This window comes from Anser cygnoides, chromosome 3 (assembly GCF_040182565.1).
Source record: "Anser cygnoides isolate HZ-2024a breed goose chromosome 3, Taihu_goose_T2T_genome, whole genome shotgun sequence".
NCBI lineage: Eukaryota > Metazoa > Chordata > Aves > Anseriformes > Anatidae > Anser > Anser cygnoides.
In genome coordinates, this window is record NC_089875.1 from 117,932,735 (window position 1) to 118,003,944 (window position 71,210).

Genomic DNA, 71,210 nt, shown 5'->3' on the forward strand with positions numbered 1-71,210 from the left:
TTGTTGCTTCTTGCCTTCAGAAAGGAGTTGATGAGAAGAACTTGAAATTCTACCGGAAGTAGATTTTTCTTCTCTGTCTACTCCTAGAAGTATTGCCAATTGAAGGAATAGCATGTGGAGCCACCTGTTATGTGAAGAGACAATGTCTTTCCTTCCACAAAAGAAAAAGTAACATACTGAGCCTGCAGGCACAGCACTGGGGCAGGCTGTGGCCAAGGTCTAGACATTTTGATGTCCTTACCAGAAATTCTCACAGAGACATACCTGATCTTCTGCTTTTCCGTAAGCCCTTCTTTTTTTGGTCAGCCTTTGTATGTTAATCCCCAAGTGATGTGTATTCTTTATAACTGCGGTGATCACTTTTAATTGCCAAAAATATTTTTGAGAGAAATCAGAAATTATATGGTGGTATAATAAAAGAGTATCTATAGTAAAGAGAACGAACTGCGTAGTATTTGAAGTTTTCCTTTTATTGCGCTTTCAGGTGGTGTTCAGTTTAATACATATTGTTCTGCCCCTGGCTTAAGTTTAGGGAGCACCACCACAAAGGTTCATTGTCTGCACAGTGGGACAGTAGGAAGAAAAAAAAGATTGCACAAGCCATATCTCGGAGGGTCCCTTCTGATCTGTGGTGAGCAGGTTTCCAATAGTGTATAAAGACTTAGGTTTGGGGAAAATTTTTTCTGCAGTGTCTATTCCAAAACCTTTTTATTTTTCATTGTCAATAGAAGAGAGAGGAGAATCAATAAGCACACAGATAGTTGCGTTTCCCTCACGTTTGGTGAGGGAAAGATCCTCTACACACCCTATGATGATCATTCAACAAACGATGTTCTTTGCACCAGCACTTTGCCAAAGTGCCCTGGCATTGCTGGGTGGCAGCTTAAGGCCATTGGGCCCGAACCAGAAGTGCTTCTCAACTCCCAGACTGCCTCCTGGGAGAGAGCAGAGAGACTTGAGGAGGTATTGACCTGGGGTTGTGTTGGCTCTCCGTCAGTTTTTACTTCCTTTCACTGTCACCAGGAGATGGGAGCCCTCTGCCAGCTGGAATTTGCAAACCGTGTTTATGCAATATTTAGTAGAAAGTCAGAAGGTGTATTACAAATGCAACAGATATTTGCTACGGTTGCATGCTTTATTTACTGAGGGTATCCAGTTACGGAATATTCAGGAATAACTTTTATAGCCGTCTGGATTTGGGTCAACTTGGATTAAGGTTTTTCCTTAGAAGTCATCTGCCATAAGAAATAAACAACTTGGATTTCTTTGCGTATGGTAGTCTGTGGCAGACCTATAGGATACATCTATATTTGTGAAATAAATTTGCAGGACTGTTTAATTTACTCTTAGCATTTTAAGCCTTCCATCATTGTAGGAAGGTCAAGAGAAAACAGCAGGAAAGAGAGAGGGAGTAAATTAAAGAAGAAATTTCCACTTTACAGATGCAAGCGTCACATGCTGGAGGGAGAGTTTCTGTTTCTTCTCAGGGTGAGACACAGCCAGAGAGCCCATGTGTCTGAAAGCAGTGAACCCAAACTGTCCAAGGTGATTGGGCAGACCAACAGAGTAAGTACTGTCATGATTATAACTGTGGGTCTTTTTGGTGAACATTGCACAGGAATGAATACCCTGATTTGAGTACAACTGAATTCGCCCTTACTCTAAAGTGTGTTGGTCTTGCCTGGAAGAACGACAGCCTTTGCAACACTTTTCATCCTGATGATCTTGCAAACACCAACCTACTGTACCATAATTCATGAACAGTCTGGCATTGCCATCTTTCAGATGCCATCCACCTTCTGAACTAGAAAAGACCTAGAAAAGACCTAGAAATGGAGATTTAGCTTCTCCATGTTTGGTGCCAACTCCTGGCAAAAAGCCTTCAGCATCCTCAAATAAACAGTCAAATGATGGCCATCGTACATCTCAGAGATGATGTAGTCCATTAAGTCAGTTTAATAAACATTAAACTGGTCGGCTTTGATGATATATTGGGATGCAACGGGCTAAATGTTGCTTTAAGGAAAACAGGTGTGTGTTGGTGAACTGGAAGAAGGCTGATCTGGGGCTACAGCTGCCAGCAGATGGCGTGACACAGCTGTGAGATGACAGTTGTGAGCTGAAGACAGTTGGGATGAACCGAGCACTTCATGCTGCAGTTTGGGTGTTTAGCACTTCTTCTAACAAGCTCCAGCTCACTCGTTTGCTGGTACTAATATGTCACAGCAAGACCATTATGGGCACTAAGGGGCCCTACTGAGGTTTCAAGTGAGATGTATGTGTTGGATAAGCAAATCAGAATGTACCTTTTAGGGGTTAATAGTAAGGCTTTCGGCATGCATGTGATCGTCATGGGTTGGCCCTGCAGTGAAACAAGAAGGCAGTTTGGTGCCCTGGGAGTGTATAAAAAACCTGAATTATGGAGTCTAGGTTGGGCACTCTCAGTCAGTGCTTAGTAGTGAATGAACAGGGGCCTGTTTTACTCGTGTAAAAAAAAAAAAAAAAAATCATAATTTCACCTCCAATCTCCAAAATGAAAAGAAATAGTGTTTAAACTGAGGTGTGAGTTTATTTTACTTATTTATTTATTTATTTTCAGAAATGTTAGAGATAGAAAAAGAAATTAGTCTTGGAAGTCCATCTTTGAAGATAAATACATGGAAAAGCCTCAGCTAACAGGTTTATGGAGGTCACGTCTATCTGTATCTACGAAGGTGGTTAGATAAAATTGGTTGTTACATACATAAAAAAGTGCACTCTCAGGAAAACACAATGCAATTGTATCACCTTCCACTTCTTCGTGCACTGTGATCATGCCTTCAATTATCACTTTCTTTCTATGCTTTCAGAGTCTTTATAAGATAAATGCAAGATTTCTTGTTACATTGGATTTCTTATATTACAGAAGTAAATGTGTTTTATTTAAAGGCTAATATGAGAAAAAAATGCAAACATCTGGTTTCTTTGGAGTACTTTGATGAAATGAGAAAATGAAATGTGCTCACTGACTATTAATACTTGTTCTATAGAGATTTCCTTTTTCAAACCTTGCCTTCAGTGCAACCTGCCCCATATTTTCATATGTTAGTTAACATTTACAATTCAGGGGCAGAGAAAGAAAGAGTCTCTATTATTTAGTCCAGTTTAGGTCATCTATTAGGTTGATCCCTGAGTCGTCAATTAAGTGTGGGCTTCTGGTCCACGGGAAATACCCTCCCTCAGTAAATAAAAAATAAAACACCACCACTTTGATTTGGAGGTACTGAAGAGCTTTATTAGGATGTAATGTTGTGAATGATTTTGGCCAAAGGATTAAGAAGGCAGAAATCATGAAAATGTCATATGTTTTTTAAATCAAATTTATACTGATTTGAGCTCTATGAACGTGCTACAGCACAGATTTTATAGGGCTTGGGGATAACATTAAATGAAATAGCAGGGTTGAGGTCCAGGTCTGAGGCGGAAACTCCTGGGGGAGGGTGGAAGGTGAACCTCTGTAGGAGGCTGGTGAAGAAGAGGAAGAGCTCCATTTTGGCAAGAGTCTCACCAGCGCAGATCCTCCGCCCTGGAATGAAATGCAGAATGGACCATAAGAGAGTCAGTGTGACATGCTTCTTCCATGGCTGGAAGAAATAAAAACCTCTGAGCAGCTTTTATTCTGAGAAAGAACAGTGACTTGAAATGTCATGTCCCTGGTATAAATAAAGAAAGAAGCAGCACTCAAAAGTGCACAGGAGCCTGAGAGAGTGGATACTTAGTCTTCACAGGTATGATTATAAAGCCAACTAATTTCTTTTCCTAAAAGTGGGCTGGTTATATGTTTGTATTGTATATGTTTGTATTTTGGGATAAATATATGCAAATGCAATCTGAATTTCTTAATTCCAGTTTTCAACAAAATATATATATTTTTTTTCTCTACTTGGGATTGGTTCAGTTTTTGGTTCCCAGGCCAACTTTGGCTGTTTTTGTCTTGACTTTGGCTAGTGTAGCCTAGTCACAGGCATTTTTTTTTTTTAATTTTTAATTTTTTATTCTTATTACACTTTATCAAAAAGGCCTTGGAAACTCACATATATTGGCTAGGGTGGGACTGAGCAGGGAGGCGGTGGAGATGTTCTATGGAGCCCCTAATATAAACCTTTCTCCAAAACTGCCGTGAATATATTTTTTTTCTCAGTCCTGGACAAATTCATAAGTTTATAAACTTCCTTAATCAAAGCGTGATAATTCAAGGCCAGAACTAACAAAGGCCTGAAATGAAATTTGATTTTAACTCCCTTCCTTGACTGAAAGTGGAAAACAACATGCTAAGGCATAGCTGTGCTATGAACTGAGCTTTCCAGGGAATGCCCAGAGCTGATGCTCCCTGGATGTGATTTCAGCTGGGAGATTTAGACTTAAATCTGAAAAATAAGGCTTGTGAATTGGCAATATCATAAATTATTTTATGAACAAATGGATTTTACTATATGTTGTATGTTGAGTATGATGAGAAAAAAACATATTCAAATGTCACACACAACTAAAAATACACAAATAAGGTCCATAAAAAGTGCAGAGTATTGTGTGTATATTGGCCAGGGACTGATGTATAGGAAATTAACTGAACAATGAAAGAACCTGAAGAACAGGAGAGATGCCTTGGAAGGTGCAGTCATTGTGAGGATAGGAATCTCTCATGCTTTGGAAAATGATACAGGTGTGTAAGCTTAGGTGAACATCACTCTCTGTGGGAAACTCAAAGGCAACCCCTTTACATTCATTGATATTAAAGAGAACTTGGGTATTTATATAATGCAACCCCTCTCTTTTGGTACAGGATATGAAGATTTGTTTGGCTGACACTGCTGAGGACTTTTTGAATGGGACTTTTAAAAAGGGCCAGAAAAAAGATGCCCAGGTCATAGAGCAGAAATGTCGTACCTAAACTATCATGGAATTTTCTGAAAGCCTCCCTCACATTTAAAAAGAAGACACTACAAATTCTATTTTATAATCATTGAATACAGAGAAACTGATGACAACCAGAGGCTGAAGGAATTAGTAGACATTTGTGATTACTCTCTATTATGAGAAATGCATCCTGAGAAATGAGTTGTGAAATGGTCCCATGAGAAAGGCAGTGTGGGGAGGCCAGGCTTCAATAACGAAGAACCACTAGTATGAATTGCCTAAGACTGGTACTTGCAACAGTAGTAAATGGAAAACAGAAGGTACCTGCTGAAAATGGCATGAAAGTGTCTTTCTTCACAAACTTTCCCTTGGAGTCAAGAAAGTGTTCAGGATAGAACATCTCTGGTTTCTCCCATTGGGATTTATCTTGCAGGACAGAGATCAGCAAGGGGATGATGTAGGTTCCCTGCAAAACAGGACAGTGGAGTTATTCTGTGCAAAAATAGTTTGTTGGCAGTAATGACAGTAAGATTTTAATGTGAAGAAATCAGCCTGGACAAAGAGATTATTCTGGCTTCCATTGCGTAACTTCACAAAAGTGTTCATATATATCACATTAACCATGTCTGAGATTGGAGAAATGCTAAAAGAAACAGTCCTGTAAGCATCTCACCTTGGGAATGAAATAGTCTTTGAGAATGACATCTGTAGTAGTCTCATGAGGCAAATCCAATGGCAGGATACTAGCAAATCGCTGAACTTCATGGATAACAGCATCTGTATATGGCATTTGAGTACGATGCTCGATTCGTGGAGGGTTTGACCCTATCACTTGCTCTATCTCTTCTTGAACCTTTCCTGACGAGGGAATACAATATAAGAAACAGACAAGGACTCTTTCATCCCTGAGACATACTGGGCTTCACTGATGGAAAACTATAAAATACCTCAACTGAGAACCATAAATTCTGTCAGTCTTTTTTTTTTTTTTTTTTTCTTTCAGAAATAACAGGAGGTGGACAGATTTACAGTGTCTGATTATTTCTTTGCCACTAAGAAACCTGGATTTGGTTAATTTAAATGGATAATTTAAGATTTAAGAGTGCTCCCAATCCAGAGAAGGTTAAAAAAAAAAAAAAAAGAGCAAGAGAGAGAAGAAGAAAACCATATTTCCTTGACTTGCTACATTTTAACCATATTTTAGTGAATGTTTTCCAGGATTCTCTTTGATTTCCCTGTGAGTAGGAAAATATTTTTTTTTTTTTGGCCTCTCTTCTGCCTGAAATTTCTTGTTCTGTGTCAAAAGCCCTGCTAGACTCCTAACAACCCTGAAACGTAAGCTGGACTGCAGATGTTAAACGAAAAACAATTCCCTGAATGTCCTCAAGCATTTAAAGACCAGGTACCATCCATTTAATGTCTGCATAGGCATTTGGTTTGCCAACAGCGTGTTTCTGAAAGAAATCTGGAACAATTTCATTGCCCAACACAGGACATGGCTGTTTTTCCAACTAATGAGAAACTGGCCAATATAAAATCTGACTATAATCTACTGCTAGGCTGACCGATGTGCCCCTCACTGGATCTCAACCACAGGGCATAGTGATACTTGGATAATAATTAACTGAAAGTATTGGCTTTTTTAAACTCGATGCGTTGACAGATATGTTGACCCTCAAGGGTCCTGTTCAGTTCCCGAGCGTAAGAGCGTCTGTCATAAAACCACTTACTCTGAATTTCAGGGTACTTGAGCATCAGCAGAAGGCTCCAGTTTAGTGTGGAGGAAATTGTCTCAAGGCCAGCAGTGAACAAATTGCTCACCAAGCTTAGCAAGTTGTCATTATGGAAATACCCATTGGAAGTGGATTTCTCCTGGAAAGGAGTGGTTGAGGTAAAAAGATGAAAACTTATAGCTTTCCATAGGAAAATGCAATATAGATAGCTAAATATTTACTAAAAGTGAATTTTAAGAAAAAGTGTGAAAGAAAAAGAGCTTTGGGCTTGTACCCAGAGAAGAGTGTTGAAAGAAGTTTTATGTTTTGTATGATCTCTGCCCTTACTGGGGCCAGCTGCAAAGAGAGCTGTTTTCTGTATGAAAAAGGTAACTAAGATCTATAACAGCCGCAAATAAGGGTCCCACTAGAGCCCAGGTTGTTGTGTAATGCATTATGTTTTTAAAAGAGTCAGAAGAGCTAGGACAATAGACAGAGCAGATGGAAAAATGCAGCTTTGGTAAACTGTAAAAGTAAATAAAAAGAAAGAAATTAAATAAATTTAAAAGGATTTATGTTAGGAAATATAGCTATAATTATTAGGACTCAAAGGTAATAGTAAGTGTCTTCATATAACCATAAAAGTTTGAAGAAATGAAAAGAAGATTCAGTTACCTCCTGCTGTTTAACAAGGAAAGCATCAATAAAACTTCTTAGATCATTTTTGTCCAGAGTTTTCAGATGTTCTATAAAAGTAACTTTCACATAAGCATGGAATTCATCTTTATTTTTGAGAAGAGTCTTGTTAGCCCTTAGGAGGAATCCAAGGTATGGGAAGATGTTGTACATCTACAGGAGGGAAAGGCATTAGATAAAATTTACCAGCCAAAGGCCTGTAAACATTTTACAGGAACAAATAAATGATATCATGCCCATTTTGCAGATACAAAACCGAAGACTTTATATTTTCTTCTTTAGAACATGGCTGAATGAATTCATGGTTGAAAATCCACCAAGGAAACCTCTCAGCCCCAAGTTACTGGAAGCTGAGAGACTATTTTGCAGGAGAAGCATAGGTGTGACTTAAACATCTGCAGCTGGCCAGCAGGAGACAGTGGTGGGACAGACCTTTGGACTGATTGTGTAGCTCCTTGTATGTTCTTGACAACCTTTCCCTCCTTGCAGACCACCTCTACCATCACTTGAAAGCAGCAAGTAACCGCAAAAATTCAAAGACTACCAGTTATTTCACATGCGTTTTCTTAGTCTGTGTCACCACACAGGCATATATGGATCATATTTCAAAATATGAGGAAGAAATTGGAATAAAAAGCTGTGCTTTGCCACTGTTACAACAGTATAAATGGCGGTATGTTAAATCCTTGTCATCTGATGAATGGAAGCAGAACTGCACAGATGTATACAGTGGGATCTGTGCAGCTGGTGAAATGTCTAAAAATCGTGAAACTTCAGGTTTGTACAAAAAAGAACCTATACCACATGCTAACTGAAATATTGTCCAGCAAGTTTTTATTATTATTTATTTATTTATTTATTTATTTATATTATTTTGGCCAGCTCTTCTGTTAACATTTTTTCCTGTTTCAAAGCCCAAAGGGAGAGAAGTGAACCTGGTGTGTGGCAGCATTGCATGCAGTTAGCTGAGCATATTTATTACCCATTGAGACATTTCTGTGTAGCAGAAGCATGCAAAAATATATTCTGTATTCTTCTTGTACAGGTAGACCATGAACTCTGTAGCTTCTCCCCGTCCTATGCTCTGAGAGGGTGTCCTGTGTTGCCCTGTCACTATACGTGTGAAACATTTTGGGAGAATGCTGGGCTTGCTGGTCATGCACTACAAGATGTGTGTGTAGAGATAGATCTCTGCTTTCTCAGATAAGAGTATTTGGGAGAAGATCGTGTCCGCAAAAGTTATTCATGGTCCATGGCCCTGACTGTCCTTTTCTGCCATGATCTTTGGAATTGGACCAAGGGAGGAGTAACAGCTCTAAAGAGATTTTTTTTCTTCTTCCTTTTTTTTTTTTTCCTGTTGAATAATTAACTTTGAGCTCGCAGAAATGAGTTGTTGTTGTTGTTGTTGTTTTAGTTGTTGAAGGAGTTAAAAGGGTTACAGAATCATACACAATCACACAATGGTTAAGGGCCCCTCTGGTCCCCCCTGACCTTATCAGGCCCCCCCAGCAGGGTGCCCAGCCCCACGTCCCTGGGCTCGGGGAGCTCTCCAAGGAGCAGCCCCCGGCCCCTCTCGGGGCAGCCTGTGCCAGGGCTCCGGCACCCGCCCGGCCCAGCGGTGCTGCCTGAGGGGCAGGGGGAGCCGCCGGGGCTCCGGGCTGGGCCCGGGGCCTCTGGGCCCGGCCCTGGGCACCGCCGAGCAGAGCCCGGCTCCGGCCTCTCCGCACCTCCCTGCGGGTATCCACAGACATTGATAAGGTCCTCTCCCCAAGCCTTCTCTTCTCTAGGCTAAAAAGTCGCAACTGTCTTCTGTCTAGAAAAATCGTCACGGTCTATATACTGGAAGTTTAGACACCTTCCCTGATGGTGTATCATGACTGCTGCATTTACCAAGCTGGGAGACAACCCAGTGCTCCCCTTTCCCTGACAGGCAGCAGCTTACAGGATTTCATTGCTTTTCTTAAAGACCAATTCAGCAGGCATTTCGGTCAGCATTGCTGCCAGAAAAACAAACAAATTAACAAAAAAAAACGACAAGCCTTGTTGCCTTCCCTTCTCAGGTGTTCCTTTCCTCATACCAAACTTGACTGTACCAACACAAGCATCCGAATTTCTGAACAATACATTGTGCTGGGAAAGTTATCTCACAGAAAATTAAACTCACTAATATCTCTTGTCCTCTATCTTTTTATTTTATATTATTTTATTTTACTTTATTTATTTATTTTTTTTCTCACACCCATTTTATGTTAGTACTCTGCAAACAATTCAGTCACAAGGGAGAAAATGTCTCAGAGCAAGGGAGATGGGAGAATAGTCTGATTTTTTCAGTCCAGATTTAACACTCATCAAACTATAGTTTAAGTAGGTCTTTGAGAGATTGGGGTTTGGTTGTGGGTTTTAAGATTGCCACATTTTATCTTAAGCTTTGTTTTGCCCCAGGAAGTGCTTGTAAACCTATTATCTCTCGGTATCTCAGATTTTTCTGTTTAATACAAACAATAGACTACCCATGTTACTATGTTCCCATGGCATCCAGTAGAACAGCAACATAAAATTGTTTAACATTACCGTAACCAAAGGTTTCCCAGCAAGCCTCACGCTTTCATTGGTCAACTGTAGAAGTCTTATAAATCTGGAATCTTTGTAGTCGAATCGTTTTCCCAGTAATATTGACACAATTATGTTAGCAACTGCTGAATTAATTATTTTACTAGCATCAAAGGGCTTTCCTACACAATGAACAAAGAAAGACATTACATTGTGGCAAGAGACTATGTAAATTTAATACTAATTATTGCTATTTATTTATTTTTGTTATTAGTGATTATTATTCATTATTAGAGAACCATGCCAAACCAACAGAAAATTGGCTCAGCCTGAGCTGTACAACAGATGAAGAACTAGAGGTTAACGCCAAGCCTCTGGGTACTTGAACAAAACTTTAGAGATCTGAAGAATGCCTGATCTACCCACCTTCTTGTGACCCAATGGTGTCTAACAGGTACCCATACTCCTCCACAATGCGGTCCTCAATGGCCCTTTTTCCCATTCCAAAGTCTCGTAAGGTTGTGAGAGTAAATCTTCGCATCACTTTCCAGTTTTCACCATGAGCAAAAACAAGCCCTGACACAAAGAGATTTCAATGCAGTAGCAGATTTGAAATACCTAATTTACAGATGCATAATGTAGATAGTTGTAGCAGTAACTTTTAAAACAGGTTAGATTACATCTGGCTGAGGAGAAAAAACTTTTCCTTCAGGACGTCCAAACTTCAACAATAGGTTTTGTTGAAATAAAATCAAACAAAAACTGTTTAAAAGATATTAAAGATATTTGATCAGGAAGAATATATATCTCTGAGAGACACTTGTCACTAAAAGAAAGACAGGATTGGAAATTCAAGTTCAAATTTATAGTCATCATCCTTTGAAAGTGGGACTGAACTAACTGAACTGAGATCCTGTGTCTCTGATGATTGCAGTAAATACCTGAATAGACACAAATGTGTTTTAAATTTAGCCAAGGTCTTAAACATTCCTAATCAGTTTTTCACTAGAGTTGTTACACACCAGGTAACTGACTACTTCAGTTATATTTTTCTTTAAAAAAAATAAATTATATATATAAAGAAAGCTTACAGGCAATAATGTGATTAAAAGATGCAATTATGGAAATGCTTGGAGAATAATTCCTGAATTTGTCTGAGGGTCTTTGGAGAGATAATTATTAATGTCTGATGCAAAATTAGAATTTTTTGAATGTGAAATTCTTATTTGGAAACCCAGCTTGGCATACAGTATTTCACTTATTAAAATAAATCCCCAGTTCTATATGTGTTCCATTCTAATGCCACATTTAGATTTTAAGAACACTATTCACCACTTGAAATGAGAAGCAGCAGTATAACACTCACGTGATTTCAGGAAAAGGAGGTTCTATGGTAAGCTACAAACAAAGCTTAGAATCATACCAGGAAAACTAGAAATGCCTTCCCTGTCATGCATCCCATTGCTCTAGATCCTGAAAGTGGGGCATTATCTGTTTTCTGTTATTACTGTGTGAATAACTATTTGGTTATAGTTTTACACATGTATTTCCAATGCCTTTTGTTGATTCTGATTCTAAGTGGTATGCCAGTCTCTGCTTTTTCTGTAGGAAATATGGTTTTTGAATAAGTCAAGTTGGATAGGAAAAAGAAAACCAACTCACCATATCCTTTGGTCAAATCTTCAAAGATTGGGATTTTAGGCCTCTCTGCAAATGCATCTGCCTGGTTTACAAGAGCTTCCTTCACTGTCTCGTACCCAGAAAGCACTACTATTTTCCTTTGTCCCATCTGAACACTGTAGACCGGACCATATTCTTTTGACAGCTGACAGAGGAAGATAACAGTGATTTACAACTTGTACAGCCTACAAATTCACCACCTTTTCAGTGCTGCTTATCTTCCCATCCTGCCCCTAAGTTTTAGGACAGAGAAAGAGAATTAATGTAAATAGAGACATTATGATGATTAATGACTGAATAGCACAGTTAGGAGTGGAGCCTAGTGTTAACACCTGAAACCCGCAAACAATCAAAGAACCACTGAGAGTTTCTTCTGTGCCAACAGCTCTGACTTCCCCCAGAAGGCCACATAAATTCAATTTTTGACTCAATTTTTCACACTGATCTTTATGTTATTGTGTCTCTTTCATTTAGGCAGCTCCATGCTCACAGACTAAACCTATTCAAACCTTTGTTACCATTACCTTGTAAAAAATAACAGTGTTTCTGGGCCACAATCTAGCATCAGATAAATTCTCACTTTTAGCATATGACTACAATCAACATGAATCTGTCTACAAAGAGAGTCTCAGACACCCTGTTTTGTCTAAGCTGGTACATTTTTAGCTTGAATTATTCTTACTTAATCAATGTTCTTGGTTCTCCAGACAAAATGAGATGGTTTTCCTGACTACGCTTATTTTTCTGTTTGCACAGAGAATCAGAAGGCAGCTATTGGCATTGCTATGCAAGGTAGTCAACAGCTGGTAAGCAAGTGCAGCCAACTATATGAAATGACACGGCAGCATTGACATGGGTCTGAATTAAGGGTAGCTTCTTTGATGATATTGTTGTCCCAGACTAATGTAGCTGTAGCAGAAACTGATCTTTTCAAAGGGTGTTCTCCTCTAACAGCTTTCCACCATTTGCAGTGTTGATGCTCAGGATGAATGTTTCATTTCAATGAATTCAGATTCATTTTCACACTAAGTATATGAAAATTTTAAATCTTGACCTAAGCTCAAGTTAGAGGACAAACTTCTTCCATTATAATAGATGCACTGGAATTAAACCAGAGACTTTTGCCAACTCAGTTAAGCTGCATTGAATAGCTACAGATGATTTGCCAGATACTGCATCTGAGTGGTCTTTTGATCTGTGGTTGTGACATACATACAGACTTGTAGGTTAGATATCCCTTTTAAAATCATCAGCAAGGAGATATATGAAATCTAAATGTCTAATAGTAATTAAAAAAAAAAAAAAAAGAACCAGGTTCATAGAGGTCTTCTGACTCAAAATCAGGAAGGGCTACAGTAAAGAAAAAGCACTAAAAAAGTACTAGAAGAAAAGCAAGAGATTCTTTTTTTTTTCCTTTGGTTTGCTTGGATCTTTTCTGTATATTCTGGCAACTGTAGTCCCTTACAGTTATCTTCAGATTTTGGGGAAGAAGGGAAGGAAGGAACATGACAGGGGCTGTTAAATCAATGAGGATACAAGGCTACAATCACAACCCTAGGCATATCAATCAACGGAAAGTAGAGGGAGTTATCCAAATCACTTCTTGTCATTTTTTCACAAAATTACCACAAAAATAAAGTGAGGACTTGCTGTTAATTTGAGAGAAGTTTAAGGCTGAAACCCAAATGCATGAAGTTGCAATGAAAGGAGAAGATGTTATAATAAAGAACAAATCTTACTTCATTCAGAATTTCCTGCTCAAACAACTGTCTCCTTTCCCTTGCTATGGATCATCTCTGAAGCAACATGTCAGGGAAAACTCTGACATCTTGGACTGTGGGGCTACGTGTAGTTATGTGACCAGTAGAAAAGATAATGGCTACCTGTAGGTAAGTCCTGTAGGGTCGCTTCAAGTCAAACAAATGAAGATTTCCAATGATAGGTAATGCTCTTGGTCCCGGGGGAAGATTCTTTCTCCGGTTGCTATTCAAGAAACTTCCGATTTTCAAAATGATCAGAAAAGTCAGGACGAACACTAAGCCCACGGTAGTGCTGCTGCTCCAGTCCATCTCTATTCAGCCGAGTATTTGCTACAGAAAAGAAAAGAGAAAATGTGAACTCTGGATCTCTGTCTTCCTGCAAAATTTTGCCGTGAGAAACACTAGTCCATAAGCCTCTTTCCCAGTGAACGGTATTTCTTGTGGTTAGTGGCTGGTTTATTCTCTTCCCCTGTGCTTGTTAATGAATTGTTGGTATGGTACAGAGGCAGGTAGATGTCAAGCTTGTGTGATTGGGTGAGTGTGTATCTTTCATTGTTCAAGAATGAAAGTCCAAGCCCTTGGACACCCACAGGTCATGAACCTGCTGTTTGGTATAACAGTCATAAATTCTGCATGCCCTGCAGGTTACTGATTAATTAAATTTTCGTCATTAGTTCAGGCACGGCCTTGATATCCTGAGCACTGAAATCACAGAGAGATTCTTTCTAAGTGCTTATTCATTGGTATAACTTTGCTCCCCTTGGATTCATGCGGAATTTTAAATCACAAAGTCACAGAATCATTGAGATTGAAAAGAACCTCTGGGTCCATCGGGTCCAACCCACTTGCTCCAGCAGGGCCACCCAGAGCAGGATGCCCAGCACCATGTCCAGGTGGCTGTTGGATGTGTCAAAGGAGGACATCATCCACAATGTCTCTGGACAACCTGTTCCAGTGCTTTGTCACCCTCACAGCAAAGAAGTTTTTCCTCATGTTCAGATGGAGCATCCTGTGTTTCCGTTTGTGCCCTTTGCCTCTTGTCTTGTCTCTGGGCACCATTGAAAAGAGTCTGCCTCTGGCACCCTCCTCTAAGATATTTGTATACATTTGTAAGATCCCCTCTCAGTTTTCTCCTCTCCAAGCTAAGCAGGCCCAGCTCTCTTGGCCTTTCCTCACAAGAGAGATGCTCCAGTCCCCAAATTGTCTCTGTAGCCCTGAGTGAACAGCACGTAGCAGGGATGAATGGCTGTGTGGTGCTTAGCTGCCTTCTTGGTTAAACCACAACAGGAGCCCAGAACTGGGCACACTACTCTACGTGTGGTCTCACCAATGCTGAGTACGGGGACAGAGTCACCGTCCTCAGCCTGCCGGTAATATTTTGCTTGATGCAGCCCAGGATACAATGAGCCTTCTTTGCTGTAATGGCATACTGCTGGCTCAAGTTCAACTTCATGTTCTTGTCGAACTTCATGAGGTTCTCGTCAGCCCATTCCTCCAGCCTGCCCACGTCCCTCTGGGTGGCATCACGACCCTCTGGCATATCAGTCACTCCTCAGTTTTGTGTCAAGAGCAAATTTTCTGAAGGTACACTCTCCCACCTCATCTATATCATTAAGGATTATGTTAAACAGTCCCAGACCCTGTATTGATCCTTGGGTGCTCTTCTCATTATGGCCTCCAACTAGACTTTACACCTCTGACCACTACCCGCTAGGCCCATCCATTCAGCCAGTTCACAACCCACCTCACTGTCTGCTCATCCAGCCCATACTTTATTTCTCTATGGAGATCTTATAGCACACAGTGTCAAAGCTTTACTGAAGTCCAGAAAGACTAGGTAATTTTTCAGGTGTTCTTGAGACTAAAAAGCTACAGCGTGGTTCGTTAATAAGGAAGTTGGAGGGGCCTAGGGGGCACCAAGGAAGGACTGGTTTGCCCAGTTCCCACTGGAAGCACAGCACTGGTTGTCTGTTCCAGACATAGGTACTTTCTCAGAAGCCATTTCAGGTGCCAAAGAAGATCTTCCAGCTTTGAAGAATGACACCAGCAATGGTTTGATTTGAAATAGAGAGTGATTTATTGTTTTTCTGTGTTTTTGTCATTCTCATCAGCATACATATAATTCTCTACATTTCTCTGTGTGTGTGTGCATGCATTCAGGGCACTGGTGTCGGAACAAAATGTGTAATGGATCATTTTCACTGGGCAGTTTGGACACAGGTGTGATGGAGGTGTGGAAGGGGAGAGGACTTGTGTGTGTGTGATCTGTGCAGGACCCTGTGAGCTCTGGCCCAGAGTCCAGCCTCAGCCTCTTTCCTTGAGGGCAACATGCAGTGGTGTAGGAATGGACTGAATGAAATGGACTTTGCTATCCCATCATGGGATTCATCCTCACAAAGACCATCAATTTGCCCGTTCAAGGAGTGGCTGAATGTCAGGACTGCCGCCTGCTGTAATGGTGTGTGACATACCTCTTGCCGTGATTCAAGGTGTACTTGGGCTAAACATCCCTTATCAGATTCAGAAGTACCACACTTCACACGTGGGACTAGAGACAGACTAAAATATTTCATCTGGGTGTTTCAGGGAAAGAAGATGGCTGAGAAAGCCCCTAGGAACGTGGCACTGCACAGACCTCATAAGTCACTGGGGGAACGGTAAGCCCAGTAGTGTGGGAGAGGTCCAGGTCTGAGGTGGAAACTCCTGGGGGAGGATGGAAGGTGAACCTCTGTAGGAGGCTGGTGAAGAAGAGGAAGAGCTCCATTTTGGCAAGAGTCTCACCAGCGCAGATCCTCCGTCCTGGAATGAAATGCAGAATGGACCGTAAGAGAGTCAGTGGGAGCTGCTTCTGTAGTTGTGGGGGTTTTAAGCTCTACTGGGGTGAATTAAAAGTCCTGGTCCTTTGGTAAAGCTGGACCATTGAAGTTAGAAGGTGGAAGGAAGAGAGGAGAGAAGAGAGAAGGGAGAGGAGCAAGAAGCGAGGAGCGGGAGAGGAGGGGAGGGGAGGGGAGGGGAGGGGAGGCGAGGCGAGGCGAGGCGAGGCGAGGCGAGGCGAGGAGAGGAAAGGAGAGCAACTCCAGTGGGAAGGAAGGATTCTTGGATGCCCGGTTCCTTCCAGAGCCCTAAAAATGGAATAGAAGGTACCTGCTGAAAAAGGCATGAAAGCATCTTTCTTTATAAACTTCCCCTCCGAGTCGAGGAAGTGCTCAGGGTAGAAGGTGTCTGGTTTCTCCCACTGGGATTTGTCTCGCAAGACAGAAGTCAGCAAGGGGATGATGTAGGTTCCCTGCAAGCCAAGGCAGAGCAGTTACTACATTGACAGTGGTGGTGGTGTGGCCATCGGAGTGATGATGAGTGTTGGAGCTGAATAAACACACTTTACCTGGGGAACTCCTGACAAAGTGAGAGTGTGTGAGAACCCTGCAGTGAGCAAGCATCCCTGGATGCCAGACTTGAAGGGGGGATGCACTGGGGACGGAGAGAAGGAAAGGAGTGCTCCTGGCATCTCACCTTGGGAATGAAATAGCCTTTGAGATTGACATCTGCAGTAGTATCATGAGGCAGGCTCAATGGCAGGATGTTAGCGAACCTCTGAATTTCATGGATAACAGCATCTGTATATGGCATTTGAGTCCGATGCTCAGTACGTGGGGGGTTTGATCCTAGCACTTGCTCTATCTCTTCTTGGACTTTTTCTGTGAAAGAAACATGGATCATACAGACTGCTTGAACATCTCTTTATCTTGTTAGAATAATGGGATATGGAGAATTCACTTTTTTATTCAACCCTGTTTAGTCTGAAGTCACATTCAAGGTGACCTGATGAGAAGGAAGCCACTGGATGCCCAGTTTCCACTTACTCTGAATTTCAGGATATTTCATCATGAGCAGAAGGCCCCAGCGCAAAGTGGTGGATGTGGTATCTGTACCAGCTGCAAACAGATTTCTCACAACCTCAGTTAAGTTTTCATTATCAAAAAACCCATTGTCCTTTCCATTCTCCTGGAGAAATGAAACAATAATTTTATCATCTGGTTAAAGATTCGAGAAGGTGGTTTTTCATCAGAGAACAGGAAAAAAAAGTCATATGCAAGCCTTAGGGAGGAGTTAAAATTTCAAAGGAGAAGGTTTTGAAGTGATGCCTTGAGAAATCTGTAATAAGCTGAGCCTTGAAGCACCAAGTGCTTGGACTGTCTCTGCTGCCCACAAGAACACACAATCAAGTCAGCAAGGTTAATTTCAGTAATAACAGGAATGACTGGGGCCACCCAAATAATTAAATCAAGTTTTTCTTTTCCTGGGTCATGGAGCAGAGCATATTACAGAACGAAATTTCTTGGGAAGAACAGATTTGCTGCCAGGCCTGGGCTTTCATGTGAGCTCAAGAGGTACCAGGGACTTGGTTCATTGTGATATTGCCTTTACCTTCCCCTAGCACCAAAACAAACAAACAAACAAACAAACAAACAAACAAAAACCAACCCTAGAAGATGGTTCATGTTCCTCTGAGTTCCAGTGGCCAACATTTGTGGGTACAAACCCTGCTTCATTTTTACAAGACCTGTAGAACTAAAGTGTGTTTTTTGTGGAAGCAGGTATATAAAATTTTGTGTGAGATGTCAACTGAAAACAAGAAATATGTGCTGAAGAGTCCTAGAGCTTTCCCAGGGTATGCGTCTATGAAGGGGGACAATATTTTATAAAAAAGAATCAGAAATGCTGGGGTACAGAACAGGATTTTAAACTACAAGTAAATATTTCTTCTCATACTTTGCTCGGTTTTGTATTTTCCTTATAAATTAATGGGGACACAGGGAAGATGCTTGCCTGTGATTATTTTATCTTCTAGCTGAAATAAAGGCACAGTCTTTCAACTCTAGCACAGTTTTTAGTAGGACTTTAGCACATGCTAGATCTCTGATGAAGAATACTTATTGAGCTGTAAAGACTTGAAAGGAAAGTGAAGAGATTTGAAGGAGCTTCTGGGATTCAATTACCTCTTGTTGTCTGACCAGGAAAGCGTCAATGAAGCTCCTCTGGTCATTTCTGTCCAGGACTTTAAGATGTTCTATGAAAGTAACCTTGATAAAAGCATTGACTTCCTTCACATTCTTAAGAAAAGCTTTGCGGTCCTTCAGGAAGAATCCAAGGGCTGGGAATATATTGTACAGCTACAAGATGCAGAGATGAAGAAGAAGAAAAAGCAGCTGCTAAGTAAATGTACCACTGTTCAACAGTATGTATTAACAAAAGCCCGTACAGAAAAAGGTGTATAGTCTTATATTCATGATGCAAAACACGCTTTGTCCTCCTTCTCTGGCCAGCTATGTAAATGGTTAAATTTATTCTCTCTTACAGTATATATTAATCACACTAGCTGATGGTGGCCTAGAAATCCAATGTTTATATGTCCTTGACACAGTTTTCTAGCTGTCCACTCCAAGAGAATTCATCCCTCCCTCTCCACATTATTGGAATTGGATGTATCAAGGGACAGTTACTATTTAAGAGACAGTTACAGACGTTCACATTTTTTTTTATATTGTTTGTATGGGAGATGGGGAATAATGATCAACTTCTATCACTTGGGGACACGCTCCTTGTATTGTATTGCATGTTCTTCAGTTCTTCTTCATGAAATGAGGAACTTGTAATCTCCAGTCTATGCTGCTAAGAGAAATTCATCTAGCACCAGAGGTCTTCTTTCTGCCATTTCAAAATGCATTTGTCATGTACAGATAACTGAATTGCACTGATCAGGAGTGAGGTAAGTGTACTGTTAATGCTTTGTGTAGCATGTGATTTTGAAGAGCAACATTCAAACAGTATGAATTACCGAAACTGATGGCCTTCCAAAAAGTCTTATATTTTCATTCATCAATGACAGGAGTCTTTTGAATGTGGGGTCTTCATAGTCATACCGTTTTCCAAGCAATATGGATACAATGACATTAGCAACAGCAGCATTCATTATCAGAGTCATCTCAAGGGGCTTCCCTAGCATAGGAAAAGGTGGTGCAAACAACATAGTCAATGGTTATTGTAATTAATTAAAATATTACAGTAGCATGCAGAGGCTTTGTGAAAGTCCGGGATACGATAGGCACAGAGTTGTCAGGAAGAAAGTTTCCCCCATCTCCTGGTTCACAAGTCACCAAAAGCTTTTAAGAGACCTGAGACTGAAAGTGAGTTTTTGTGCTCCTCTCCATTTTCTTCAAGACCATTGTGGTCCTGGGTCTTTATGGCCCTTCCCCAGTTCTGCTCTTCTTGGTCATACATGGTCTTAAAATTTCCAAGTATAAGGAAAACTCTCAGCAATTGCTACTTCCCCTGTTAGTGCTATCCTGGGCAGTCCCTTTTTACCAATATTTGAGAACTGGACTGTGCTTGTCTAGAACATTTAAGTCAAATTTCCTAAAGAAGTAGCTCTTGGTCACTCATTCTTTCCTGCTGGGGCTCTCAGTTCTACAGTATGTAGGTCCCTCTGGTGCAACTTTGCAGCTGGACATAGCTCCTGCTTTCAGGGCATCGAGGTGGGGACTTGAAGCCTAACTAGCATGATGATATAGAAATCTGTTTTCATGGCAAATCTACTTGGTTTAAAAAGCTGCCTGCTGAAGTCACGGAATGATCAGAGGGCTGGAGCACCTCTCCTGGGAAGACAGGCTGAGAGAGCTGGGGTAGCTTAGGTTGGAGAAGAGAAGGCTCCACGGAGACCTTATTGCAGCCTTTCAATACTTGAAGAAGGCTTATAAGAAAGATGGAGACAGACTTTTTATTTTATTTTTTTATAAGGGTATGTAGTGATAGGACAAGTGATAGGACAAGGGGTAATGGTTTAAAACTCAAAGAAGATAGTTTTAGATTAGATATTAGGAAGAAATTCTTCACTCAGAAGGTGGTGAGGCATTGGAACAGGTTGCCCAGAGAAGTTGTTGATGACCCATCCCTGGGGGAAAGTCAAGTTCAGGTTCAAGGTTGGGTTGGATGGGGCTTTGAGCAACATGATCTAGTGGAAGGTTCCCCTGTCTCTGGCAGGGGGGTTGGGTTAGATTATCTTTAAGATTAGATGATCCAATCCAAAACGTTATACGAGTCTATGAATCTATGATTCCATTCTAATTCCTGCTCTTGGTAACTGAGACTAGTGAGAAACAATCCTGGATGATGATGGTGGCATCTATAATTGGATCTTCTGTCTCCTGCTGGGAGGGATTTCCCAGACGTGTGCCTCTAGGGACAATGATTTTTTCAGTCTAGATATGCAAGTCCTTGCAGTTGCCTTGTGCTTTTCTCCCTTTGCTCTTTGATCAATCAAAGACTGTAATTTGTAGAGGTGCTGCACGGGGAGGAACAAATCCCTTTCCTCAACAGTGCTGTTTGCCTCCATGTTTGACTTCCAGAGCCTCAATAAATGTTTTCATTTGCATGTCAGGCAATTGCCAGGTAGAGAGACAGGGATAAAGACAGAACTCATGTAAACTCATCATCCAGCACAGATGCTGGAAAAAGGTATATCTCTGAAAGTGTTCTAAGCCTCTCCCTTGAATCTTGGCATTCCTGAAAATGTTTTCTGAGAAAAGTCAGAGACATGTTATGGAGGTAGTAATCTCCCCACCTTTCTGTGACTCAATGACATCTGCCAGGTATCCGTACTCTTCTACAACACGATCCTCTATGGCCTTCTTTCCCATTCCAAAGTCTCGTAAGGTTGTAAGAGTAAATCTTCGCATTACTTTCCAGTTTTCTCCATAAGAAAATATAACTCCTGAAATTGAAAATGAAAGCACATAAACAGAATTTTCAGCAGATTCCTCATCTACGCTGTGGTGGTTTCACACTGATGGACAGCTAAGGTCCACCACGCTCATATCTCAGTCCCTTTCCTGAAAAGAACAGGGGGAGAAGATAAGATGAAGAAAGGCTCATGGGTTGAGATAAGGACAGGGAAATCACTCTGCTGCTCTCAAAATAGATTGTGTCTCCATGTAAATGAAAAGAAAGGAAAAATATGTCAGGAGAATGCTCTGAGGGAAGTAGCCACTGTTCTGAATTCACATGGTGTCTGATGTGTTCTGAGACATTAGGACACTTTTGCTCAATTTGGTTTAGAGTTGGATTTGTGTCTCTGGGACATCTCCTGGGATGACGGGTATGCTCTTTCATGTTAGATGTCTCCCTTGGGCTGACAAATCCTTCCCCCTCGAGAGCGCCCATGTTCCTTCAGTGACCATAGGGGCTGAATGAGAACCTGTGTCATGGACACCAGTTTGGAAAATTTCCTCACTCTGTCATGGGAGTCACCCCTATACATCCTAGAATGGCTGCAGAGAATCCTCAGTGGTATATTCAGAGAAGTTTTGGTCAAGATGACACTGCTATTAACTTTCATTACACCTATCATTATTCTTTTGTAGTCCTGTTCAAGAAACTGTTTCTAGGGAGGAAAGAAAATATTTACAGATAGGTTGACATTTAATGACATATTAGTTACTCATGTCCCTATTTCCATGTATTCCATCAATATTTATGGGAATCAAAAGCTCTTGTTCAGTGTCTAACATCTGTAGAGAGTATATTCTGCCCAGAAGAACTCAGAGCAAGAGTGGGGTCCCTCTGACGAAAAAAACTAAGGTCTTGAATTATTGTTTATTTTCCCTTAAAGAGAAAAATGTAAATTAAACTTTTTTTTTTTTTTTAAATAGGCCTTCAATAACATCAATCTCACAGAAGTATTTTGAGGTAGTGCTACTGATATAACAGACACTTCTCTGCTAGTTTGTTTAGGGTTTATGTGGCCAGGTTTTTGTAGAGAGAGGGGTTGCAGGGGTGGCTCTGTAAGAAGAGGCCAGGGCCTGTCCTGGTGTCAGGACCAGTTCCATCTGACTACCAACTGGACCGACTGTTGGCCAAAGCTGAGCCCTTCATGAAATGCACCAGTTCATGAAGGGCTGTAGCCTGTGGGAGAGACCCCACACTGGAGCAGAGGAAAAGTGTGAGGAGGAAGGAGTGGCAGAAATGAAGTGCTGTGCATTGATTGCAACTCCCCATTGCCCATTCCCCTGCACTGCTTCGGGTGGGGAAGAGGTAGAGGATTCAGAAGCTAAGGAGTGAAGTTAAGCTTATGAAGGAGGGGTGGGTTGGGTGAAGGTGCTTTTGCTTTGTCTTTGTTTTTCATCATCCTATTCTGTTATTTATTTGACAATACATTAATTTTCCCCAAGCTGAATCTGTTTTGCCCATAACAGCAATTGGTAAGTGATCTCCCTGTCTTTATCTTGACCCAAAGGCTTTTCCATCTTATTTTCTCCTCCTGTCCTGTTGAGGAGGGGAAGTGAGAGAGCAGCTGGAGTGTTAGTGCAAATGTCTGTCTGTCTGCCAGTGACAGTCAACCCATTGCACAGCTCCTCAACATAACATCCCTAAGTCTCAGCAGCTGGTTCAGACCTCTAAATGAGGTGTTTATGTGTAAATTAAGGATATCATCTCTTCTTATCCTTGATAGATATCACCACACACCACTCAAATTGTTTCAAACGCATAGCAAAACAAAGTGAGAGGTTCAGCATTCCCCTTTTCATGGAGAAAACCTCATCCTGTTATCTTTCTTTGCAGAAGGCAGGTGTACGGGGAACAGAACAGCGCACTCACCTTTTCCTTTTGCTGTTTCTTTGATTATTTGTATTTTAGGTCTCCCTGCAAATGCATCTGCATGGTTCACCAGAGCTTCCTTCACTGTGTCGTATCCTGATAGCACCACCACTGTCTTTGGTCCCATTTGAATTCTGAACACTGGGCCATATGTTTCAGACAGCTAGTGGGATGAAAGAAAGCAAGAAGATGATATTCAGGAAGGTTAAAAATACTTGTTTTTCATCGGGTTCAATGTTCTTCTCACATGGTACTGGCTTTTCATCCTCTGCCCAAAATATTGAGAATTTGTCATACAAATATTGGAGCTATTGTGAATAAATACAAAGAATCACAATGGGGTCTGTAATCTTCTGTCAGATATTTGATTTCTCTACTAGATATTTGACTTTTAGGAGGCTAACTGTGTCCACTGTACTGTCTCTCTAACTTTTGATTTAGAAGCAGAGAACTCACAGAGGACAGCTGGAAATGTTCACCTACCCAAAAGAAGACTGATTTCCAAGGTGGTAGTACATGGTAGGATACAAGAACTCCCTGTAACACTTAGATTTGCTGTTTGTGGTTTTGAGGAATAGCACAGTGAGTCTACACCAAAAATCATACCCTATCTGACTGTCAAAGACTATCTTCCCCAAAATCCTGGACTTTACTGCTACAAGGTATGAAAGAACAAGCAGTGCTAGTTTGTTTCCTAGTTTGCTCTGGGAAACCAGGAAGATTTTTCCATCAAGGGAGAGGATCAAGAATTTGTTTGCTGTCAGTTCCCTGATGGCTGAATCTAGCAAACATCTTCCAAAAAGCTCTGTTCTCCTCCCTAAATGTTTCAGCAGTTGCTGGTGGAATTTCCTTTAAGAACAAGAGATCCACGGCCCCTCTCTTCTAGTTACCCTTGCCTGGAGAGCCCCAGCATTTCCTGTGTTCAACAGAAGTAGGTCAATTCTCTTGTTAATATGGCTGGAAGCCAATTCCCCCACACCAACACAATATCATATAATAGGAATAGCAGTTCTGCAGAGAATAAATCCTGTTGTGTTTGTGATTTCCATTCCTTGAGAAAACTTTATCTATAACTCTGCCTTAGAATGAGAGCTCTGAGAAATAGAACTACAGAAGTTACCTTTATCATTGTCCCGTCAAGTTTCTTCAAGTCCAAGATGTGAAGATTTCCAATGATGGGTAAAGGCTTGGGTCCTGGGGGAAGGTTCTTATTCACATGGCTCTTCCAGAAATATTGTCTTTTCACAATCAGCAGGAGAATGAGGACAAACAGTAACCCCACAGGAACAAGGCTGGCCCAATCCATTATCTTTCAGCAAAGGCGTAGCTGAGGAGATGAAAATTCAAACAATCTCCTGTCAGAAGTTGTTTCAAGCAGTAATGGCACTTCTACACCTATAGAGGTATGAGCTTAACCTCTAAGAAATGGTAGAAGTTTCAGCTCCCTTCTGGGATTTTACCATTGAAAAATACCTACTTAGCACTCTCACCAACATATACACTCACTTTACGCTATCCTGGTTACTGTTTAATGAGGGAATTAACAATGAGTCTCGTACATTGGTAGAGATTTCTGGGGGTGTAAATTTAGAAATAGCAACTCAAACAGTGCCTTGAACTTTGAGACTGAAAGCATTAGTCCACAAAGGAGAGACACTGAGAACTAGTGAAGCGTGTCTACAAAGGAGATGCAAGGGTCAACCTTTTCATTTAAATGCTTTATGCTATGGTCTTAAGCATTGCTGTCTCATCATCTTCTTGAAAACTGCCAAGCTTTCCTCAGGCATATACCCAAGGCTGTCTATTTTTTATCACTGTAAAATTATATTCACATCCCTTAATTCAGATTATGCCCACTGGTTCCTGTTTTCTCCCAATTTTCCCTCTTTCTATACTATACTTATAGCTGATCTTATTATTACTTATAGCTTGCTATACTTATAGCTGATCCATTACTGTTCCTCCTCAAGAAGGTTAGAGAACCTAAAGCTGCCCTCTTATCACTGCTGAGGTCAGTGAGATTGGTCCTCAGAGGCCTTTACTCTGACATTCAGATCTCTCCTTATCCATTTTGATGTCAACAGCCAGGGGAGATGAGACTGCAAAGTGAGGGACATAACATTCAGGTCCTAGCATTAGGCAGAGAGATCTCTTGCTCTCACTTTCAGTTTTGGAGTGTGCTCAGTTGCTAAGTAAATGGTATAACCACTGCAGTAACACAGAGGAATTTGGGTTTCTAAGGCTAAGAGAGCCACAGCAAAGTTTCTTTTTGGACCGACTGGCATGAAGTAGGAGAAGAGAGAAGAAGCTCAGGCTTTCCCTTTCCTTTATGGAAGATGTTGGGGATGTCAGATTTTGCCAAGAACAGAAGTTTAGCTGAGAGGGGAGCTAAGACTGTTGTGAAGATTCCTCTTGAGTAACCTGAATGTGGATTTATGGCCCTGGTGTGCTGTGGGCCCTAGAGTGTAAAGCTGCCTTAATCAGGAGTGCTTAAGAAAGGAAAAACTCTGTGCACTGTCCTCTGAGCTAGCTGAATAATTTGTTGAGGCACACACATCTTTGATCTAGGTGGTATTCAGAGTGAAACGTGGAGTCACACTGATCTGACCAAGTGGTGACGGATGTATTGATCTGAGGCCCAAGCTTCCTTTAAAGCGAGAGCAGGGCAAGGGGCACCTGGAGGCCACCTTACCTTCAAAAATCAGAAGCTGAAAATGATCAGATAACTCATGTTCTTGATTTTCACAGAATATTGAGGTTGGAAGGGACCTCTGGAGGTCATCTATTCAGGCAGGTTGACCTAACATTGCACAGTAGGGCCTGGATTCATTTATCTTTATCAGTGGCACTTGCTTTTGACATCCAAGAGTAATCATTTCAGGAAGAGAGACTGAGAGAAGAGCTTGTAGGATTATCTCTGAGTGTTGAACCAAGGCTGAGGGGGAAATAGAGAAAAGATGGCCTCTGCTTGTTGAGGAAAGATGGCTGAGGTGCAGTCTGACTTGTGTATCCCAGAATTTCAGAGAGTGCTAAAAGGAGAAGCCATGCAGAAGAAACCATCCAGGGCTTTCATTGAGACTGACCGGGGAAGAGGACCTGCAGCCTTCAGGGCAGTGTTTGGGTGAGCTTTCTAGCAGAAACTTGTACATGGCTTCGAGACAAGAATGTGGAGGCTGTGTGACCTAAGGTGCCCCGTCTGAGTCCTTTGTCCTTGACTCTTAAAAACGCCATGATCCCTGCAGAGACTTGCCGAAAGGCAGAGGAGAGTAGTCAGCCTCCCAAGGACTGGGGATGCAGAGACCTGGAGGAAAGGTACATAAGAACCTGGCTGAGAACCTGGAAGAGGAGCTAAAGCAAACCTGCTCTCATACCGTCTGGCCTTGAGTCTGCTGCTGCCACTGGGGTCACTGGAAGAAAGATCAGATCGTTTCACTTACTTGGATGGCGTCCCAGAAAAAGTCCAGGGCTTATGTCCAGCTGTGTGCTAATTGGCACGTTTCTACTATACCTCCATAAGCAGGTAAAAAGGCACTGTGTCTGTCATTCTTTCCACACATCGCTAGGATTTAACTATTAACAGGGGATAAGTCAGATACTGATTCTTAGGTTATGAAAGGAAGTGGCAGTTCTGAGTTGTTTACTAAGACATGGGCCCAGGGTTACGTCTGTGCAGAGTTTCAGAACAAATACAGCATTTGCCTGCCCATACAAGACTTGCCAGGTTATTGGAAAGGTGCTGTGGGAGCTGGAGATGTCTCCAGAACTGCAGTGGGAGAAGCAAACAAACCCCCAAACCCTGTTGCCCTTTCCTGCTCAGCCCTGCTGTTTTCCTCCATTAGGTCTGGTTCCTGCAGTGCCAGCAGGGAGTGTGTGAGCTGAGTGAGTTCCTAATGAATGGGTCGCCTGAACATAAGCCGGCAGTGTGCCCAGGTGGCCAAGAAAGCCAACGGCATCCTGGCTTGTGTCAGGAATAGTGTAGCTAGCAGGGCCAGGGAGATAGGTGATTGTCCCTCTGTACTCAGCTCTGGAGAGGCTGCACCTCAAGAGCTGTGTTCAGCTTTGGGTCCCTCACTACAAGAAGGACATCGAGGCCCTGGAGCATGTCCAGAGAAGGGCTACGAAGCTGGCGAAGGGCCTGGAGCACAAGTCCTGTGAGGAGCGGCTGAGGGAGCTGGGGGTGTTTGGTCTGGAGAAGAGGAGGCTCAGGGGAGGCCTTATTGCTCTCTGCAACTGCCTGAAAGGTGTGGGGAGCTGGGGGTCGGCCTCTTCTCACAGGTAACTAGTGATAGGACAAGAGGGAATGGCCTCAAGTTGTGCCAGGAGAGGTTTAGGTTGGAAATGAGGAGACGTTTCTTCTCAGAAAGAGCAGTCAGGCACTGGGACGGGTTGCCCAGGGAGGTGGTGGAGTCACCGTCCCTGGGGGTGTTCAAGGAAAGGTTGGACGTGGTGGTTAGGGACATGGTTCTGTGGGTGACATTGGTGGTAGGGGAATGGTTAGACCAGATATCTCGGAGGGCTTTTCCAACCTTAATGATTCTATGATTTAATAATTGCAGACATGAGTGACAGGCTGTGAGTGTTTCTTCCCTGCTCAGGAGCATTTTGAAGTGCAGATTGAATAAAAGTTTGTCCAATGTCCTGCTTTGGACCAATATTTGTGGCTCCTCTGAAGTCTGAAAGGCAATGTCTCTAAGCACATGTCTTGAATCAGCTGAGTTGTTTCTGGAATGTTTGTTAAGTTTATGACAGTCAAATACTGCACTGCTCTGTGCTATTTTACATATTGCATGAAACGAACTTGATCTTTTAGGAACGTGACAAAATTATTGTGGTGTTTTGTTGTCTTAGTGAGCAAGACTTGGTAGAGCAAGACTCATTCTTTTCACTGTCCCAGTCCTCCTCACTTAACTTGAACTCAAGAAAAAAAAAAAAAAAACAAAACAGGAGAAAATTAGTTCAGGCAAAAGGATCATTGGTCAAACTTGCTGTAAAGTTGTTAGAAGTGATCACAGTAGCTATAACACTCAATACAGTAATTATGTCTGCATCTTTGAAGAAAATGCTGGACACAGTTTAGTTCTAAAGTGGGAATGTTTTTTTTTAATTTTTATTTTTATTAGTAAGGTATTTGACACTGTCCCTCACAGCATCCTTCTGGACAAATTGTCCTACAGTGAGGTAAACAAGTTCACGCTTTGCTGGGTGATGAACTGGCTTGAAGGTAGAGGGCTATAGTGAATGGGGCTACATCTGGCTGGCAGCTGATCACCAGCAATGTTCTTTAGGGCTCTTGAAGAGCCAATCCTGTTCAATGTTTTTATCAATCTGGATGATGGTCTGGATGCAGGAGTGGAATGTTAGCAAGTTTTTTGATGACGCTAAACTGGGAGGTGCTGCTGACACCCTGGAGGGATGAGAGGCCTTGCAGAGGGATCTAGATAGACTGGAGCATTGGGTGACCAGCAACAGCACGAAGTTCAGCAAAGGTAACTGCTGGGTTCTGTACCTGGGACAGAGTAATATCAGACACAAGCACAACCTGGGAGTCGAGTGGCTGGAGAGCACCTCAGCAGAAAGGGATTTGGTGGTGCTTGTCAACAGCAGGCTCAACATAAGCCAGCAGTGTGCCTGGCAGCCAAAAGGTCAAACTGCATTTTGGGGTGCACTAAACACAGCAGAGCCAGACGGTCATAAGTTGTGATCCTCCCACTGTATTTAGTGTTGGTGCAGTCTCACCTTGAATATTGTATGCAGTTCTGGGCTCCACAGAAGGAGCCCAGACCTATAAAAAGGATGTTAAGGTCCTTTAAAGCATCCAGAGGAGAACAACAGAGCTGGTAAAAGGGCTGGAAGGCATATCGTATGAGGAGAGGCTGAGGACACGTGGTTTGTCCAGTCTGGAGAAGAGGAGGCTGAGAGGTGGCCTCAGTGGTCTCTGCAGCCTCCTGAGGAGGGGAATGGAGAGGGAGGTGCCAGCCTCTGGTCCCTGGTCACTGATGGCAGGCCGTGAGGGAACAGCACAAAGCTGAGCCAGGGGAAGCTCAGGCTGGGCGTTAGGAAAAATTTATTTACTGTGAGGGTGCCAAAGACTGCAACAGGCTTCCTAGAGAGGTGGTTGGTGCCCCACAGCTGTCAATGCTCAATAGGCATTTGGACAACACCATCAGTAATAGGCTTTAACTTTTGGGCAGCCCTGAAGTGGTCGGGCAGCCGGACTTGATCTTTGAAGATCTCTTCCATCTGAACTATTTTATTTCTATTTCTATTATTTCTTTTTCTTGAAATATACTAATATAAAGTAGTCTAGAAAGTTCATCCATTGTAGATTGTCAGTCTGAGACGCTGGTAGCTTTTGTGGTATGAATGATGCCTGGAGGCACTGTGATCCTTCTAGATTTTAATCGTCTCTCAATGGATTACCTCAAGTAGTTAGGCACAAATGCGTGACTCTGCTTCCGGATACTAACATTTCATAGAGTTCTTTCAGTTCCCTCAGTTTTTCTATCTCTTAACTGAGCAGTCATTATCATCACTTCTCAGGTGGAGTTAATTTACCTTAATTTAGTTTCAATTTTGTCCTTTCTTCTCTCTCTCTTTTTTTTTTTTTTGTAGGAGGTGGTGACTTCAAAGGTAGTGACTCACTGCAAAGTTCTCCACTGAGTCAATTGTGGGTTGATAGTTGCTTTCTGACCAGTTCCTAACAACTCACACTTTTTCTTAAAGTTAACATTTAGTTCAGTTTGTATCTATTGATATTAGCAGTGCTACCATTCACTCATTACTGTTGAACTTAGTAAGACAGTGTTACATAATTATCTATTTTTCATAGCTCAATTCCTACTCAATTCTCCTATTTTGTCCATCAAACAGTCTAAATAAATACATGCCAAGAGTGATTTTTTTCACCATTTCACTTCTTTCTCCTTGCAATGAATATATTAACAAATAACCTTGATACTAATTTTACTACTTAGTGTACCTTATCAGTCACTGTATTCTATGTTTTGCCATGAAAATTATTTCAACATTTTGTTCCCTGTCACAACCGATCTTCAAAATACAGCACATTCTCTCCGCTATCCAACAATAGGAAAAGACACTTTCTTAAAACGTTAATCTGGGATACTCCGGTGAAAAGCTTGTTAGAATCCAAATAAACAACGTTAATTAATTTCTTCATTGCCATCTGCATGTTTACATCTATGCGGTTGAAAGATGTGACTGTAATTCAGAAATCTTGCAATTAAATATGGCATCGTGTTATAGGCTTGAAACAAAGTTTTTTTCAATGGCTATATTGACTCAATGATAAATGGTAAAATACAGAAAGCTGTAGAACAAATTTTTTTTCTTTTGTCTTCTCTTCATTCTAAATGAACAAATATGTTGGAGAGATCTAATTGATTCACTAGAACTTGGCATAATGGCAATGTATGTTAAAATCAAGCTTTTTTTATATTACAAAAATATAGCTACTTACAACCCCTTCTAGAAAAACAAGCATGGTTAAGACAGTACTTGAATGTTGTTTTTTAGCTTTAGAAACTGAAAAGAAGATCATTAGGATGTATGCTAGAGATGAATTGTTTTTCTACATGGTAGCTTCAAATCTGCTGTGCTCATCATAGTTGTTGGAGTGAACTGCATGCAGTTTCTCTTCTTCTGGAACCTGCCATGAAAAACAGAACAGTTCAGTTGATGAGATAGATTTCCTTTTGTCATAAGAGGAGACTAAAGTGCACTGAGAAGGTCATTCTCTTAGTATATATTACGTATCTGTTAACAGTGAGTAGTTTACTGACACTAAAGAACCTTCAAGTGAGCAGGGTTGTGTTACTATCACTGGTCAATACAGGCTGTGAATTATTCAATTGCACTTTAAAATTCTAATTTTCCTGTCATTTTTTATCACTTATATAAAACCGTTGCTTGTGACTTTTCCAAGGTCCAACAGCAAATAGTTTACAGAGCTGTCATTAAAAGTTTATCTTCTTTTTTTTTTTTTTTTCTTTTTTCTTTTTTCCCCCCGATTGTCATACCTACAGTTGATATTTTGGCTTATAACTTCCTGTTAGACCACAAAGTTTCTCTGACCAAAAGCCAAAATGCATAGTTTGTACTGTAGTTTAATTCATTTAAAAATAATAAAATGTCATTTGAGGTTCACAACATTTTATATACAGTATAGACCTTTACCTCTGAGTTAGGTGATGAAGGGTCCTTCATTGTCAGTGCGGAATAGACAAACTTTCTAGATTTTAATTCATGTAACCCTAACAGAGATCTGGAATGATTCAAATGAACCGCAGCCTGAAGCTCTCTCTTCATTGAGTATAAAGGGATCCTAGCAGGGCTACTTCAGGTGTACTTGTTTCTTAGCCCCATCATCTGTGTCTTCATTCATAAAACAATAGTGACAGTTCTGAGCAATAACCTTGGTGGTCAGATCATTCAACCAGGAAGCAGAAGAGCTTCTTCTCAGCCTAAGAGAGACTGTCGCTACAAATACTGAAGAAATGCTCTAAATTTAACTCAGTATGAAATTCTAGATAACACTAGAAATGCAGCACCATTTAGCCAAGAATGCAAGTATCATGTGTTTAAACTACAACAGGGAAGAGGAGACTGGACAGAGTAAGTGGTTAAGAGATAAAGAGCTTCACTCAGGTCTCAGTTTGTTGGCTGACTTTCTGCTTTTTGTTCAAGGTTTGTCCCATGTAAAAGGCATGATCAGGTAGCAAGTCCAGAATAGATCATGAAGGTGGACTTGATAAATTCATGACCTAAGGCAGGGCAACAATTTTGAAAGCTGACTCGTGCAAACCTAAGTGTGCTGTACCTCTTCCAACGTAATGAAAATAATGCTCCTTTTGACAGTGTTTTGTATCTTACCTCCCAATAAATAGAGTCATCAAAGCAGTTCTTGTCAGATGCTTGTCCCAGGAAGGGCAGCTTTAGAATAGCACCTACAGGTAAAAGAGCATTAAAAGTCAAAGCCAACCAAACAAGCAAACAGCAATGACAACAACAACAACAAAAACAAACAAACAATAAAACCCACAAAAATATTCTTCAGATGTGCTGTGGGGAGTCTTCTAAGCCTCCCATTATCAGGTTTCTCATTATAAGAAGTGACACTGGCTTTTTCACATTGACTTTAGTAACAACTTGGCTTTAATTGCTCACACACCAGGTTTTAGACTGGAATTTTATTTCAGTCTGAATTTTTGTTTGGAAATAAACTTTTTTTTTTTTCTCCCCCAACAAACATGTCCTCAGGAAAACAGCTCGTGTATAATCCAGAGTTCAGATATCATATATTGCAACTGCATGATGAAAGTTTGTCTGAGATCAGTAGCTCCTGAGATCAGAAGGCTATAAATACTCTACACAGGCTACACATCTGTATAGGTTCTACATTAGACTAAGGAAGCCACCGCTGTCCAGCTTTAGGATGAAGTATCTTACAGTGGTTTAGTTATCAATATTTAGCTAAAAGAAACCACTAAATTATTTCAGCTGATTCTTCTCCGTATATAAGGCAGAAGGGATTGGAAGTACACGCAGAAATCTAGTGTCCTTTGAGTTCCCTCTGGGCCTGGGCCAGACATGTATCTCCTGTAAATCCTGTGTCATATCTACGAGTCCACCATAGATATCTCAGAGACCCTGTGGCATCTCAAATAGCACAAGACACCTATGTATAAATAACAGAATCACATGGGAACATGTGACACCTAAAGGTAGATGTCTTCATCTCAAACTAGTTTCTGCTCAGAATCGGAAGTTTCTGAATCTAGGACAGAACTTCATCCAGAATAATAATTTTGATTTCTATATACTACCCAATATATTTGAATTATGTATAAGGTAAGATATCTTGGTTTTATTTGAAGACTGATCAGAAAACTGCCTTTTCCATATTTAGGCTTCTGCTAGTGCACTATCGTGAAATATTTCTATTTTTCTGTTTTCTGTTTTTCTAGTTAAATTATTGATAGATTGAAATTCTCCATAAGCACACTTCTAATGTCACATATTTCAATCATTGTATGCGTTGTACTGACCTGTCAATGCACCGCCAACCAGTGCAATTCCAATTGTACTGCCAAGGGCAGCAGCCTGCATGCCAGGGGTATGCGGGACACCTTTCCTAGAAAGGACAGAAAAGCAAACCCTCAACAAACAGAAACTGTTAAACTCTGAGGCTGAGATTTGGTTTTACAACTTTCTGTTTGCTCTCTGCTGGATAGGATGACTCACAGGAAGATATCTGTCATTGCTGTGGCCAAGACAAAAACAGCATGGGACTGAATATGTTTTGGTTTTGTTTTAGGCTATAGTTTAAGCGTAGCCTTTTCTTTGAAAAGGCTATTAATATCTTCTAAGCCTTTATAAAATGCTACCCTTTGTCAAAAAGACCGCCTTTCCATCTTCTTGTGGTCTTTTTAAGAAAGTGGAAATGGCCCATTTTGCCAATTGGGGTTGTCTTGGAAATCTTACAGTTGCCTGAATTACAATTGTAGAAGCATGTTAATGACTTTTCTACTTTTGAATGGTGTTTCTTTAATGACTGTTAGAATTTTTATTTGAGCTTTTAGTGTGGAACAAGCTTTGCATATAAACTGTATGTTAAAGGCAGGATATCGAGTCCTAATTAAGCCAGAACACCATGTCCAGCATCAAATCAAAGGTGCATTTGCTGAAAATAAATCATAATTAGATCCAAGGAAAATGAAATATTAGAATAAACCTTCACTAAAAGGAACTTATTTCTTCTTTCTATAGCTTACCCATTTTTACTTTGTATCGCGGTTACTACGATGCCTGCAATACCTCCCAGTACTCCAGGTAAACCATGTAAATTATGGACTCCACAAGTATCATGAATGTTCAGCTTGGATGCCAAAACAGGCTAAAATGAGGGGAATAATAAAGTTTATGGTGAGTTTATAGTCTCCATTATCTCTAGAATTATATTAGAAATATCATCAGATATTTAGAATGATATAAGAAAGTAACATAGAACAAGAAACAATTTAACCTATTTAATGTACACAAAGTTTAGCCTTAAAACCTGCTAACTTCTCATTGATTGTGATGTTATATATGGAGAAAAAAATCAGGTGAATACAGGTAACGGTACAAATGTCCAACTTACCAACACAAATAGAACACATGAAACTTCAGTGATATTCCCAATCTTTTCAGCCACTGCAGCAAAGGTTGACAGCAGTGGCTAAGTAGTGCATACGTACCTGGTTTTAAGTCTACTAGACAGGTATTTTCTTCCAGAATGTTTCTCCAATATGAAATGCCAGTTCAGACAGTGTTAGTCAGAATATTTTGTTTTACATAAGAAACACTTCCATTTTGTACTTCAAAAGTATTTTCAGTTACAGAACTATTTAGATACTTTAAAAGACTGAAATTTAATTAGTACTATTTCACTGATATGAAATATGGTTCTTCTGGGGGAGGTTGTTCATGAAACATAGGCTTGGAGCAAAATTCAAGCAGTTCCTTTGAACAGAAATCCTAGCTTTAATGAACTCTAATATCTATGTAATCTTTCTATGTTTTTAGCTAGATGATGGAATGAAGTTATCTCATAAGCATGTATTTAAGTTACACCCACTTCAAAATATTGGTTGACTATAACTTACTTTCTGTAGTGTATCAGCGAGTTTCTAAACTTCCTTTCTAGTAAACTATGGGAGTTTCAGTAAAGTCATTGAAGTAGTAAATAAATGAGAACAGAGGCAGGTCCTAGGTACTCACAGTCAGGAAATGGAATCCGAGGACAGAGATGATTCCAGCAATTGCCCCAATGCACATAGCAGCAAAAGGGTGGGTTAACAGGTCTGCACATGTACCCACTGCTACTCCTCCTGCCAGGGTGGCGTTTTGAACAAGAACCTGCACAGAGTATATGAGTATATAGAAGTGGAGATGCTAGACATTGAATAGAGGCTTGTTTTGTGGCTGAATGACTTGCAAAGGATTTTTCCAATGAAGCACAAGCAGGAATTTAAAATGGAGTTCCCTGTTACATACTGAGAGTGTTGGTTCAAAGCTGCTCTAAGCCGGTTTAACTGACGCAAGTGTAATGCAGTCCATCATTTGCAAAGTCACTAAAAGTCATTTGACCTATCAGGAAACCAGGCTAAGCCAGTGAAAATTGCATCCTACATCAACAGATGAAAATATTTTGCCAGGTTATTGAACTGTGCCAGCTCACACTGGGCTTAGATGAGCACTACGACTGCTTGAAAGAACTGGGTGAAAACCTAGGGCTGAATTTTACGGTAAGGTAACAAAAATATGGGACCCTGGCAACCTCAGCCTAGTTTGGTTTTCCCGGTTGTGCAGCTGCACTACGAGACTGTGAGGGAATACATTGAGAGACCTATTTTGCCTATTGCAAAACAATAACCCATGTAGGATTGTCTTTGGAATAAGACACAAAAGTCCACCTGAATGTTGGACCAAACTCTCTATGGTCTAGCAGGTTCTGTGGCCAAGAGAGAACAAGGGAGTGGAACCAATATGATGATGTCTAAGAGCTATCTACTCTTCAGATGTAGTGATCCCACTGAAAAACCAGATCACATACCTAAAGCAGGATGTGTTGACTCAGGGTCCAATCCGACATTTTAGCTTTTAGAAGGATAATAGTCCTAATTTTGTAAACAGTTGGGAACCATCCTAATTATCCTTATTGTAGAGGGGTGACTTGTAGAGGGGTGACAGATTGTGGTGTGACTCTTACCATGCTGAATTTGCCTCTTTGATCCACCAGGCTGGAGAGGGCAAACGTTACGACAGTACTTGCAGCCAAGGAGTAGTAAGTGTTGATAATTGCTTTAGTTCTGTCATCGTGAGCTGCAATGGCGGAATTAAAAGTGGGCCAAAAAATCCAAAGGAACAGGGTACCTGGATGGACATAAGCCAACACAAAATAAAGACTATTCAGTCCCAAGGGCATTTCCCTGTGAAAGATCCAACACAACAGAACTAACTACAAGAAACAAGAGAGATGGTCAACAAGAAATATGAAACAACCAAAATGCTGGAAGGAATAACAGTATATACAGATGCATTTGACACTGGCAACTGGGATTTTGACATCTGATGAATCTTACTGGAAGATTGTTGTAACCCTTTGTCATACTCCACATGCTGTTAGAACTCAAAATCACTGTAAAAATGCGAGAATATGATGTATTAACAAAAGAGTTCACATATAAATCTTTTGTCATTTATTGATTTAACTGATAGCTTTAGTGGATAAATTGATCTATGAACAGGTCTCCTGCACAGATAGATGACTGTCCCGTTCAGCAAACCATATGGGCATAGGGACAGAGCAGAGCTCTAAATACTTTCATTAATTATGGCCTATTTCTGTGGAAATGTTGCTTATAACAGAAGATTTCACGAAAAAGGGAGTCACCGCTAATGTACAGTGAGCATTCATCTTTAATTTGATCTTCTTAGGAAAGAAAAGCAAAAATATGTGTGTCCCCGAAAACTGTGCACGTCAGAAAAAAAAAAAAGGACTATGCTTCTAGGAGTGTTCTAGGAGTGTACTTAAGAAAATGAATGCTAGGTAATAATAGGGAATTATTAAAACACAGGGATAAAAAAGGGATGGAAATCTGATCAGTTTTTGCTATTATTTCCCTGTGCTTCTTTTACTTACCAATCATGGCAAATAAGTCGGAGTGATAGGTAGATTCTTCATCTTCATGCTTGTTTTTCAAACCAGGACGATATAAGACTAGGCTTGCGGCCAAACCAAAATAAGCTCCAAAAGCATGGATAGTCATCGAGGCTCCAACATCTGTGGCCTGTATCAGGGATCCAAAATAATACCAATAAATTTATACAACAAAAAGATGAGGATTTGATGAAGGGGCAGTCTGCATGACTTCAATAGGTTATTTTCTATGGTAAAAACAAGAATATACAAACTGGAAGTGTTACAAAGTGAAATCATGTTTTAAACAGAAAACAATTACTGCTAAATAGTTGTACCTGAAATATTTTTGTAACTAGATGTTCATTGCATGCAAAAATTGTGATCTCCAGAATTGTCAAGATCAGCATCTGAACAGGGCTTGTTTTCCCCAGGACTGCTCCAAATGAAATCAAAGCAGTTGCTGTACTGAAGTCTGCATTTATCATGCTGAAGTTAAGAAAACAAGTAAAAACAAACAAACAAGAAAGGCAGAAAGGAAAATCAGTTTAATGGAACCTGAAATAATCTGTATTCAAACTTGTTATATCACTAAATGATAAAGCTGTAACTCTTCAAACATAAAATCACTGAGGTCATCTTTGTGAATAAAAAGTAAATTTCCTAGAAGGGTTTTGTCCTCTTACAGATGACTGAGGAAAAAATGTGGGAAAGTTACCTCCTGCTTATACCATACATGTGCTCAGCTGGTTGAAATTACAGTGAAAATTTAGAACATGTGTGTATTGAAGATATGTAGGGATATTTCCAGGTCTGACTGTTACTTGAACTTCAAAGACAAGAGGTAACTCTTAGTTTTGGTCAGACAGTTTAGCTCATTTCAAGAGCTTGGCAGGTCTTTCTGTCACTTTGCATCATGTTTGCTTTAACTGTCAGGAAGGACCAGTGTTAACGGGTTATGGAGGATGATAGAGATAAATAAAAACACAAATTGACCAAAACTTCCAGCTCTGAGTCTTTCATCAAATGCCTGTTTGAAAGCATCAAGGAGCTATTCATATTATTTCTGCTTGTGCCTCAGTAATTTTTGTATGATGTTTCTTTTAAAATTGTCTACAAGTGTTCTCAGAAAGGAGAACTGCAGATGTGGAAAACACTCTGAGACCTTAGTAGAAACAAGACATGAGTGGGAGACGGATTAAGAGTGTTTAGAGGTGTTACTTGTGAAATCTCTTATTCTATAGTTGGGGTCCAAAGCCTATTAGAGTATGATGTTTGTGCAAATAATTCCGTCAGAAGTAGGAGAAAACCTCATGTGTGGACTGACACATTGTGCCAGCCTTTCCTTTGTGGCCCCATGTGTCCTGAAAGGACAGATCCTTTTGCTCCTGCTGAATGCAGGAGGGAGCTGGAGAGCTTGTGGTACTGTACTACTGCTGAAAATTTCCCAGCTTGCACAGCTCCAGAGATTCAAAGCAGTCTCTCTATATGGCTTATGTTTCATATAAAACTTAGCAGTTCAAAGTTCATCCCATGTTCCCTTGGCTCAATGCAGCAGATGTTGTCCCTTGGGAGATGAATGTTGAGAGGTGGCTAGTGATGCTCTATCAAATTTTAGTGAGCCTAGAAGACTGATCTCACAGATGTTCTAGTTTTTTGTCTTCCTTTCATATCTTAAGGGATAGAAATGTAATTATAGGAAAATTCATATGTACCTTTCAATATGAACAAAAATTTTCCCTGCGTCCATATGCCAAAATCCTTGCATCAGGGTGCCCCACTGAAGACCAAAGGCTGCAATGAGCATGTTGATACCAACACTGCTGAATCCATATTTCTTCAGAAAGGTCATCAGGAAGCCAAATCCAACAAATATCATCACATGGACATCCTGAAAGACTGAAAGAAAAAAACTGCCTGTGTACACAGTGATTACAAAAGGGGCAAATCTAGCTAGGGATAAAGGAAGATTTAATTGAAAAGAGAATGTGTTTTAAACTCATATCATCAATGTAAAATACCCCTCTATTTTTGCTGATCAGCCTATGAGTTGAGTTTTTGGAAAATTATTGATTTTATAGCTTGCTATATCTCTATAAAATGAGCACTAGATCAATCTACTGGCAAACATAATGTACCTAGAACTGTCGCCTGGGCCTGGAGCTGCCCGGAACACCACAGCTTCCTGTCCTTACAGAAAATTTCTCTTTCCCCTCAAATAAGGACTGTTACATCCAGCATGTTCTGGCTAACTCCAAAAATGTGCATGACTTTTGTTTGTGAGAATGCTTGTTGGCACAGTGCAAATGTATGCTTGTGATTCTTAATAAAGCTCTGTACAACAGATTGAGTTCTTTTCTTGGGTACTTTTAATCTATTATGCCTTTTTTTTTTTAATCATTTTTTAAGCTTTTAAATAGAAAGTAAATTTATCACCACAATAGGGATATTTAAAAGAAATAGTTAGTCTGCAGTTATTTATATAATTTAATTAGCACTGAACATACCAACCCCCCCCCCCCCCCCCCCCATTGGTAACAAACTCTTCAGAGAGAAACTTATTCTTTCCATTTCTATTTTGCTGTTCCTTACATGAAAACATATTGAAAACTTGAGACATTGACCTTTTTAGTATAATATTTGGACTGAAGTAACATTTCCCTTTTAGGAACTTTCAACATTCCTATAGCTTTGCTATATGCATTACCACGTTTAGCCAAAAGAGGGCCCAGAAACATAATAAATTACCCGAGATTCTTAATAAACTCAAACTGCGTTGTCATATTCCACTCCTGACCTAGTACTGAAATGCAAGCATTCATACAGTAATATCCTTTACAGTGGTCTACACACATCTGAGATTAGTGTAGAAATGCAGGTGGTTCTCAGACATGCTCAATCCTTTTGTTTCTCCTTTAGGCTGGACATTTTCATGTTTATTTTCTGACTTCATTAATTTGAAGCAATATGGATTTCTGAGGCTCCTACAGTCCTTTGGGAGCTCCTCATTTTCCTCTGTGTTATTCAGTTTCCAGAAGTACTTTCCAAACTCCTGTGTTTTGCTTACTACTTGTTTTAAGAGATATACAATCAAGTCTCCCATTTGGGCTTCTACTCTTTTGATGCACGTGCATATTTTGTATTGCAATGTTGAGTGCAAATGAATATCTGGCTTAGAGCTCAACATATTTCTTTGCTTCAAGGGACCTTGCAAGGGATGGAAAAGATATGGTAGAGGACAGTATAAACCGTGCTAATACAACCTTCCTGATCATACCAGCAACAAAGTTTTTAGTTTCCTTATGCAGGACTGCAAACACGGCTTAATTTGCTCATATTTCTGTGTCCGAGGGAGTCAGTAGGAGATGTTTAGGAAAGGTTATTAAAGTATATTTGTTAGCTGGTACTTCTGCCTGTGAACCTCTGTAAAGCCTTCTTCTCACATTTTTTTAAATAATTTTCTGTGAGTGACCCTTTAGCCACTAATAGCCACTAACCTGTGGGACCAATGTCTTCAAGTGTGAGAAATGGCTCAGGTTGTTTGTCTGATTCTTGCAAAAATTACTTGATATGCGTGTTGATGCTTGTTAATGATAATGGACAAATACAGAACTAGAGGGCAAATCTATAGGAGATGCATGGCAACATTTACAAAAGTAATGTTTTTGTTTCACTTTAGCAGAAACAAATGGACATGTATTAACTAACCTCTTAGCATGATAATTCAAAGTGATATATGACTGCAACAGTTCTCAGTTTATATTGCTCTTGAGTTTCATACACAAAATGAGAGGTACATTTGGAAATGAACCATTGCTGCTCTTTTTATTCTTGGAACCAGCCTGTGCCATGGACTTTTCAGAAAAGCTTAAGGAATAACCTAGTCAATTGTATGAATATTCACAGGACAATCAGCAAGTCTTCCTAGTCTTCCAGAGGAGATTATGGTTTGTTAACATTCAGCATGTTATTTGCTCTTGTTTTCAATCTTCTGCTTATAATCATCACAGACAAAACAGGTAAATTGCTCTCATCAAACCAATCCCATTCATATATACAACATCTCAGTAAATCATGTCTAGATTAGTAGGAGATGTTTAAGTAACCTGACACTACACGAGCAAAAGAACAGGCTTCAAAAGCACCTTGATGGAGGTTTTTAATTCTCAAAGCCCTTCAACAAAGTTTCTATGTGCTCAGCTCTCATTTGAAGTGCACTTTAAGAATTTTTTTCCCCAGACCTGAAAATTAGAAGCAACATATTTCACAAACTGAGCGAAGACCTCCAAGTGGTATAGCCTATAACTTGTGCCTGAACTACCTCTTATGCCTTCTTTTAAAGAATAGTAGGTCTGGAATGATTTGAGATGATGCAGAAAACAACACAATTTGGAATGAGCTGTTTCACGAACTAGTTGTGTTTAACAAAACATGGCACTTCTGCTCTTTGAGACAGGAAGAGAAAGAGTGGGAAAAACACACAAGCATATCCTGAACAAAACCACTGCCCGTGATTCTGCTAAGGCTGCCCTAGACCAACATATTAATTTCACTGCAAGGTCTCTGCATTATGGTCAGTCTCAATACAAAGATGCTTGTGGCCACTAAGTTTATACTTAAACTGCAATTTTGCTCTGCTGAAAGGAGTAAACCTTAGAATACTGAACAAGAGATGTGTATAATTCTTTTTTTAAAGCCAAGTGTCAAAGACCCATCACATTACATTAAATGCTGGTTGCTAGCAATGAAGAAATCCTCTAGGAGTACTTGCAAAACCATCACACCCTCTTGTCTTCTCATTCTACTGGCACAGCAGATCTAAATTTGTGCATCCAATCCACTGTGCCTGTACTGACATCCTCCAGAAATAGATAAAATGCAAAGCTATGCTTTGGGAATGATTTCTGCTACGTCCCCCTTTATCTGAATGCAAAATTATGGTCGTCTTCAATTATTTTCATCATTCTAAAGAATTAATCCAAAAATACTGAAAAGCTTGGGTTTATGGTGCTGAGGTATTTAAGGCGTACAAAAGCAGGCCCAGCACTGCAATGCTGAGAGTATAAATTGGTGCCTGGAAGGTGCAACTAAATCTGTGAGGTACAGATGATGTTACCATCTCAGAGCTCCTTGGGATAACGTGGGAAGAAGTTTGAAGCCATTATTTTGGGAACTCAGGGGAAGTCCTGATTCAGGATATGTCCTAATACATCTATACAATGGTAGCATTAAATTTCTGCCAGGTCCTTCAGCAAATTATGCTCTTGTGCACGCTTTGCAGATAGGGATGTTTTAGAAGAGGGTCCACAAGTGAAAATACAAGTGTTGGAGAATCCTGTTTTTCTTCCACTTGTTTACAGTAAATCAGATTTATCTACTCTTATATCAGCATCTGCAAGTCCAACATTAGGTCTGCAGCGTTTGCTTAGTTTATGTCTGTGCTAGTAAACTGAACAGCCTGGGGCCTATCCTCTGGTCAAAGGGCAAATGGCATAGCTCAACTCACATCTATACATGTTTTTCCCTCCTAAACAAGGTTGTTCCCACCTGTACAACCTATTGTGAATAGTCCCTGTGTCCTAGTTTCAGTTAGGACAGAGTTAATTTTCCTCCTAGTAGCTGGTAGGGTGCTATGTTTTGGATTAGGATGAGAAGAGCGCTGATAACATGCTGATGTTTTAATTGTTGCAGAGCAGTGTTTACACAAGGCCAAGGACTTTTCGGCTTCTTGCTCTGTCCTGCCAGCGAGCAGGCTGGGGGTGCAGCAGGAGCTGGGAGGGGACAGACCCAGGACAGCTGACCCAAACTGGCCAAAGGGGTATTCCATCCCATCTGACGTCATGCTGAACAATATATAGGGGTGGCTGGCCGGGGTGGGGGGGCCGGCTGCAAGGGAATAGGCTGGGCATCGGTCAGCGGGTGGTGAGCAATTGCATTGTGCATCACTTGTTTTGTACACATCATTATTAGTAACACTATTATTATTATTAGTTGTATTGTTATTATTATTTTCCTGTCTTAATAAACTGTCTTTATCTCAACTCACAGGCTTCACTTTCCCATTTCTCTCCCCCATCCCAGAGAGGGAGGGGGGAGGGTGAGCGAACGGCTGTGTGGTGTTTAGCTGCCGGCCGGATTAAACCACAACACCCTGCTATATGCTATGTTTAATGTCAAACCTAGGAGGAGGTCAAGGTCAAATGGCCAAAACCACTCCAGAAACTTGCTAGCAGTTCAGTAGTGTGGACAACTCGGGGATCATATACAGGTATAACACATACACTTACTGAGCAGGAGGCATGAGAGACAGAAAGGGAGACAAGGCAATTTTTCTGTCATATCTTAGACACTGGTATTAGAAAAGATTTTAGGTTATCCCTAACTGGATAGCTGACAGTTACAATGGCACAGGCAGTCTCCCTCCAGAAGATTTGAGGTTTAACAAGAAATGTACTATAGAACTGCAAAGGATCACTGATGACTGTTAAAATACTGGAATAAACACAGGGATCCCAGGCACCTTTCTTCATTTTCCTTGGTAAAGCAAATGCCAAGAAAATGCTGAACAATTTAGTACCAGATCTTGCAGGTATGATATTCAGCCTGGAGAAGGTAATATTCTGTGTTCTTTCAGGGCAAATAGACCTTAATCTGAGTCTGAACATAGACCAAGAAAACATCCTTCTGGTTTCTTAAATTTTACCAGGATGCCCAAAGCACCATAGTTCTGTGGCTGTATTTGTTGTTATGTTGTTTGGGAGGGCAGCCAGAGAAGAGGTAGGTGGAGAGGCATTTTAGGAAATAGCTATATTAATAGTGCTACAGTACAATTGTATAACAATTACATATTTATAAAACAACATAATATTACACACATATGTAACTATGTAACAGTGTAACAGTGCCACAGTACAATTGTCTCTGCTGTTAAATTATTAGTGTGGTTTCTGGTATAGTTGTGGACATAGCCAAGTTATCTCGGAGAGAGAATGAGCTCTGGCATAGGCTAAGTTGCTAGCATATATATGACTAAAAGAAATTTAATCGACTGCACAAAATTAATATCAAGGATACTGCTACATTGCAGTATAGCAGATGTGAGTAATTAGTCCCTAATTCATCAGCTGACTTGCCTCTGGAGCTGAATTATGCCAAGCATTCACTGTTGTCTCAACTGGGTAATCTTCACTATGAGAATATAAAATGTATGACCAATGGGGATTGAAGTGACCCCAAGACCATCTTCCCCATAAAAGTCACAGAAAGGCCCCTTGGAATGAGACAAAAAGAGAGATGCATTCAAAATTAACTGAGTACTACATACAGGCAAAAATTTCTGTATCGTTATAATCATTCTTAAGAGGACTGCAATCGGGACCACAAATTGTTAAGATGTCCGAGCCAAGAAGAAGAACAGAGAACATTCATTACTGCAAGCAAGACACAGGATGCTCCTCTGCAAACTTATTTTGTCTATTTATTTACAATGGTCAACATTTTGCAGGAGAGGGAGGGGGTATGGGAGAAGTCAGCAACTACTTCTCACACTAAATGCTTTCTCCCTGAAATTCATCGAGCCTTTGAAGAACAACAAATCAATAGAAAAATTTGCAGGCTGAACTGTTACTGCCCACAGCCAAGACACTGGCATGCTTTGAAAGGTAGGAAGGAGTTAGCCACCTTGTGACAAAAACTATTGCCTTCCGTGGAGCCCAGTTTCTGCAAATTTATCTTGTACTGATTATGACTGTGCTGCCCAATTTACATGTTCTGAAAAGACAACCTTTTGAAACCTGGATAACAGTAATGAAATATTTTATTATTTTACACCATTTAATACAGTAAGCAGAACTGAAGGACTGGCAAGAAACACCATCATGCATCTCTGGAAAATGCAGAAATTGTTTGAACCTGCTATGCAAACACTAAAACTATTTTCAGGACTCTCCCAAAACAGCTGACTTCTCAGCCCCTAGTTACTATTAGAATTTTATATATGCTCAATTTGAATTTATCTCTAAAGTCTGCTGCTTTCACACCTCATAAAAAGACTTGTTTGCCCCAAAGATTGCTTTCCTTTTCAAGCTATGTTGGTCAGTCTTGTAAGTTATTCAGAAATTTTGGTTAGGATTAGTTTAAAGAAATTCTAACTTCTATAAATCTCAGCAGTACTTACGTGGGTGCAATGTTTGGAACTGATTGTCAGTTTCATATTCCACAAATATCCCAAACAAAACAATGATGGCCACTTGTAGAAGAAGAGCGAGGATCGAGAACTTGAACCTCATGTTGGTGTCAAGGGCTGAAGGCATTGCAGGAGAGTCAGAGGCTGCAAGAGCCTGATAAAGGGCGGTCTCTTTCAGCACAGCTGCCTAATTCAGTGGATCTGGGTGATATAGCAAAAAAAAAAAAAAAAAAAAAAAGAGAGAGAGAGACAGGCAAAATACCTGTCACACCCACTATGGGAGTGAAACACTACAGGCCAATATTGCGATTTCTATTTCCAAGGCTATTTCTGTGTATGAAATGCTGGCTTACATATTTCTCAGTTGGTAATGTGAAACAGCTCATTTAGCAACAGATGTGTTTCTTATTGTCTTATATATATATTAAAAAGGAAGTAGCCTAGAAGAAAAGCTCACATAGCCTGATTTGTTGCACTTAGTGAGGAACACAGCTACAGTCAATTGTATTTCCTGTAGTCAGTCATTTCGCCAAAATGTAGCTTTCATTTGAAAGGTAAATCATTTCTCATGTTATATGAAATATGGACAATCTCTTATCTGTTGATAATAGGATAAGATGAGCAAAGAGAATCTTGTTCCTATTTCATATTGAATGAAACATGCATAAAGAGGGCACAAGTTCTCATTGTGAACTGCTGTTTAAAAATAAAATAATTATAATTCCTCAAAAGAAAAAAAAAGGATCTCCCTAGCTGTAGAATATTAAAAAGAGGAATTTGAAAAAACAGTTCTATTTTTCAATTTAAATTACTGCTTTTTGAATTTTCTTTAGTTCAGACAGCCAGAGTTTTCACACCAAATTTCTTATATGGTTTTAAAAAGCTCATTTTTAAAACTGTCTCATGAATAAGAGAATTAATTAAATTTCACTAAAATTATGAGAGGATGATCACTTATCCTTGAGATCCACACTGATTGTCGAACTTTGTACTGAATCTTAAAATTTTGTGGGTTTGGGGATAACATTTTATTGATGTGATATTGATACCTTGGCCTCTGATAATCCCATATTTGGAAAACAGGCCTAAACTGTATTGTAGGGGACTTTATCTCATAAAAACTTATCCCATGAAAAAGAGGTTGATTTACATGTTTTGCAGTCTTCAGCCCACCAAACTGGGTGGTAGACGCAAGGTGATTTTTAGGTATGGTGTCCTGCTCATGATAATTTCTGGACTGTGTCTGCTTGTCACTGGTGTTGTAATTTCAGGTAGGATAAAAGTCCTGGCACTGCTCAGATTTCTAGCATAAAGGTAAAATTAAACCATTGTCTGTACAAAGTTTAAAATGATCTCAACCTTTTCTCTTTGAAAATGTCGGTGGCTTTGGAATTGAAAATAAATTATTCAACAAGAAGAACATACTGGTCTATCATGGAATCAAACTTCTACATGGCAAACCTAAATTGAGCATATACACATTTTTTCCTTTTTAGCAACTGTATTTAATTCGAACAGCTCAAAGAGAGGAAGCAGAGCTTTGTTAAAAAGCTATTGATCATCCTTGCTGTGCCACAGGATAAAACAGACGGCAGCATTTGATTGTAAAGAGCTGTAAGCTCCTTCGTTTGCACAGGAAGTGATTAAATGAGAACAAAATCACGAGTAAAGCTCTTTTTTTTTTTTTTTTTTTTTTAACCTACGGTTCAACCATGAATATCTCTTACTGTTTGTTGCCTCATGTTTTCCCCTGTGAATATCTCACATGATGTGAGCAATCCCACATGATGTGGGATTAAATTCCCACATCATGTGGGATTAAATTCTTTCAGGGATGCAGAATAGTCTCCTAGTTGAATTCCTATTTGGAAAAGTACTTTTTATGTACTCAAATATTTATTTCATTTATTGTGCCCAGTAAATGAATCTTGATCCTGCAGCCCTACATCAGAATGGAAACTTTGCAGGAGAAAGTAGATCCTGCTTGATGACCTGATTTCTTTCACAGCTGAAGCAAGTAATGCCAATGGCAGTCTCTATCATTTCTATCATTCCCACATTTATTTATTTATTTATTTTTAATTGTCTTGTTTCTGACACAGCCTTGCCAGTTGATGGGAAACAGCCACGTTCAACATCTTATTTCAAAGTCCAGCAGTCCTTACATGTGCGTTTAACTGCTCCGTGGTGCAATCGGAAATGTACACATCTTGAGTAGCCAGTCTCTAATGTCAAAAAATTCCTTTGTGTCTCCCTATTAGCTTCAGCCCAATCATAACTGCTTATGGAAGTGGAAGAAGTGAGGATGTTCTTTGGTAAGTATTGTTGCACATCTGGATCTCTCAACTAACTTTGAGTATTTGTCTTAAATGGCTGTTGGGTTTTTCATCCTACTTCTGTCTGACAGAAAATTGTGGTGTTGGTGAGATATCACAACCTTAATATAAATGTGTGAAAAGTTATGGTAAACTTTCAGTCTTCCAAACTAATAAAAGCAAGAGATAAAGGAGTAGTTTGAGCAATATTCTTACCTAAAGAACAAGAAAAAATCTGTGTTTAATAATCTTCCTACAAAATAGGAAGTTTATTGCTCAAGCACAATTAGGAGTGGTGTTCATCTTACCAGATATACACCATAGATTTCTGTATCTGACCTAACCAATAATGTTTTCCTTTTAAGTGAGGAGTGAGAAATAGGATCTTCTGAGATAAATTGTTTTCATCTTAAAAGAAAGTATCTCAAACAGGTTAAATAGGTCAAATGAATGCAAGGACCTAGCACTTGATGCTCTTTTGATCATGTTTGTTGGGTATCTCAGACTCAAATCAGTCTCAGGATGTCTCCTAGAAGAGGCCCAGTGTAGTCTGGTAAAGAAGCTGGTGTGGCTAAAACACTGAGTTTGTTTTATTTATGTCTGAGCTATAGGTATCCCTCAGCATGGATTTATACCTTAACAATGAATTGAGAGCATGCCAATCTCTAAACTACTTCTTGGTACATGCTTTTAGTGTGGACATTGTGACCAGAAAGGTAGGATAAGGTGCATCTTGTCTGCATGCTGTGACAGAAAATATTTCTTGGTCTCCTGAACTTTGAGCTGAATACGTTTTTTTTTTTTTTTTTTTTTTTTTTTGAGAACATTAACATTTATCCCATTTCTGTGGTGTCACATTAGAAGAGTTATTTAATGACTCATTAACTTTTGTAATGTTTTGAGTCAGCACAACAGGTCAGAATATCCCGAATTGGAAGAGACCCTCAAGGATGATAGAGTCCACCTCCTGACACGTACTCCATCTCAAGTTGAAAGCTCAGCTCAATAAACAAGGTTTGTACATGCAGTCCTTAAATAGTTTCCTTCATCTTGAAGGGGAAGGTGACATTGAATGCATTTTTCCGACTCCCCAGGTAACAACAATAAATTTGTCTTGTCTGGATCCATATCACTCACACTAGCCCCTAACCCAATTTTTTATATAGTGTCTGGAAAACAAGGCATTTCCTATACTCACTAATGTGCCAGTAAAATTTTATTTGGTTATTACTGGGTCTCTATTGATGAAGTAAATATAGGTTTTTTTTTTTCCTATTTAAAATCACACTGAGTTCACAGTTTTTGTTTTACTTTTACTGCAATAGCATGCTGAAGAAGGAATGAAATGCACAAGCAGAAGCTTTTGGTTGAGGTGTATCCCAAAGTTGCAGGAAAGATGTTTACAAAAGATAAACGGGTTCATGCTCCCTTAAAAGAGGGCTAGTTTGTACTGCTCCTGTGATAAATAAATAAATAAAAGACTAATGCAGGAAGGTGGATGCTTTACATGCACCTTAAAGCTTTATCTACTTTTTTGAGGAAGCAATGAAACGCAGTATAAATGAGATTAAAGGTTTAAGTCTGGGATACTATTTGTAAATATGAGAGTGGATCTGTTTCCCTGTGAGGAATAATAGCGAAGAAAAGTGCTTTCGAGAAATAACGAATCTACAAAGCTAAGACTTCAGGTGATGTAGCTGCAACAGTATGCGTATTCATCTCTTTAGATTGTCTGTGACATGCTGCATTATAGTCCCTGTCTTGTGGCCCAGGAAATTTGAGTTTTCATATCAAGATTTTTACCATTTTTCTGTGTTTCTAAGTTTTAATTTTTCCATTTCATTACCTGTGAATAACAGTTCTGATTTGCATTTTCATGTTTACTGAAAACTAGATCAACCCTTTTCAGCTCAATAAATTCTCACTTTTTTTTTTTTTTTCCTTTTTTCCCTCACTGGTCTTTTACAGTTGCAGTTTTGCTCAGTACATTGCTGTGCTATTGCTGCAAAGGTCCCACCTGCCCCAATTTGCTATACAGAAAGGCTACATCATGGGAGCGATGACTACAAGCAACTTGGCGTGCTTTCCGTTTCAGCAAGAGGGCTGTTCCTGTCTCTGCCACTTCATTGTGCCCTCCTATTGAGAAGGTTAAGTACTTCTCTCTCCACTAAATCTTGCAGAGTACACAAACGGTAGAGCAATCTTAAGTGAGCTACATAATGCGAAGTTTGCAGCAGTAATTGCAATGCATGCATGAAGAGTCAAAGAGGGTGCTTAGGGAATATTCTTCAATGAAAAGATGTGTTAGCTCCAATTTCCCTGGCTAATATAGCTCCCAGTGCTACTTTTGTAAAACAGCCCATCCATGGCAGCCAGATCCGGAGAGGGCGTCTGCAGTCTGAGACTGTAGGAAACAGGCTTCAGGGAGCTGATCCCAGAAGACCTCCCGCTATGTGTGGTACTATCATCATTTATATAAACATCAGCCTCTCAGAGCCTGACCTATAACGTTCTTAGTGGCACAGCAGCAAGATACCTTTTAGCAGCCACTCATGAAATAATTGGTCTGACCTACATGAGGATTTGTCAAGAGAGATAGTTCATATCTGATTTCAATGGCTCAGCGAGTGTTTTAAGCTTTGAATCACACCAAAAGTTAGAAAACAACATAAACTATGTATTTTGCACGTATGTTAAAAATGATCCACACATTCTGGTCAGTATGACTTTGGCACAAACTTCAAATGTGGGTAGAACAGTCTGCACATAAAATAAATTCCTACAAGAAACTCGTGTATTGTTTATTTCTTCCTGTGTACAACTAGCATCTTCTTCAGCTCCCTTAATGCTAGGCAAATAGGGACTTCTTTGTTTGCAACGTGAATGCAGACCAAATGGAGGAAATGATTTGTGAGCTTCGTAATTAATTTATATAACTGTTTTTTTTTTTTCGTTTTTTTGTTTTTTTTTTTTTTTTTTTTTTTTTTTAGTTACCAGGAAATAGGTACTAAATCACCAAATACACAGAAGTAGTCCTGTTCTATTGAACTGACACGATGAATTTATTATTTCCTTGCAATGGGCCAAGCAATATTTCAATGAACAACTGCAACCCAGCTTACTATCTAAAATACAACGCCCCATCCGGGCCAAGCCAGCACTGGAGGTACTACAATGAATTGAGAACAAATAAATACAGGTATATCTGGAAAAATAATCTCAGTGGAAAAGTCCAGTCTCTGAAGTGCTCACGCCAACCTGTGGAAGATATGAGGTTTTCATGCCACAACTATTTAGATGCCATGATTTTCTTAGGCACTTTCCAGGTGCATCTAAAATAAATGCTTACCACCATTAAATAACTCTTATAAGGTTAGATACAAATATTTCATTCTGTTTGGTTTAACTGATCTGCTTAGCTAGATCTGCAATCACTGTTAGTCAGTATGAGACTACAGGAATAAACTGACCTTCAAAGTTGTAAACTTGGTTTGTGATATATCATGGTCAATATTCTGTAAAAATGATCTGAGTTATTGCTGTTTTTCTAAAGCACCCATCTTTATGTTTATTGATTACAAAATAAATAAATAAATAAATAATTAACGCATACATACACACATACATAAAAGGGGGAGTGCAAAAGGCCCATCCAGGAGGCAGGACAAAAAGCAGGATTGGAAACAGGTACACTGACAGGGGACAAAACGAGACAAAATGGGGTTCCCACAGGCAGGTGGTGGCTCAATGACAGCTGTTATTAAATACTAGGTTTGGATGGATGTTCATTCATATTTCTTATGATTTTTGCCTCTCCAGAGAACTTTCTGCATTTTTATCTTGATGAACTCCCTCTTACTTCATTCTTTCCCTGCCTTCACATTGTAATGATTGCTCTCACTTTACTTTTCCATCCTAATTCTTCACCCATTTCTGTTTCCTATTTCTTTTAATGAACTTATTTTCTTATGAACACCCAGCCAATTTTATCTGTGGAAGAAGCATGGTGTCTGCTTCCACAACACATTATTTATTGTCATTGCATTTTCTATCTCTTCTATCACTCAGCAGTTGCCTGTTTAGGAACACAGAATTTTTATGTCTTTGGGGGCTCTTCCTGGAATTGTGGGTAGCTTATCACAATGTCCCCTCCACAAAAGTTTTGCCCTCTATTTGTGAAGTTAAGTTTTATGTCCTTCTTCAGTCAGCTGGGATGCTGCTAATGATCTTTCCAGTTTTAGCACTGAGGAGCTTAGTTCTGCACTAATTTTAATCATACAGTGTACATAACTATTTCTGGTGACAAAAATACCTGGTAGCTCAAGTGTCTCTCTCGTTTTCTTTACCTTTCTGATATCTGTAGACAGCAATCATATCTCCCTTTCATTTTTTTTTCTTTCAGCCTATCAACGGGGATCTTCTGTTTTCTCTGATATTTTGCAGACTGTCTGTTTTCCTGAATATGTTAATATCTCTTTGTATTGGGCTCAAGTTCAGTTCACTTTATGAGAAATAACCAGAATTGTAAGTAGGATTTCAAGTCAATTCTCACCAATGTTCTGTAAGATAGCATTAAAACTTCTGTTTTTGGGAATGTGTGATATATCCTAAAGAAACATTTTACTACAGCATCGCTTTGAAGGCTTGCAGTCATTCTATAATTAATACATCCAAGTTTTCCCCCTGCAGAGTTGCTTCAAGCTACAGGGGACTGCCTCCCATATTACCACAGAAAACTGAGTACATGTTAAACATCTAGTGAATCCTTTATGGTCTGAAGTTTCTCCAAGCTTCATCCTACAAGTTCTGGACTATTTTCACTTTTCTTCTCCCTGTTGACCACAAGGAGACTCCAGATTCAGCTGTTTAGAACTGGACAAATAACCATCGTCTAAAGTGTGTAATTACCCACCTGCAGCATATTTGCCTGCTATTCAATGACCTAGAATGAAAATTTGAAAGTTTTCTTTTTACTTATAACAAGAAAAGACTAAGAGAAGACATACTAGCACACTTCAAATGTCTTTAAGATTTCTGCAATAATATCTCTTGTATTATTAACAGAGAAAATGTGGAGTTCCTAGCTTCTAGCTTGACATGCCAGAAATGAATGTCTACACTATAAATATCTACATTTACCCTAGTAAGTTGGTGCTCCCTTTATCAGGGAAATAGCTACTTGAGCAATTAAATTTATCCTAATACAGATGCAAAAAGTTGGTGATATGACATTTCTTTCTCAATTTCTATTTCTTGCTCTTTCTCTCAACTATAAAAAGGACTAACTCCACAGACTTTTAAAGTTAGGTGAGATGAATCCCACCTGAAATTCACACAGAACTTTATTAGTTTAGCTGTGTGGTCTATTATTAATTTGAGAGAACATATTTTCTGTGTTCAGGTGTCTGAAACAAAGAAAAGTATTAACCTCCATCAGTCTGAGGATCAGGCCCTGACTTATCCCAGTGTCCTGAAAAAGTTAGGCAAAAGGACTCCTGCTTGTTATGTTCCAGCTCCAATGTTTTAACTGCAAATCTAGCTTGCTGAGATAAGGGTGTTATGAAGATGTGTCAAAGCATCAGTCTGTATTTTGAGAAGTCTTTAGGACACCTGGTCAGGTTACTGCTCTGATTTCAATGTCCAATGCCATTCATAAAATAGTAAGGAGACTTATCAGAAAATTCACTGTGAATAGCAGTGAGAAGTTTGGGTATATCTTTTGGCAAATTAAACATCCCATGTTTTTTGTCACTGGAAGATATTGATCAGACCTACTCATTCCATTGTCTCCAATAGGCTTTGAAAAAAACTTTTTAGATGCTAGTACTCTGAGCACATCCTGAAGATGTCCACACCATCCTGTGCCTGTTATTTATAGCTAAAGGCAAACACGTAATGAAAATAAATAGGTATCTTAAACAAGGTCTGCTTTAGTTTCTCTTAGGAATAGCTGAGAGAGAGCAATGTACTAGATAACACCATTTCTGCATGTAAAAAATCCATTCAGTATAGGTGACTGAGGAATAAGAAAGCATAAAGGGTTCAGCCTCCTCCTCTAGGTAAGTAAAGTGGTAAATAAAACTCATTAACCTGCAACAATAGTTCTCCAGACAGTCACCAAGCCAGAGAATTCCAGGAAAGCCTGTTAGATAACCACAGTGCTGGAACAATAGTGCCTGCTTTGGAAAAAAAATAGCAGGGAGGAGACTCAAAACCAGATTTTGATCTGGAAAGGCTTGTCAGTAAAATGCATCCAGATTTACCAAACTTTCAGACGCAGGGTGTTTCCCTCATTTCCTGCCATTGTCTCAAATACCTAGATTTTGCCTTGAACTAAGAGGATGAAAGCTACACCTTATTGTCCCAGAAGAGTTGGAGCCTGTTGGAGCTGCCTCCAGATCTTCGTTTGGACCTTATCGAATGAAGCTGACTTTCTCTGACATACACTGTTGTTAAAACCAATTAGTAGGCTCTGACTCTTACTGAACATATTCATGGTTAGACTCTTGTATAATTAGACTCTCGTTGCCTTGCAGGTCAAAGTGGTGAAAAGAGAACTTGACTTTGAGCTAGTCTACCTGTAGATGAGAAGTCTATTCACATACCAATGGAGCATCCTGCCAAATCCCTCCTAGCTGGACACACAGCTTCTAGTAGCAAAAGAGTTCATTCGATAACATCACTTTCCAACACTGGAAAAGAATCCCTGAAGGATGCATTCTGCTGCTATAAGCTTCTGTGCAGTAAAACACCTGCCAGCACAGAAATGTTGCAAGGCAATGACTCTTCACACCTCTGAGTTGACAAAAATATTCTCATGAATCATTTCTAACATTCAGACGATGCTTGAGCAGTATTGTATTTTGTGCTCCTCATCAGGATGAATAAATATATATGGAGTCAAACTCAAGAGTGAAAAAAAAATTTAAAGGGGACTTGCTGGTAAGCCACAGACTGGGGATGAATGATGCCAAGCACATTTTGAACTCATGATTAAACTGAATGATTAATTGGTCTCGTGATAAATTTGAAGAATATTAAACATTCACGCTAAAGTTCATTTTTCTTTCAGATTTCTTTTAATAAAACACAGTTTTGCATTACTAATGCATTACCCTCCCTATACAAAAGAAAAAAAGGAAAAAAAAACAAACACAAAACAATACTTTTTTCACTTGCAGCAACCAGTACTTCAAGAAACATCTCCTGACACATGAAATAGTGAAACATGCACAGGACACTACTCCTAAGGCATTAACTTAGGATTCTACTTCAAGAAAACAGGAGACATTTTCACATTTTCTGATACGTTGCTGGGTGGTATTACATCATACAGCCAGAACTGCACAGCCACTGCTGTACAAGAGGTGAATCCATTCTTGCTGTGAAATTATTGGATTCGTGTAATTTTTGTGTTTCAGAAGCAGAAGTGCTTAGAATCTCCCCCTTACTTGTCCTTTTTTCAAACTTGCACAAAAATCACAAGAGCTAAATTTCAACTCTGCCAAAATAAACAGTTTTTTTTTACCATCCAGGAATTGCTTTGTTGCAAATTTTGGTTGTCATAAATACCTGCGTGAAGAATGCTGTAAGCAAAAATAACACGGTTTAAACTATGTCTACTTTGTTATCTTCAATGTAGGTTTCTGGAATATGTTTACACTGGGAAATGACAGCCCTGCCCTATCAAGTCCTAAGTGAAGTCAATATAGGCAGTGGTTTGAATAGGAACAGGATTATCAGCAGATGAACTGGGGCACTTAAATTTAAATAAGGGAACATCAGAGCAGACATTATAAAGTTTTGTACTGAAATAAATATCATCAGGGTAAGGTGTGTTGAAGAAATAAAATAATAAAAGCAAAATAATTAAAATTAAATGATAATAAAATAATTAAAATTAAAATAATAAAATAAATAAAGTAAAATCCATTTTGTGCATGTCTAAAATTAGATAAGATGAATTTCATTGGCTTCACAATGCTTTGTGTTTCTCCCTCGGTATACAAGCTGTGTCTCAGAAGAAAAGCAGACAAAACAAAAGTGTGGGGAGTCAGGAGACCTGAGTATTTTCATCTTTGTCTTTTGTCTACCATACAATGATGAAATGATTTCATTCTAGAAATGAACCTAACATTTTGCCTTTGATATTATTTCAACAAAAATGATCTCAGATGCAATGAAAGTTTAAAATGGTATAAAATACATGCATGGGCAGATCTTCTGAGATCTGAAAATTATTAAAAAAATTAAAATTGTGTAGTACATAATTGGTTAACACTGAATATTAGTTCTGTATATAAATTCCATATCCCATTTATTATTTTTTCTGAACCTGTCTTAATACACAAGTACAAGTTCTAGTAGACTGAAAATTATTATTATAATTTTTTATATCTCATGGCACTGGTGAGATCTGTAGGTAAAATGGACACTAAACTGGTTCTGAATTTTGTGATCAAGAAAAAATTTCTCATCCTATCATCTATCTTAATAGAAAGTTCATGTCCCTAATTAGAATGGCTGATGTGAAAAATTTCAGTGACTTCCTTTGTAGATTCCATTGCTATTTTAAAAACAATGGTCCTTTGGAGAAGTGAATAGTTAAGCAAGTCCTAAAATAAAACAATAAAAAATAAAAAATCTATTTTACATTGAATAAATAAAATAAAATAATGTTTCATTCAAAGTTTGTCAATGAAATAAATAAAACCCTTATTTTTATTTCACTTAGCTTGGGTTTTCATCTTTTACTTCCACCACTTTATGCAGAAGTAGAAGAGAAGAAGGCAGAGAGGGAGTGTTGATGATGCCAAACTGAAAGACAATAATGCCATTTGATTTGAAATGATCATTTCAGCTGCTATGGAAAAAGAAATAAATTGTGATAAGCATTTTAGAGAGCTATTCTCACTTACACATTGCACATTGGGTTGCTCACCAGTAAACGCAACGAAGAGTTAATGTGTGCAATTTCGCTGATATTTCCATGCCAATTTAGCTCAACTTCTAAAAATTATTTTTCCACAAGACTTATTGATGCCAGAATCAGAAGAGCTTTGTTAGTCCTAGGGAACAGCCATATGGCTGCACTGCACTGACCCCAAACCAGACGATCGAGCCCAGTGGCCAGCCCATGAACTTGCAGATGTTGCCTCGCGGGAGGGAGTGGCATTTCCTTACTTCTATCTCCTTGCTCCCGTGTCCCCTCGACTTGTGGTTAAACTGAGATAGAATTATACTGGAGGTGTGGCTACGGAATGCCATATTATAATTACTGGGCCTTAGTGCTTTGCAGGTGCTTTCTCAGTGTTCCCCAATTAATCTTTCTCACCCCTGGCTATGTCAGTTTATCTCTGTGCTGCAGTTGGAGAGACTGAAGCAGGCAGGTTAAAAGTCTTTCCTGCAGCCTGGAGAGGAGACGGGAGCTGTCAAATATATTTTTTAATGAGAAGGTCCCGACTCCTGTTTTTAACAATTTAACCGTGGCCTTTGCACTTAGAGGAATCCATTTTTTGGCAGCCTGGTGTAGAACAGCCAGGAGCAGGGGTGGGGAACAGCCTCGTCCTGTCCTGGCTCTGCTGGCTTTTTGCTGCATGGTCTCACTCAAGGATCTTGCTACAGTTTTGTGTCTTGGGCACCAATTGGGTCTTCTGACAAGATGAATTTCTGGTGGCTTGTCAAGCATGCATTTGCAGACAGCAGTGAGTGCGTTTGCATAGCCTGCTGCAGGACAAACTTGAGGTGAGGGCTTAGGCCAAGGTTGGGATCTGGGCTTCCTTGGACCTTAAGATAAGGATTTCAGAGGAAACAGTAAGTGAATCTGCCTAGAGTATACAGACATTATGGAAAAAGGTATGCCTGAGGGAAACACATCCATATATGACCAGGTGTGAATATGAGATGTTACAGCTGAGCTGTGGTGGTCCACTGTGGTGGTCAGGTAAATATCTTGTCTCTGCACAGTTTTTTTGAGCAAGTTCTCATCTTTCAATTCTGAACTCTATCTCTACCTGCAGTCCCCGAGATTCCTTGTGTTCATGTACAGATTATCATCTAAATATTTATTCCCATCAAATGACCAACTTGCAACACCAGAACCCAATCTTTTTGATGGGACTGAAGGAATAATAATGGTGTGGGGCACATAGATGGTTGCACAATTGGCATGGTGCATGTTTCACCTATGAGTGTCTATCTAAAAGGTAAACATCCAGTGCAAATTTGTCATCTATGCTCTCTGGTGAGTGAAAAGATGTAGTCTTTGGTGGGATCTATCTTTTCTCAGTGATTTTAGACAATTTCTGGCATCTTGGCATGAATCACCTTGTGGAGTTTCCAATCCTTGTTTTCTATTTGGTGGAAAGATTTAGCTATAGTTTCTTAAACCTGGTGTTATTATATGTATGGTATATTAAGCCAAAATTTATGGAAAGAGCTATTGTCTCTGTCAGACTGATGGAGAAAAACAGGGAAGATTTAGGCTCTCAGCAAAACTTTAAGACACTGGAAGTGAAAGACCTTATATTTTGCTTAGCCCCAAGGCTGATTCTCAGACAACTAAAATAGATAGCATGACGACTGCGGTTGACATATTTTAAATATCATAAGTGTTCTTTCTTCAAAAGCCATAAGACTGTTAAATGTCACTTTGTAACATTTGTTTAAAACTGTGCCTAAAGTCCATGTCATGTAAGTTAGCTGCTGAGGTGCTCTTACATCATTTTCTACAGATAAGGCTTGTACCATAGCAGTTGTTCTTATCACCTCTCAGCATATGTGCTTCTTGAGAGTATGTCTGGAGCTGGAACAGAAATTGTAAGAAACTTTTGGTGTTATTATTTTTTTGAATTACAAAAACTGAATTACGTCTAAAAATCATTAGAATTCTCACAATATAACTTCAGCAAATATCAAAAAATCTATGCTAGTGCCAGAAAGGAAACAACACTCAGAGTATCACTATAAAAATAAGTTTGTGAAAATAGAGTTAGAAAATGGAGAAATGCATTATTTGACGTGCTGAATCTATAAGTGAATGTCAAATATCTCTTACTTCACCTGTCTATGGGAAACTCATACTCAGAAACATCTCAGCTTTTCCAGGGACATGAACAGCTAAGTCTAAGCCAGGGAGCCAAGTTCTCCTTGCAGTCTTGAGAAAAAGGATCATCCTGGTAGCATTTCATCTCACCTGTTATTCCTCCTATTCCACATCAATAGGGAACGAGAATCTTTTAAAATTACCTATGAAAGTAAGAAGGACAATGTCTGGGTACCCATCAGTAGCCCAGCAGGATGCATGATGCTTCAGGGTGACACTTCTGATGCAGGTGACCTCTTCCAGCTCCTACTGCTGCCTTGCTCAGATGCCAGAGCTGAATATCCAGGGCACAACAGTTGTCTCTTTGGGGAGGAAGCTGTCTCATAATTCTCTGATAATTAATCATTCATCCTTAAGTGTTCATTGGGATAGAGAGGGAGGAAAAAGAAAGCGTGCAGATGGAAGGATTTTCAATTCCTATCACCTTGTTTGTAAGGAGGAATTACATGTCGGAAAATAGTCCAGAAAACTCCTAAGACTTTTGCCAAAACTATGTGCCTGCCTCTAAGAGAGATGGGTTTTTGTAGATTAATATTTTCTGAGAAAACCATAGGTCTCAGTAAATTTTCACCAAGCTTCAGTTTCAAATACACTTTGTACAAACATCTTTGTGGCTGCAGGAACCCTGAATAGTGGCATATGGTTGGAGTAGAACTTCAGACAGGGAGAAAATCAGGGCTGTCAGAATTAGTCAGAGGTATCCTATAAATTAAAATATTGCCTTAATTTGATCGTATAAATGGCTTTAATATGATAGTAATTTGGCCGACAGAAATAGGATAAAGCAATGAAGAGGAAGAAATTGCTTCCAAAGTATTTCTATATGTAGTGATTATTTATTTGTTCAGCGTTAGGTAATAAGTAATGTGCAGGAAAGTGTTAAAAACACTCAGGGAAGAGTTGTAACTTCAATTTCTAGTAAAAGGAGAAGCCCTTCATACAGGTAACAGAATGGAAAACTGATACAGTTGAATATCTGGGTATGGTTCCCCCTCTTGTGCTTTGAACTAGAATTGCAGTCCTATGGAATAAAATTTTGCTGGTCTAAAACAGCAAGGGAAGGTAGTTAAGAGGGATCAGTCCTGCTCAGGGCTGGCATATGTGACTCAGGACCTGTGGGAGAACAGTGTCATCTTAAGGAGCAGCTGGAGGTGTGATGGGGCACCGCAGCGCACCCTGCGTGGCACTGGGATGTGGTGTTTGCTCTGCAGAGGCTTGGGAGGACCATCAGGAGGAAGATTAGTGGAAAGGATCTCCTATGTTCATTGAGAAGATGCTTTTTTGGCTGTTTGCACGTTTTTTGATGTCTGTCAAAGTTTATAAACTGGAAGCATAAAGAGCTTCTGTTTCCTATATATCTAGCTTTTTATTAAAGTCAGAAAAAAAATGTGTGTGGGTTTATGTATTGCATATGAAGATAAAATCACAGTCTGTTTCACATTCATATTGCTGGTGTAATCTGGTCTAAGCATTTTCTGGAAGTTTGGGAGAAAATATCCCCCTATTAATAAGTATTTTAGGAGACATGGACTTTATTTTTCCCTTTTCTTTTTTTTTGAGGCTGTATTTATACATACATATATATATATACATATATATATAATACATATATATATATATGTATAAATTCCAAGCAAGAGAGGGACTTACTCATAGAGAGTATGGAAAGGCCACCTCTTTCTTTGTATAAACGGTTTTAAAAAGCTTCTCATTTCTTGACTCTTGGTGCTATATTAGAAAAAATATATATAATTTATCACTTGGATATACAGATGTATCAGATTTGTGTTAAGGCCACATGGCAAGAGTTGGCAGATTCAAGGAGTTCCTCTTATTTTGGCTGTGCAAAATAATGCTTTTGGCTCTTCTTTTCTTTTCCTCATTTGCATAAAGTTTTGCAGATCCTTGAAATACTCATAAGGTATTTTCCAAATGGAAAAATTATAAACAACTTCAATGAAAAGCTCTGTTTGTGAACATATATTTATTTAGCAGGAATGTATTCCATTTATAATTGAAGAAAAGGTAACAGAAGAAAGTTAAGTGGAATTTAACATATTTCCATGTTTTAAAAGTGTATTTCCTGTTAAAAGGAAATGAATCAGTGGAAGATCCACCACAAGGAAAACCAAAAAGTAACACATGAGTAGCTTAATCATGATTTCTATAAAGCCTAAAATAACATCAGAGGTTATCTGAGCTTCTAGACTAATTTGGGACTGACATAATTGTGCGATTTCATAAAAAAAAAAAAAGTTTACATACAGGTCAATCTGAGCTGATACACTGAGCATGAATGCGCTTCGTGGTCAGTTCTACTTTTTCCTAATAAGTAAGTCCCAAAGCAGCTACAGTGACATCCACCAGCATATTAGATGATTTGAGTGTTGCATTTACAGGTAGCAGCACACTTCTCTCTCACCACTGAATGGCGGCAGCCAAACAAGGTTTTCATATTTCTGCAGCTTGGAAATGCATCTCGATGCCTGCAAGGATTGGCTAAAATAGAACAGATAGAAAAAGAACATGAAATATTGATTGAAAAAAACAGTGCTGGTCTGATACTTCTGCATTTTCCAGCATGCATCTTCTCATTAATTTTCTTGCCTATTTAGCCTTTATACCTTTGCTCTGCTGTTCAAACTGCTTGAATGTTGTGTAAAAGGGAAAACAGACAGAAAGGTGGTATCTTACAGTTCCTGTCTATTTGTATACTTGGAGTTGCTCCGCATGGAAGTCTACAATACCCAGGGTCATGTGGAGATCTTTAGGTATACATGGACATATATGAACCTTGACTGTCCATGCACTTAAGATGCACATGCACATCAAGTTGTCTTGAGCTTTCCAGAAGAGGGCAGCAGAAGACTGGCGATGTGATCACTCACTGCTTGGCAGCAACACAACGCACCCACTGGCATAGGATGGATGAGGCTGGAAGGGATTTATGGATCTCATCTGGTGCCCCCCCCTCCCCTCCCCCCCCCCCTCCCCCGCTCAAAATCGTGCCAGTTGTGGTGGGCTATTTAATCACTATCATGTGTAGAAGGAAAACCAAGGAGCAATTCTATGACATTCTACCTGCAGATTGGCAAAAGGTAAGTATCAAGAAGGAAAAGGGAATGTTATTATTTGAGGTAGTGCAATGTTTGTTGTAAGGAGGCAAACACTTACTGCAAAGCCCTTTGTCGCAGTGGTCGGGACAATCTGCACATCTTGGTCCACTTTTGTAAGGTGCAGCCACTTGCATTATGTTATTTCCTCTGAAATTTGAAAGAAACACAACACAAAATGAGATCAAAGTGTAGCTCTGAGCTACTGACAGTTGACTTTCTTTATCCCAATGAAAGACATCCACAGGTTTTGGGTAAAATTATTTTCATAGATAGTCATGTTTCAGTTTGAGCTATGCATAGAATATAAGAACTGTGATTTTAAATCAAATAGGCATTTGGGGAAAGAAAACTAATTGACTATTTGCCTTTATATAACATTATCAGTTTAAAAAGTCTTATGTGCTTCCTGGCTGTGCTTTTCTAATGGCTTTCAAGTGCATCGTGGCTCATAAGAAAATTACCTCAGCAGCCACCTTCTGACATGAAGGAGTCAAAGATATGCTCTTTACCGCTGTGAATATTCATTTGCTGTTGGCTTTCACTTTTTGTCTGTCTTCTTTATGGTCAAAGTTATAGCATGACTTGTGCATGATGCCTTATCCTTACACAGACAGACCTTTCTTTATTCAAATGCTAAAATTTCCCAAATTTCTGTTTCAGTGTGAAATGAAATAAATATTAATATTTAACCTGATGTTAAAAACACAATTCACATGCATGTTTTCAAAATTACAAGTAGCTAAAAGAAACTATAGGCATTTGATCCTACAAATCACCAATGGACTACTGGAGTTTTTGAAAACATATCCAGAATTATCACATCTTAAGAAAATTAAAAGTCAATACTTACGGAGGACAGTAATGGCAAACATAAAAGTAGTTGTACTGGTTCCTAGGACAGTAGGCAACTGCACATCCAACCTGGTAGCTGTTATACCACACTAGCTGTAGAATCAAAAATAAACATATTATTTCAGAGACATATTTTATTGAATTCTATCAATGAGATTTTTTTTCTGATAATAAATACATCTCAGCAACCTTGATTGTACTCATATAATTCTAGTGTATCATTGCTATTTGCTTCAATTATCCATACCTGAGCGTAGCTCTTGACATTGGCATTCTTCGTAGTTGCTCCAAAACCATACTTGAAATTGGAGCCCTGACTGTTCCAGACTTGGATTGTTTCAGCCCATGTTTTTGGTTGAGAGGAGAGCAATATATTCTCACCACAGGTGATGCCTGAAGTAGAAGTAGGTGTATTTTATTACATAGGAAGGAAGCAAGTTGTAGGGTGGAAGGTATGACGGGGGGAGTGTAGTTACATCCTAAACAAAAGGTCTGCAATGCCAACCTATTTCCCCTGTGATTTTAAAGAGGACAGTACACTCGATCTTATGAAAGCAGCAGAGAATACTATTTTGATTTTGGTGAGCTTTTAACTACAATATGCTACACAAAAATGTCTATACTTAGTCATACCCACAGTCTTCTATTGTGCTATCTTGTCTCCAGCAGGAGCTAGGAGCTAAAAGAGGGTACTTAAAAAAAGGTACAAGAACAGGGCAAGTACACAGATTCCCTCTCTCAAGCTCCAACAGTTTGTCTTTCAGGGAATTTCTCTGACAAAGATGATGTTTTTGCGTTTAATAATCCTCCAAAGATATTCTACGACAGCTTAAAATGTATTCGTATTTCTAGTTCACATGAACAAGGGTCATCTGCAAATCAACATTAACCCATAAGCTTAGGATCCATGTTGTTTATGTACCATCAATAACTCTCTGATCTGTTGGACTGATTTCCATTTCACACTTCTTTGCCCATTTCTGAGCATTTTTAGCAGCTCTCTCATTCCAAACCTGAAAGACACAAAGGAAGAAACAAGTCACAGGCAAATTTGTGCAGTCCATGAAGGAGAAGAAAAACATGGGGAATTATTTGCGCATTGAGTGCTGAATGCTTTGGGTTCCTCAAAAGAAAGCAAAGGAGCTGTGCCACTTTACACTACCTGGCATGGGGCATGGGCACCATGTTTCTTCAGCCCTTAAGGGCTGCAGATCAAGCAATTTTGCAGAGTATCACACAGCCCTGATCTCCACAAAATCCTGATTAATAGAAATGTTAAAACATACTATTGCCTTCTTTTACCTTTGTGTCTGAATTAACTTTGTAAGGTACAGTGCTCTAAATGGTACAAATTTGAGCTTCAGCCTAGGTGGAGCTGAGATGTAGTGATAGACACCAGCTGGTCTTTGAACCAGGGGAATGTTTGCAAGACTTACCGTGCAGACTTAACCATAAAGCACTGAGCAGCTCATCTGCACGTTGGATAGGTATAACAAAAAATATCAAGAGTGATGGGTATGGTAACAGTGATGAGCAAAGCAAGTTCATCTGAGGCCAGATAGCTATGCAGGTCTAGGCCTTTTTTTGCCTTCCCAGTTATGTTTAATTCAGAAAATTGCTGCTGGTATCCCAGCTCCACCCTTGCTTTGCCCACTTTCCTTCATTTGGGGCATGTGTTTCTTTTCTTCTAAGGTAAAAGTTTTCCCTGAAAAAGATTGCAGTTTCTGCCTATTGCAATGAGAAAACATAAGGCAAGAATTTGTGATTCACTTTGCAGGCTATATTAATACAGGTTTAACAACAATAAATGGATATGGTTGCAGTAAACCTGTGTTCATATTTCCTCTAGACAGATGTCCCTGGATAAGGGAGACGTGCCATGTTGCTTAACTGAGTTTTGCTAACTGCAGAAACTAAGACATGTTGGTTATGAGAGAGGTTAAGAGCAGTGCTTGGGGCATGTTCTGAGATCTTTGCAATGATTTTACAAGCGCTTACAGCACTGAAGTGTGCAGACTTAAAGCATGAAGCCAGCAGAAACAAAGGGATAAAATTCTGATTTCTTACCTTTCCTGCCCTATCTACTCACTGAGTGTGGGGTTTTTAGGAGGCTACAATCTTCTACTAATAATCTGGAAAACAGGCTAGTGGATATGCGTAGCTTACCATCTTCAGCATGTTCCTGGCTGTTGGAACTACAGATCTTCTTATTTCATTGTGTTCTTTAAGGATGACTTGCTTGTTTTTCAGCTGAATATTATTTTGTTGCTGAAACATCTGTTGTTTGCTTTGCATCTGAAAACCATTGTATTTCTGTTGGGCTGGTCGCTGAGGTAGCTGGGGTTTCTGTAGTGGTATCTGTACTGGTTTCTTTATTGGTTTGTGTATCGGTTTGTATATCGGTTTCTTTATTGGCTTCTGTATTGGGTTTTTAATGGGAAAAGGTTGAAAGAGGGGTGTGTCCACTTGTTTACTCTGAAACACCTGGAAAACAGTAAATGATTGTTCCAGTTATCTGAGGTTTAATAAGCAAGAAAGACTGTGAACTTCTTGTCAAAGTAAAGCTGCATGGAAATTCTCAATTTTCCTTTATTGGTTCTTCTATTCTTGTAACTGGTGATTTTTTTTTTAAATCATTTTTTCTCCCTCCTTTCATTTGAACCATCTTTTTAATATGGAGATGTGACCCTAAATGAAATTTGTAATTAATATTTCTACCTTCAGCTGTCTCCACATCAAACATGGAGAAAGCTTAGCTCTGGAACCAAACGTCAGTACTGGCTTTGACCTTCTGTGAGCACTAAAAAATCCCTAGATCTCATCACTTGCAAGCTATGGAAATACGTGAAGCTGGATCAGAATTTAAAGCCCTTTGCAGACCATCTTCTGAAATACATAAGATCAAGAAGGCAATGAACAATTTAAATTGCCTCTTATCCAGTGATGACAGGTTTTGAATCCTGGCAAAGAACAACGGTTGCAATGCCCACATTAGAGTTTTCAGACTGGAATGTTCCTTGGGAAGGGATTCTTCCCACTTAATATCTGAAAATGAATCCTCTCAGTCTAAGCTAGATACCTTACTCTTATTCATTACTGGAGAGGGCAGACATAGCTCATCAAACAAAACCCAAACTCGTTTTTAGGACTGGAAAAGCTATTCTCTAGAAGTACCTCTTTCTCCTTCCTTTGTTTATAGTGAGAGCTTGGGAGAGATCTAGATGATTAATATTTTGACGTTTAGATTGGTGAGATGAATTTCACCATTAGTGTGATGATTTCCATGCTAGGAACCAATTCATCTTACTTAATTTTAGGCATCTATACCATAGATGTAAATTTCTAAAAGTCATCTCGGTTTGCCCTTATGGTCAATGAGAAAACCACAACATGAGAGAGACTAAATTTTAAGATGTCCCAATAATATGAATGAATCCCACTTCTCACTGCTTTGACTTCAGAGCTCAATTCTAGGTTTTAAAAGCTGTAGTCAGTGACCTAAAATGGCACCTAATGCCATTTTAAATGCCCAGAGAGCCCTAACTGTTTTTTCCAGAAGGTTAAAGCTCTTTGTACAGCCTGTAGAGCCTCTCATGAATGTCTCAGGCACCCCAGGCAATCTCAAACTGCACTAAGACATTTCTGTTTGGGCAACTAAACCTCCCTCAAGAGGTTTTGTACATCTTGTTCAATTTATGGCATTTACAGTAGTAGAAACTACATCTCAGCCAGTTATTTTAAGCCCTTGGTATAGTCAGTTAAAAAAGCAATTTAGGGCATAGATCACCTGAGCTTTGTTAAAGATGGATAGGATATTTCAGATGGAAGGGACCTACAAAGATAATCTAATCCAACTATCTGGATACTTCATGGCCAACCAAAAGTTAAAGTATGTTAATGAAGGCATTGTCCAAACTCCTCTTGAGCACTGACAGTCATAGGACATTGACTGCCTCTCTAGGAAACCTGTTCCAGTCTTTGACCGTCCTCAGAGTAAAGAATTATTTCCTAAAGAAAGAGATGATTAGCATTCCTAAAGAACCTATTTCTTTTCATTCCTTATTAAGCATATCTTTATAAATAGCTCACATCCAAATGTGTACATAGTAGATATCTACATCTTACAAGATTAATCCTCTCTGAAGAGAAGTGAAGACTAGATTTCTGATACTTAGGTAAATTATTTTAGAGCAGCATCAGTTCATATTATTTTAGGAAAATGTATTTTAAAAATTATTTTTGTAAAGAGGAGAATATTTTTGATAGGCAGAATTTTAATACATAAATCTTAGAAAAACAGGAGTTCATCTTTGTTGTGGAAAGGATGTGCAAATAATAATTTCAACCCTGAACTGCAGAGCTCGAGATCACTCAACCCGCTAATGCAGATATCTATACAACGTCCTCAGATATAACTTTTTTGCATACACGAATGGTCCTACCTGTCCATCAGCTTGGTGTATCAAAGCAACCAGGCAAAGGACTGCAGTTATTGGGCCCATTTCTATGAAGGAAAAAACACGCAAAGAAGAAACAAACAAAAAAACATTAATCTCTGTTGCATAAAATTTGTGGTGTACTGTGATATGTAAGCAAGATGCAAAACAGTTTCAAAATCAAATCCACCACAGAGGAGATTTTTTTTTTGTCATTACATAATACCATTGCATGTGCTGAGAATGCACAAATGACTATATGATGGTGAATGGTCACCACTATCTTATACGGAGAGAAGGCTCCACCTTGTACTGAGGCAGAGACCACAAGTAGTATAAAGTTGCATGTTTCCTATAACAGATGGATCAACCTCCTCTTGATTTCTTTATTCAAAATGTCCTGAATTTGTAGCATTTTTTAAATCTTTGCCTCCTTGGATAAAATAAATAAATAAATAAATAAAAATAAATAAAATAAAATATATTCACTGGGGCCACACCAATGTGCTGCTCAAGCAAGCATCATCTGTATTGGGAACTTTTATTCTGGAGTGGGGTACTGTTTCCACACATCAACAGTTGTCTCCATTTCTTTCCTTCTCCCTGTTTCCCAATCAAATCAGCATCACAATCTCTCAATCAGATGGTGCTGATCACCCTCAAGCAGCATCTGGCACATAAACAAAACCTTCAGCCAATACTATTGCTATTGGTCTCTGGCTGATAAGATACTTTACAGAAGCAAATACCACAGTATGCACACAGTCTAAAACCCACTCATATTCATGGAATATTTTTTTCTACATGTCAGAAGAAGCAAATCAAATATTACATAACTTTTTTCTACTGAAGACATACATGAAATTGCATCTTTTCAGTTGTTAAAGAATGAAGATTTGGCAAAATCCTTGGTGAGACAGACTTTGAACTCAACAGTTTATCTTAAAACAGAATGAAGGAAGTAGGGAAAATATGTATAATAAAATTAGTTGAACATAATAAACCTTAGATCTGGCTTCTGAGGAAAATCCAGTGTGAGCAGTACAGGTCAGCGGTAGAGATCTAGCAAATCCTGCTTGACAGGGATACTATTGGTATAATAACTGTTAAAACTGTAAATCTACTATGAAAATATTGTAGATTCACCGATTCATCTCTGCTAAGTGATTAAAGAAACATGTTGATTTTAGGTGAGAAGAATGAGTTAAGAGCTTTTCCTTCTGGCAAGAACTAAAAGATTGATTAACATCACAAAGAATTAACAGCAAGTTTCCAGAGTCCTGTAAAAACAACTTCCATTTCATTCTTCTTTTAATCAGTGGTACAAATATTTTTTATCCCTAGAATGATGATTTTGAAGAGATGGCAGTAATACTGTTATTAATATCCTGTTAGCTGTTTATTAATATTAATATCCTGTTAACTGTTTAATATCTGAAATTGTCTCTAGATTTATGATATGATTTCCCTTTCATTTATGTTGGGTTTATGTTACTGAAGTCAGAGGATTTTCTTGCTCCTCTGTGTGTGAGTCAGTTCTATATGTGTGGTGTCAGAAATTGATGTTTATTATAGTAATAATATTAATAATAATAAATAAATAAATAATGATAGGGGTCCAGAAAATGTGTTTTCTTTTCTTCCATTTACAAATAGAGCATCAACTCCATTACTTTCATCTTCACTGAGGAGCACTGTGGTCTCTGCCAGGGCACAAGTAGGTCCATTTCTAATTCTCGTTTGGAGCTAAATCTCTAAGCTAAATTCAGCACTGAGCAGAGGATATGGTAATGGCCTACATGAAGTTTTCCTTATGCTTGAGGTCCCTTTTCTGTTCACATTCTATGAGCATTCCACAGTAGTTTACAACGTAGGAAACACTTTCCTTTATGACTGGAGCTCATTCAACCAGAGAACATAAACGTACCATGTGGCTATGCCTAGCCAAAAGATCTTGCTAATATTATATTATATCTTGTGCTAATATTCACAACAAAGCGTTCATGAACAAGCATAAGGCATGAATCAGTGTATCAGAAGAATTTTTTCTTTGGATGCTTGGCTATGCAGAACTTCAACATACAGAAACAAGATCTTTCTGTGACTACAAAGGAAAGTGCTGCAACTGGAAACATAAAACATTTCTAGCTTCAGCAGTAAACTTGATTAAAATACTACCACACATCTTCAACTGTCAGACCACACAATCAAATCCATCTCTTAGAGTAAATTTATTTGGCATTAGTTTCAAAATCAGAAGATGACTGTTCCCAGCTACTTCCATGTCAATACTATACTACTCGATCAACTAAATCACTTCTATGCTTTTGAAGAGACAAATACCGGCAACATAGTTTTATGTAGCTCTGCGTGAAAACTCGGACATTTCATGCAACTTTCATCAGATGTTAAAACAATATTAAAAATCTACTAGTTACAAAGCTAGAAAAAAATTCTATTTGAAAAATAGAGTGCAGACACATTTTTTTTTTTTTTTGTGTGTGTGTGCATGTCTGTTTAATCCCGGTGCTTCACTCCTCAGCAGAGACTTTTTCCTGCCAGCTGATAAAACTTTCAGGGTATAGCAGGTCTGAAAGTTTACAACAGTAAGGATATTTGTCACTTCAGTTACTTTGATATATATTTTTTTTAAACTGTCTTTGAGTTTGCATCTATAAATTTCATTTTGTAACAAATGAATTTTCATTCTGCATTAAGAAGAAACAATCATCTTATTGTATATGAGAAGATATAAAAGATATTTTAAAACGGTATATACCTGCAAGCTTGGACAAGTACTTGACAGCTATAGATAGCAAAATTATGAGTCTAGCTGTACTGATATATACCCACATTCCAGATAAATAAATTTAACGTAACAATAATTCAAGTTTTATTAGAAAAACATTTCTTGTGATTGACTATAATCAAATACAAAATGGATTAATATATGTTCACATTTGAAGAATGAAGCAAACAAGACCAAGTGTTGCTTTTTGGTATAAAGAATCACAAATTAGACTTCATGTAAAGTGTTTCTCACCCAGACAGGTAGATGGTTTTCTAAGCAGAAAATGTAAATTGTTTTTAAATTCTGCCTCTGTAGTAAATACAAGCATACATTTTCTTTTAATTACCAGGTTTAGTAAAACTTACATATTAACTACATTAGCCTGCACAACACAATGCCCAATTAATGCTGACCAAGTGACTCTATGGATAAAATTTCTAATAAATTAAATTATCCATACTTTACCTTTGTCTAGCTAGACTTCTCTCTTGGGAAGAGTGGTAGAAGTCAGAGGCTCTCCTCACTCTGGGGTTGTATATATATATACATTCTCTTCTCTTTCTTTGTCAATATTTATTGCAGATAAATGACATCAGCTTTGGGGTTACACATTTTAAAAGAAAGAACTTATCTTAAGAAACAGGTGACTGAAAATGAAACAATCTAACTGCATTGCTCTGGACATTTTTTTTTTCCTCTTGTTTACAGGGCAAGGAAAGGGAAGATAAAAAGACTATTCTTTTGCAACACAAAATGACTTTGCCAAAAAAGCTTATAGGCTGATCAGCAGGCTGTAGTGCTGAAGTTGTGTTCACAAAATGAAAGCTCAAGTTTTGGGATAGCTGCTTGGCAATTGTCTTTTCTGTCTCTAGCAAAAGAGTGGTATAAATTTTTTGAGACAGAAACATAAGTCAGCCAGTCATCTTGTGGCCATGCACAGAATGACCTACAAACTGGGGAACACAGTGACATTTTCCTCCAAGTTGTTCCTGAACTTTCATTTACTAAATAAAATGTGCATTGCATTAGGTCACTGAGGCCAAAAGGCTGTGGCACTGAGCATTATTTATATGCACAATAAAAGACTGTCATCCCATGTGTTGCACAAGAGTAACCTACTTGTAGACTGACTACAGATGTGTATCCCTTCCCCTTCAGTCTGAATATTTGAATTATGTTTGATTTATTTTTATTTTTATTTAATTTTTTCTCTCCAGGACAGCATCATATAACTCACCTCATGGCACCTTTACTTCCACTGTCCCTAAAGTAGTATCACAAATTCAACTTTGACAGATTCTCAATGCTCGGCTCTGTTCTGTTTAAATACAATTTGTCTTCCTGCCTTCTGTGTTACCTGTTGGCTTTCAGAGGTCTAAAAACATCTCCTCATTCTTTACATGTGGTTCCCTTCCTCATCCTTGCCTTTGCTGTGATGCCTCTACACTGAGCACCATCTTGGCTGATGCTCAGTTGAGTTTACTGCCTATAAACTACAAATTCAATTTTGTTTCAATATTTCCTGTTTTCTGCAGAATTTCTGCAGCTGTTGCTATTGGTAACATTTTAATATTGGATTATCGTTCCTTTGTAACAGAGCTGCTTTTGTTCTTTATTTGTATAGCGGGCAGTACTATGGGAAGTCACTTTTGATAAGGTCTCCCATATCCTTCAATGTTCTGAGATAAGGGCAAGGGGGCTTTTTTCTCTGTGGAAACTTTTTTTGTTTGTTTGTTTGTTTTTTGTTCTAACTTTATAGACTAC

The 71,210-nt window shown here is 39.2% G+C and overlaps 4 protein-coding genes across 4 annotated transcripts in view; all 4 read right to left on the minus strand.

The window, feature by feature from the left end:
• Positions 1-3,252: 3,252 nt before the first annotated feature.
• LOC106038206 (cytochrome P450 2K1-like) lies at positions 3,253-13,792 on the minus strand. Its single transcript, XM_013184558.3, has 9 exons — positions 13,418-13,792; positions 11,517-11,679; positions 10,281-10,430; positions 9,876-10,036; positions 7,284-7,457; positions 6,627-6,768; positions 5,570-5,754; positions 5,221-5,362; positions 3,253-3,565 (listed from the first exon to the last, which is right to left on the minus strand). The coding sequence occupies exons 1-9, from the start codon at positions 13,601-13,603 to the stop codon at positions 3,378-3,380; spliced, it is 1,491 nt and encodes a 496-aa protein (XP_013040012.3). The 5' UTR covers positions 13,604-13,792; the 3' UTR covers positions 3,253-3,377.
• A 1,555-nt stretch (positions 13,793-15,347) lies between these two features.
• On the minus strand, positions 15,348-24,432 carry LOC106038207 (cytochrome P450 2K6-like). Its single transcript, XM_066995065.1, has 9 exons — positions 24,066-24,432; positions 22,946-23,108; positions 20,913-21,062; positions 19,131-19,291; positions 18,292-18,465; positions 17,155-17,296; positions 16,805-16,989; positions 16,439-16,580; positions 15,348-16,093 (listed from the first exon to the last, which is right to left on the minus strand). The coding sequence occupies exons 1-9, from the start codon at positions 24,249-24,251 to the stop codon at positions 15,906-15,908; spliced, it is 1,491 nt and encodes a 496-aa protein (XP_066851166.1). The 5' UTR covers positions 24,252-24,432; the 3' UTR covers positions 15,348-15,905.
• Positions 24,433-28,017: 3,585 nt separating this feature from the next.
• RHAG (Rh associated glycoprotein) lies at positions 28,018-45,021 on the minus strand. Its single transcript, XM_013184560.3, has 10 exons — positions 44,824-45,021; positions 38,363-38,546; positions 36,986-37,136; positions 36,651-36,798; positions 35,718-35,881; positions 34,727-34,864; positions 33,739-33,860; positions 33,013-33,098; positions 31,838-31,911; positions 28,018-30,614 (listed from the first exon to the last, which is right to left on the minus strand). Exons 1-10 carry the CDS (start codon positions 44,957-44,959, stop codon positions 30,537-30,539), a joined length of 1,281 nt encoding a protein of 426 aa, XP_013040014.2. The 5' UTR covers positions 44,960-45,021; the 3' UTR covers positions 28,018-30,536.
• A 15,503-nt stretch (positions 45,022-60,524) lies between these two features.
• Positions 60,525-71,210, minus strand: part of LOC106038118 (serotriflin-like) — a 14,025-nt gene continuing 3,339 nt past the window's right edge. The window contains exons 2-8 of the mRNA XM_013184405.3: positions 66,662-66,723; positions 64,386-64,703; positions 63,142-63,232; positions 62,467-62,612; positions 62,218-62,312; positions 61,426-61,514; positions 60,525-60,750 (exon numbers count right to left, since the gene is read on the minus strand). Of these exons, the coding sequence (XP_013039859.3) occupies positions 60,623-60,750; positions 61,426-61,514; positions 62,218-62,312; positions 62,467-62,612; positions 63,142-63,232; positions 64,386-64,703; positions 66,662-66,723 (929 nt within the window). The 3' untranslated portion in view covers positions 60,525-60,622. The remainder of the gene's footprint in view (positions 60,751-61,425; positions 61,515-62,217; positions 62,313-62,466; positions 62,613-63,141; positions 63,233-64,385; positions 64,704-66,661; positions 66,724-71,210) is intronic.

Excerpts from the sequence above, each read along its gene's own strand:
- LOC106038206 (XM_013184558.3), bottom strand. The coding sequence starts at position 13,603 with ATGGACTGGAGCAGCAGCACTACCGTGGGCTTAGTGTTCGTCCTGACT. Across the intron at positions 7,458-9,875 it reads CTGGGAAACCTTTGGTTACG|ATGTACAACATCTTCCCATA; the intron begins GTAATGTTAAAC and ends TCCCTCCTGTAG. Across the intron at positions 3,566-5,220 it reads TTTCATGCCATTTTCAGCAG|GGCGGAGGATCTGCGCTGGT; the intron begins GTACCTTCTGTT and ends ATTTCATTCCAG.
- LOC106038207 (XM_066995065.1), bottom strand. The coding sequence starts at position 24,251 with ATGGATTGGGCCAGCCTTGTTCCTGTGGGGTTACTGTTTGTCCTCATT. Across the intron at positions 19,292-20,912 it reads TGTCATTGAGTCACAGAAAG|GGAAGCCCCTTGAGATGACT; the intron begins GTGGGGAGATTA and ends TTCCTATGCTAG. Across the intron at positions 16,581-16,804 it reads AAGGCTATTTCATTCCCAAG|GGAACCTACATCATCCCCTT; the intron begins GTGAGATGCCAG and ends CTTGGCTTGCAG.
- RHAG (XM_013184560.3), bottom strand. The coding sequence starts at position 44,959 with ATGCCTTCAGCCCTTGACACCAACATGAGGTTCAAGTTCTCGATCCTC. Across the intron at positions 37,137-38,362 it reads ATTTTTGTTCATATTGAAAG|CATGATAAATGCAGACTTCA; the intron begins GTACATATGAAT and ends TCTTAACTTCAG. Across the intron at positions 33,099-33,738 it reads GCGATACAAAGTAAAAATGG|GAAAGGTGTCCCGCATACCC; the intron begins GTAAGCTATAGA and ends TGTCCTTTCTAG.